Genomic DNA, 72,089 nt, shown 5'->3' with positions numbered 1-72,089 from the left:
ACGAGGTTATCTTTTTGCCAATGCCATTCTTGAAATTTCATTATTGCTGCCTTGATGGACTATTAATACCTGTAGTATTTACACATATCGGCCCTAATTTGGTTTTAGATACTAAATTGAAATGCATCGTTACAACGATGGCTGTAACTGTTACTCGCCGCACCGTGCATGTGCACATCACACAAATCATATGAGTTCACAGGCCATAGGCCTAGTAAATCGCTGTCATAATTTATGTGCGATGCAATGTTTTGCGATGACATGCTGCCCTGGCCGCAATGACACGTCACGTTTATTTTTGGCCATTAGATTCCATGATTCATGACATCATGTGCCAATAAATCCTAAAAATCGGCTTTGTTAAGCGATGAGTCGTTTATTTCAAAACACTGAATGATCATAGCATGGTGTGCAGAGTTTTAGAGGTAAAACTATTGTTAAGAATATATTTAAATTTGTGGAAAAGGGCACGAGCTCTTAACTATAATACAATTTCTGTACGGCGTCCTCGGCTGGCTGGCAAAATATTCTACGTCATCGAAAGGTGCATGTTCGTGTACCGTAGACAATTTTCATGATGCTGCATTGCATGCGTGGAATCCAGTCACTTGGGGATTGAAAATCAATAAATACTCATTTTTTAAAAAGAAAAATATCATCCGCTATACGTATATAAAAAAAACAAGTTGTGAAAAATGGAACCTAGTAAATCGACACCTTGTCGTTTTCAAATTTCGATTTCTTACCTTAAAATGCGAAACAAAAAGTTTAGAGGGGATCGGGTGTTACGTTAATAATCATTGTTCATAATCGCTAACTTGGTTTTATTTAAAACTGCACGAATCCCGCGTTTTCCGACATCCGACGATATCATGAACAAAAATTGCCAGCAGCCAGAATCAAGGGGGATTCGCACAGAGTTTTGGGTAAATTAAGGTAGAGATGCACTTTATTTGTGAATTTCAATCAAAAATAGTTTTTTTCGTTTTTTATATAGATTTTTATCTAAAGAACATTCTGTGAAAATTTGACCAATGAATTCTTATTGGAACACCGTTAAAATTGCTGTTTATTTTCTGGTTAAAAATAAAAAACACTCACACGTGGCAATGTTTATGTCCAATTGCCTAATTTGCATGAGTAACCAAATAACAAGACCTTTGATTGACAATATGCAAATCGAGATTGTACGGGTCATAGTTCATTCAATTCACGCGCATGTGCAATTATTCTCAAATCAGTTCTCGCTCGCTAGCAAACCAAACATTATATTTCCTCAGCGTTTTTTCTTAATTTTTATCATTACATTATGCGTGGTGTGAAAAGAAAGAGAGGTAGAAAGAAGATTCAGATGATTTCTATGTCGGAAGATGCAAAAGCTACACTGAAGGCATCAGCCCACCGAACGAAAAACAAATCGATGTGAGCGTCCAAACATGACTTTCCCTGAAGGCATGAATCCGAGTTTCTGATTGACTGAGAGATTTTATTTTTAAATAATTGTTCTCAAAAAATAAACTGAGCATGTGAAGAATAATTTAACATTGTTTACAGTGATAACTGCTCATAGTCGAAACGAAGCTTACCCATTCACGCTAGTCAATAAACATCATACTCTTGAATAGGCGTCAATGACTACGGTAAAACTTAGACTCTATTTTAGGCATTAGGTATGATTGAAATGACGCCAAAATACACCTTAAAAGTCCCATTTTATTTATTTTCTAAATCCCATCCCGAATTTACGGCAGAATCTGGTCCCTCAAATAAGGGACACGTGAGCTTTGATTCTAACCGGATATATTGCACTGGGTCGGGGAGATACAAACTTTTGTGTATCTTTTGTCCAATGGGTACCTGTACTTCGATCATTCGCAAGTTTTGCTCGGTGATGCGAGACAGCTTTGTTTGCAACCGGACGAACTCCGTTTAATTCAATGAAGCAAACAACTGACAATGCTAAAATAAATTGCAAAGGTACGCTAAAATTAATTGAAAACAACCAAATAATTTCAATGAAAATTTAATCACAGAGAGAGGTAACTTGATACATTACGGTAACAACTCTTTTGACGCGCTGACCGCTTCTCCGCGTCTGATGTTTTGTTTTCCTTGTCATAATGCTTACTGATTGATGATTTTGTTTTGATTTTTGAGTTTTTTAGCCTGCAACACGGCCACGACCTTTGCTTTTTCCGTGAAAAATGGGGAAGTTTATGTAAATTTGACGGACATTCCATTTTTTTAAACTACCGAAGCACACTGTTTCGCACTCCTATTTTTTTCATTTGCCGATTTCTATTCAGAAAAATTCGACCGCTCGAAAATGCACCTTAATTTTGCACTCTTAAAACATGTCAGATTTCCAACACTAATTATTTAAAACCGGTCGAAATTTTAAAACTGTTACGTTAGGAGCTGGAGCTCTCTTCTTGCAGGCGACCGTCGCCGGTAGTACAACAGCATGTTTTGTACGTACATCCGTGCACTGATTGTCTGCGACTGTCTTAGAAAATCCCTGAATAAGGCGTTGCCAAAATCGGAAAAATAAAAAAATGCCTCCTTAAAAAACGAACATAATTCAAATATTTCTTTTAACAAATATGTTGCAGTGGGAAAAATGGGATTGGAAACGATGAACAAAACTTATGTGCCTCGCGTTTCGATTCTAGGATTACGCGATTATTCATTATTGTGCGTTCGCTTCCTGGAGTTGGTTCTCAATACTACATAAAAATCATCAAGGATAAATAATTTAATATCCCACTTTGTACTCTTCACGGTAAACCATAGGCTCTGAAATACTCGTAGATTTTTTATTGAAAATACATCGAAGAGAAGCCATGATGTTTTGATCGTGATAAAAGGTCACCTTCCTAGGACCGCCCCCTGTTTAATAATTCATGAGATGACGTCATATTTACTGGGCATTGCCACGTGTTTTTACCGACCCCATCAAAACACTGGTATGAATGACGTGTTTCTGATTTATATATTCAAGAGCAGTTGTTCTGGTGCAACGATTTTACATAAAATGTCTATGTCTATACGTCAACTTTCAATTTCAATAGTCTAGAAAGTATGACAAAGTATGACAAAGCAGTAAATCCCGGTTTAACGCGCAAATATGCAAATTAGCCTTTTTCTCGTCTTCTATTTTTGGTGAATTCTTGGGTTTTAAATTAAAATAGCTGATAGACGCTTTGGCCATTTGCGTCGAAATTTTCACACATTATTGACAAGGTGTTCCCCCTTCAAAATGCGTCCGGACAGTTTATTACGGCGAGTGGAACAAAAATAACAGGTCCGCAATTAACATGGATATATAAATTATGCAAAAATAGAAAAGAGTGAACTTTGAGGTCATGCTGTGCGACTTTGAAAGCCGTTAGAGAGATGAGTGGACGCATTTGAATTAGTAGTATACCAAGGTATCCAGTGATGTAATTTTACCCACAAATGGACTTGAAGTTTTTAAGCTAATTTTTTTTAAACCACTTTTGTCCAAAAAAGCATATTTTTGACCCAAAATCAAAAACGCATTCTGGATATTTAAAATAAAGACAAGTTTTACAAAGTTTGTATAATAAGCTTTCAGAAAATATATAACATGTTGGATATATAATACCATCTTCATTGTCTAATTACTCAATTAAAAAGCAAGCCAAATAAACTGCATCTCTACCTTAAGGAAATACTCGCTATTACGGCACGCCTGATTGGCTGAAAATGAGTATGCGCACTTGATTTGCCCAGAACTGCGAATTGACGTCACGACTTTTCCGTGTCAATATATCTCCGCTTTTTTTTCAATAATAATTCATTTTTTTCCCCTGGGAAAAAGTCGTCAATCTTATTTTATTAACCTGAACTTCGTCTTGACAGCGCAAATTACACCTAAATAGGCGTCTTTGGTTGATTTCTGGCATCCAAAAATGATTCTCGTCCTAATTACGCGTTTAAGCATGACCTGATGATCCTAGATTGACCTCGCATAAAAATACTGCCACCTACGGCGGGTCGCGGGAGCATTGCGTATAGAATAATGAATAAGTAATATTTTTTTATGAGCTAATATACTTTATGATTGCCTTGTTACACAAACACTAAACTAAGACTATTTTAATTTAGATTGGGGCAAAGTAGTAGTATAATGTAGACGTATTCAACGTTAACCCAGCCCAACCAACAAAACATCAATCGCAAGCTTACAATCACCCAACCCCACTCACCAACAAACCACTCAGCGATCGACCGACCGGACAAACAGGCGAACGCATGGCAGTGACACACTATTATATTAATAATATTTTTTTAATATTAATTTGTATATAGTATACATACCATTTATACTGCATATTTCACGAAATGATGTGCGTGAAAATATAATGATAATATCTAATTCAAATGACTCACATGGCATGAGCATAGCATATTTTCATAATCTTGAGACAGCAATATGCATATCAAATCAGCTATGATTTATTTAACAACAGCTGAACACTGTCAATTACGATTAGGTGTGTTATTTCCGGTATCCTGTTGTTGTTGCAGCGGTGTCTCTAAATATGATAAATAAAATGACGTAATAACAGATGTTTCCGTACTCCCTGTCGAATGTTGAATATATGCACCCCATCCCACTCTTCAACACAACACTTTGCCTTACTTTGTAACACTGGTTGATTCTGTGTCAATCACAATGGCTCACTCGAGTTTGGTTTTGATGCTTGTAGCCGTATGTGTCACTGTTGCTATCGTAAGTATTTGATAGTGTATAGTGTTGTATATGAGTTGCTGCTCGTAATTTACTTATTTTAATCATTCTGTTTCGTTGTTTGCCTGTTTTGTAATGTGGTTTGGTGACGGAGTGATAACATTAACACGCTATGATTTGGTGTTATCACATGCAGATAAATATATAAACATTATAATGGACTTGAAATATGTGACACGTTATTTTGTTGGATTTTGATAAATTATGTTCAATGCACTGTAAAGCAGTAGTGTCTCTATAAAATGGTTATTTTAGGCGAGTATATGTGCGGTATGTTTACATTAAAACTAAGATTCACGTCTCGTTCTATAGGCCTTACCAACAACTGAACTCAACGAATCGAAGTCTACTGCAGTTGGAAAACGCTTCACAGGTTAGTTAATGGAAGTAACTATGATCTCTTCTAAGCTCAAACTAAAAGTTTGTACATTTGTATTACATTATAGTATACTCAATGACTAACGGAGTTTACGTGTCAATGATATTCCCGCGTCTGTTCATGCAAATAGTAGTACATTAGTGTGGGACAATTGTCCAATTATTGACATACGTATCCCAAACATTTACGTAGGTAAATATACACATCACTCTTTCATACTTAAATAATGTTTTCTGCTAATGGGGTATCAGTAACTCACTTGACTTCATTATTATTTAAGTCTACTTTGTTAAGAATAACTTGAAAGTAAAAAAATATCGCTATTTGAGTGCTATGTAAGTGTCCTTGCCAGTGTTCAAATTGTCTTTGTACGCTTTACAAGTATATTTTGTTTTTGATTTATTTTTTTCTACTGCAAAGAAACTTTGGAGAAATATTCTATAACCTTAATAATATTCGTCGTGTAAATATTATATAAACGTTATATAAAGCCCTAGTAGTATTGCTTTATTTATATCTTACTTGGTGATGTGAGACGGATTTGTGCATGTGAGGGTTGACATTTTATAGGCAAGTATTTGTTGGTGCACCGACCATCTCTATTATAATATTAATACTGTAAATAATTTATTTTAGCTGGAATTAATTTTCGCTGAAAAGACTTCTTGGGTGTTTTGTACGGAGTTTATTTTCACCGATTGTTGACGAATTGAATGTAAAATATAGGAAAAAAGGTTGTGAATTCAATTTGACTGACATGTTTTATACAGCGATCGAAGCATCTGCTCAGTTGGTTTGCAGTCGAGTGTATGCTTCAAGCAACATTATGCTGGGTTCACCATTGGAATTGACATTTTTGTATTTTATTTTCAGGTTGGAGAGTTGCTTGTCTAACTAAATGGCTTGAATGTTATCTAAGGATCAGAGTGAAAGTAATAATAATAATTGACTTTGAAGGTGTCGTACTTTCCCATCAAGAGTTCGACTTCCCGTATTACATTTACGCTGAACTAAATCCGGATCACATCCTGACATCCGGCACTATTGTCATACCTGCAGGAACCGATACGGAAGCATCTTCACCCGGTCTGCAATTAGCTGGGGACACTTTCACCAATTTTGTAATGAGATTCCACGATCCAGTCTCTGATCAATGGGTAATCGACACGTTCGGACATTGTGAGTAAATTATACATTTGTTTACAATAAAAATGTTAAATTCCTGAGGCACATTTCGGGGCATTTTATGATAAAAACTTTTTGTTAGTTTGCATATTGAATATAACTACCTAACAAGCTTGTATATTACGAGGAATAATTAAATACAGTTGTTTTTCACTAAATAACTGATGCTTCACTTAGAAATATGTAATTGTTGGCTTTACAGGAAGCTCAATTAGCTACATTTCTGATTTGACATATGAATTGAAGCTGTGTAAAAGGTATGTGAAAGTAAAGTCACAATGCCTAGTGTATTTTCCAGTCATTCACTAACACGACGAATGGATATAGATTATGCAAGCTTTGTTTATTTAATCACAAAATGTAAAATATAGATTCCATACTTCACTGTGGAATACGCCTGTTTGCTAATAATCTACTATTGCAGGTGGTCTTGTTAAAGGTGACCCCCACTTGGCCACGTTTGACGGATATAGATTCAACTTTAATGGATTTTGTTCATATGTACTGACAAAGGAGTGTGGTAGAACTGTACCTTCATTTCAAATCAACGCTGATTTCCGAGGTAGAGATGGTGAAAATCCTTACGAACCTCCAACCAGAATGGTCGCACTGGACATATATATTGATGGTAAATCTGTAGTCCGTGTTAACGCAGATAATTCTATTCAGGTGAGTTATTTGTTTACTGACTGACTTTACACAAAATTGACATATAATCACATCCATTCAATTTCCAGAGCAACCACCATATATTATATTATATTATATTATATTATATTATATTATATTATATTATATTATATTATATTATATTATATTATATTATATTATATTATATTATATTATATTATATTATATTATATTATATTATATTATATTATATTATATTATATTATATTATATTATAGATAAATGGCAAGACGATGATTGGAAACCATGCTGCTATTCAAAAGAATGGAGGAACTGTGAAACATAATGGTTCAAAAATATCGATCGACCTGGTCAAGCCAGCTGTATCTGTGAATTGGGACAGACATTCGCACGCTATAGCGATTGGGTTTGAAGACAGTGAAATGATTGGAAAGGTGTGTGGATTACTCGGAAATGCTGATGGAAATCCTCATAATGATTTCGTCATGGCAGATGGTAAACGAACATCGGATTCCAGTGACTTTGGAAACAGTTGGATGATTCCTGGAAGGTAGGGAAATCTTCCCAGTCAGTATATATATGTTTTATTTCTGGCATGACATTTGCTATTGCATGCGAAACAGCATGTTAGATAAACAAAACGCCGTCATGTACGCCCTATGTACATGCCTTTGTTTAAGACATGCAGCCCTGGAATTGATATACAGAAAAAAAAACCAGTGTGCATTACCTGGACAAATAAAATAATGTATATGTTGTGTACAAAAGATCATATTTTTACCGCTGCTTTATTACAAATAATGACTATTTTGTGTCAGTACATGTATAGTAATTTCTTCTTTTTTTCAGTTGTCCAACGTTATAACTGAAGTGTCCAGAATTTGACAAGTTGCATGTAAAAATATGGCATTGGTGACTGGTGCACAGTTCAAATAAAATTCGTCTAATGAAAGTATTTTTGTCCTGTCTTTTTTAGCAAGTGTGTACTCAATGATTATAGTCATAAATTCAAACATTTTGGCATAACAAATATTTGAAATTATTATTCCACAGTTTCTGTTCATCCAGGTATTAAATGTGGGTCAGAACAAAAAGCGTTATTTAATTTAGACAATATACAGAACAAAAAGAGTTCACAACTCCTTAAGTGGTGTGTAAGAACAGGTACCATAGCTCACACCTCACAGCGCATTGACGGCGAAGACGAATATATCTAGTCAGTGAGCTATTACACTAATATATTGAATATGGGGGGGGGGGAAATAGAACCTTTGCAACCATATTGGATTGAATTTAAACCGGAAGTGGCTATTTGAGGGTTCAAGCAATCAGATTGATAACTGGCATATAGGAAAACATATACATATCTGCAATAAAATCTTTAGCGGTCGCATGACTGTAAACTACCTTTCCTGAAAGTCTGGACAACAGAAATGAGATATGGCAGCATGTTCTCAACCTCTGAGAGGTGTGCTTCACAAAAGTTGAGACGGGCTGCCTTGATGTATCATTTTACTACCATGCTCATGTACATCAACCAGAACTTACTCATGGATATTTTCATTGAAGTGTTAAATTCATAAAGTAGCCGTTTTACAGTACCAAGTGACACTGATGTTGCATCCACACAGGCAGTTCGGTAATTGAATGTGTCATCAAATATTATTATCTATGAAACACCATTTGAATACTTCCCTGATATTATTTTGTTAGCTGTTCTACGACGACAGATTTCAGCTTTGACATGAATATCTTAGTACATGGAATCCTCCTATTCGAAGAATACACTTTTAATATGTATTCGGTTCTTTCGTTTGAGAGTAAGGGCTATCTTATAAAGTGGTTAAATATCGTTTTATTAAACATTCATCTGAGGTACCAGGGATCCTACTTCGAAACCTCTGATCGACTGAACAAAGACACAAACACAGATGAATACGTGTCAACTTCTGGCCTCAGTCGCCCTGTGGAGAGCCCGACAAGGCTGGTTTGCCTCGCCGGTAACTCTGCCAAGAGTAACTAAGACCTGCTTTATTTACTTCTCCAAACCTTAGCCAATTACAGGGGAGTTTAAGAACTTAAGGTGTAGCCTCCATACATTCTACTCATACGCATCCAATCACACGAAGTACATAACACGTCATATATATTGATTAATCGTCGGGATGCTACACATACCAAACAACAAGAAATAGTTCCAGTCAATGATTTCAGTTCCGACTAAGGCGTCCCATAGGTCTAAACGGTGACAGATTATGGAAATGTGATGAATGATATAAACCAGCTACTCAAGAGAACTCAACTATCAAGTCATATCAGTGACCGATCTTTTAGACACATAGAAATAAATCATGACAATCTCATAAACAGCTGTAGTAAAACTTTGAATTCTTCGGATTGATTGGTGTATGCATTCCAGCTAGTGAACCACTTCTTTGTCACTCTATAATATAACGTTTGGTATCAGGGTAGCTTATACAATTCTCATCATCTCCTATGTATACAGTAGCATCTACCATGATGTATAAATTATCAGAAACTCGTGGTGCTGCTTCATATAATATATCCATTGTTGGAACTTGCGCTTAATGTGAAACTTCTCCTTTCTGCTGATGTCTTTTTGTTCCATTGTTTGTTCTCGAGATGCATAGGCACCAATAGTACATACTGTATTTTAGATAATTCCCTAACAGATAATTTCCATTTTTCAGTTCAAATATAAGCTGTGAAAGGTTAATTTGAGTGTTATCAAACATTCACGTCAGAGGTACCACGTTCGGGGAGTTCTTTCCACCTTTCTATCGAACAAATACACACAGAGAATCGAATTTTGTCACATTTGCTCTCAGCCGCGTTTTTACCGCCTCAAGATTGCTCCTCGCCGAGAGCTTGCCACAACTAACTGAGATCAGCTTCATTCACATTCCAACTGTTAGCCAATCATTACAGAGAAGTTTTAAGAGCTCGAGGCGTGGCCTCCACACATATAGCCAATCACGCAAAGTATTCAACACGCCATAATGTCAGATTAATTGCCCCGATGTCGGGACATAACTCTCATACTTATCGTCGCTACAAGAGCTAAAACAACACTTCATAGTTGAAAATTATATCAGCCAGTTGTTCCACAATCACTAATTCCCTAACATACGAATGAACCTGATCATGACAAGTTACGAGCAGGTGTGGATCATCCAGGGGTCACCAGTGAAAGTTGCTATAACTACAAAAAGCGGCATCACCTAAACACATGGAAATATAAATCATGACATACCTACAGATTAATACGCTTGGTTACTTGTGTGGGGGGAAGGGACGTTTTTCTCATGGTGCGACTAATTATTCTGGCGTAGCCATTTTATTCTATAAATTCTACATCACTGATGTTGTACCATTATAAAATTAATATTAAGCTTGTCATATCATAGGTTTTGCCACATTTCACATTTATAAGCACATACGCGGATATTTGTAGCGCAATCCTATTAAGACCCTGCGACTCAGGGCAACATAAAGAATACAAATCAAGTCGAGTGCTTGGTCATTTATGTTATTGAAAATGCATAATATTTAAATGTAAAGCTTTCAAACATTTGCAAACGTGGGATATCCAGAAAGTAAAATCAAAGCGTTCTCGCAGGATTATACAATTATAAACGGTGTATATAGAGAGTCAAGCCGGCCATAGAAAATTAATTCAATAAAATAGTCTCTTGTCCATACCAGGCGCATACTTGACCTTAGGGTGTGAGCAGAATTTATGGCAGGGGGGTGAGAAATTATTTTGTTTTACTTTTGTATCACAGCCCTCCCAACTTGCTGCATAACAAAATTGGCAGTTCCCCCAACCAACCACCTATTATTTTCATGACCCCCTCAAATAACCAGTTTTCCAATATGTTTACATTCCATGAAGAATACCTGTGATCATGCATTTACAATGATATGTGGCCATATTATATGCTGAGATACACATTTATCCCTCACGGGGTTTCCGTTCATGCTGTTGGGAAAGCACATGGAGTCTGTCAAAACGTGAGCACATTCTCCCAAGATATCACAGTCGAGTTAAAGAACAGAAAGACCCAATTATATGACGACAAACACAACCCCAAACCGTGGGACAACAGCGAAATTTATTATATTGAGAAGAGATTAGATACCATTGAGAGATGGTTGGAAACAGTGTCAAGTCAAGAAAATGACATAACTCCCACTCTTCAACAACTGACGTCTCGCTTCCAGAGAGATATATGGCGGGTGCCACATGTGGAGCGAAATGTGCTCACTCTTTTCGAAACACCTGACATCACAACTTGGTTTGTGCCTTGAGGTCCATGTATCTCTCTCACTGATATAAGAGTGTGTTGTTTGTTTTGTTTGTGTGTCTCCTGTGTGTTCTCGGATTTGTAAATATTGCCTTTTGACATTGATTGTTTGGATTATAGTTGGGTATTGTTGCTTGGATTTTCCATAACATGCGAGTTGCACCAACAGAACGAGCACGAACAAAACGTAGAAACAAAGAAGACAAAAAGAGAAATATCTGAAGAAAGGAAAAAAGAACCATCAAATAGGCAAAGATGTTAGTGGTTGATGCATGCAGCTCTGATATGGGAGAAAAGGTTGTTAAATCCAAATATGGACATAAACGAGATACTGTTATTAGTACTAATAAAATTGCCAAACAGAAGCTGTTGCCCAGGAAACACCTCAATGGTCTAATTTACTTGCGAAACATCAATGCATTTGAGGACCTTGATAACCTGATTGCAATTTTACAAGCCCATCCGAAAAAGAAACATGCATTAACTTCAGATTCTGAGACTGACGATTCTGAATAATATTGTTACAAACATCGTCTCCTGCAATACCATGTGAGTTTAATAGAGTAGGTGTCGCATTAGGGGAAATTGCGTAATAATTTTTGTCGGTGTGTGTGTGTGTGTGTGTGTGTGTGTGTGTGTGTGTGCGTGCGTGTGTGTGTGTGTGTGTGTGTGTGTGTGTGTGTGCGCGTGCGTGCGTGCGTGCGTGCGTGCGTGCGTGCGTGCGTGCGTGCGTGCGTGTGTGTGTGTGTGTGATTTCCAGTGTTTTTATGTATGATTTCTTCTGTGATTTTTTTAGCTTGGCCGATTTCTTTCAAGCTTGGCAGATAGGTCACAACTTCATCCTAGTTATTAGGAAAAATCTGAAAATTTTGTTTGGCCCACCGTTGCCATAGCAACAGCCAAAAAACTGATTTTTAGATAGCTTCACGCCAAATGTATCTGCTCCTACAAAAGTGGGATAAAACATATCAGACATAGCTCATTCTACTCAGCTTGAGTGTGGGCACAATGTGGGATTTTGTTCATACTTCACAGGTAGGTCGTACCGTCATTAACTGGAACAAAATTCTGGCCCACCACTGCCATTGTAACAGCCACAAAATCATTTTTTAATACTTTCGCCCCAAATGTATTACCTCCTACCAGTTTTGTAATATCAGTGTACAGATGACCATGCTTTTTATTTTGGCTACTTTGCCACTGGTAAGAGATCACTGGCGCCGACATTGTTACACTGTATCAACGTAATCCCAACGCAACTTTGAACTTTGAATGAACTGTAAATGCTGCCTTCATTCTAAAAAAAATACCTGAAATACTATCGCAAAACGGTTGGATAACAAATGTAACAGCAGAATACGTCCGATACTAGTAATAAACTAAGTGACTTCTAAAGACTGAATGGTGTTTGCAGACTTCGTATACAGGGGCCCATTTAGTTATAAACCGATGTTAGCTTCACGTTTATGTCACACACCATGGAAACAGCCAAAAACATATTGCTAAAACATGAGGAACCCCAAGTTTTAAATTGTGCTGACTAGGATTCAAAGTGTAACCATAAATTCAATTGATTAAATGGCACGCTGCTAACAGTGGATTATAGTGGTTATAATCATCTGTGCTACCGTATTTCTGGAATTTCTATGCTGATAATCTTTAAACTTGGTATTGTTAGTGTACAAGAGCGTTTCAGTGTTTAACTTTAATTGTGAATGCAATATACTTTGACGTGCTATGACTTGTTTTAAAATAAACCTTTAATTATGTTTGTACTTTTCCAGAAACATCCAATTGAATAGCAATAGTAGCGTTTTCAATTTGATCTTAGATATATACCAATTTCTTTGTTTCTTTGTATATAGCAATGCTATTTTACGGTTTGTATACCTTATACCACATAGAATCTTATGACGAGTTTGTGTTTATAATGTTTAGATCTATGAATACTTTGCACAGCCATTAATGTTGCATACACAAGTCAGGAAATCCGGCTCATTTTCAGGCTGCAATTGGCATGTACTATTATAAACTGCAGCATTGCATTGAGTGTACATTGCTTTTTCAGATGCTGCATTTATTCCTAGAAAAACATTTCACCAGGGAATATATTCTGTATTGTAATGTATAGTTCATCATATTGCTGTACAACTTTAAAATGCTCCCTGTATTCTCAAATTATGCCGATAGTATCCAGTATGTTGAATATAAATAAAAAAATATATTTTTGTTGATGAGTGTGCATTTTGAGTAGCGTGGGTACGGTGGCCCATATATACAATCGGCGAAGAATGACCAAATTTCGGCGATCAATAACCAATTACGACGATCAATAACGCATTGTGGCGATCAATAACCAAATTGCGGCGATCAATGACGCATTGCGACGATCAATAACGCTTGCGACGATCAGTAACACATTGCGGCGATCAATAACGTATTGCGACGATCAATAACCAATTTCAGCGATCAATAACGCATTTCGACGACCAATGACGCATTGCGACGACTAATGACCAACTTCAGCGATTTATTTTAAGGTATGGACCCACAATGCTTTGCACATTTCAATGGCGTCCGCCATTGAGTTAACTCCGTTCGTCCACGAACTACAGCTTGTGTAAGTATTCATTATATAAATAAATCCAAAATGCTAGAATTCATTGCTATGGCAAGCCAAGTGTTGCAATATTATTGAAAAGAAATTTGTTTGTTTTTTAAATCCATATTTTATTCCACAAAACGCGATTTACATTTGTAAAATCTATATTTCATTCCATAAAACGCAATTTATGTTTGTAAATTCTATTTTACATTTTATAAAATATTATTTTATTTTCTAAAATTCGTATTTGATTTCATCAAACGTATTTCTGTTCAAAGACTTCCTATTTAATTATTCAGACGCCATTTTGTTGTGTACAATTTATATTCTATTCAGTACACAAATTTATATTTTTAAAAAAGGTTGTCATTTTGTGTTATTCATTTTACTTCTAAAATAATTAAATAGGAATTCGTTGAACAGAAATACGTTTGATGAAATCAAATACGTTTGATGAAATCAAATACGAATTTTAGAGAATAAAATTGTTGGCAGTGGTGATGTTTTATCAGTGGTTAGATTAGATGATAACTGAAATAGTGCTTTTTGATTGTGAGCGTTCTCTTGAATTATATCTGAATAGTACTAGTTCTAGTTTAGTAGTGCGCCACTTCCTTTCATGAAATCTGCGTGTTTTCTTAGCTACCATCACGTCCGTTGTATACCAATCTGCATTAGGGTGCACAGTGATAAGTTGTTTACGTTGCGGTGCAAGTTTATTTAGTAGTTTCCTGAGGCACGAGTTGTAATGAGAAATAGCCAGGTTCACATCTGCTGAAGGTTGGCTGGGGATTAGAGCATCCTTAATGTCACATTCAAAATCTTCCACAACAATATCTGCAATGCGACGATATTTAATTTCCTGTTGAACTAATGGAGGTTTAGGTAGTAAGACTTGTATGTAGATTGGAAAATGATCTGAAATATAAACAGTGTCAACAGTGACATTGAGAATCAGGTCAGGATTTGTGAAGACCAAATCAAGTGTGTGACCATGAGTGTGTGTTGGAGTGTTCACCCACTGCTTTAAATTACACGAGTCCAGTAATTCTTGAAATTTGCGAGTATTAGGATCCGGTGATACATTTGCCCAGTGAAAATTGAAATCCCAAATAATAGATAAATTGCCAGTGTATGTAGATGAAGATTCAAGAAGATCTCCAAATTCATTGAGGAATTTAGAGACAGTGAATTTGTTCTTCGTGTTGGGAGGTGGACGATACACAATAATGACTTTAAAAGTAATTTCATGGTAATGCAGAGTGACTTCAACAGCTTCAAAGGTAGTAACATTCTGTCGTGGCTTCCAGGTGGTGACTGTAATACTCGACTAAAATATAAATGCAATCCCTCCACCAGTTGATTTCACACGTGGAAAATGACGGTAAGTGTATCCAGCTGGTGTAACTTCATTAATGATTGGTTCATCGCCACTGGCTTTCAGCCATGACTCTGTGATTGCAAGTGCATCAATATTATGTTCTACAATATAGTCAGAAATTAGTGTAGCCTTATTCCGAATTGAATGTACATTCCATCAACCAAGCTGAAAATGCTGATTCCTTGTAATTGTGCGTTGTGGGTGAGAATTTAGCTGACGAGTACCAGCTCTTTTCCCTCCGTGGGTTGATTACTTTGACTGAATACCTAATGATCTGATCCTATTCCAGACTGAGAGGGAGCATTTGTGCTCAATAGTACAGATGTTACTGTTCCTAATACTGAATCGATCCTTTTTAGTATAATTAATTCTCCTGGAATGATTGTTCATTTGCTTGTGAATGATAATTAGTAGGACAACGATTTCAATGAGTCTTTTCATTCGAACTGCTGAGTGGTGACAGGTATTTCCAAGTGTGCATGAATATTAAATGAGTCTATTGTTCATGCAAGGTAATTACCATGAAAATGGTGACTGAGTTGAAACACAAAACAAAAAGGATATGAAGAAATTACAGCAAACAGCGATTCTGGCACACACAATGACAGTTCTGCTAGTCCAACGTGTTCTCTGACTGTTCATAGATGGATTATTGGCACAAAAACAGCTTAATAATCGATGGTATTCACTAAATCAAACAATTTTGCAGAGCTTCTGTGAGGGGCAGCCTGCTTACCCCAGACCATTCGTCCCGGTGTTATCGCTATCGCCACACGAGACTCCAGCTTGTCTCCTATACAATTTGACTGCGCACATCCAGAAAGTAGATGTAGCTGTGATTGGTGGAATACTAATGAGTTGAGTGTCAATCAAACGCCCACGCTATCTTTAGTAAACAAAGTCACGTGACACGCGCCATTTTAGTTTTGATTAGTTCATCGGATCGGAGTGTCAGTGCTCGTCATCCATAAATCAAATCAAAATGATTTCTAAGGAAATTGTCGCGTCAGCAGTGGACAGTGTATGTATTTCTTCGGTGTACTGATGCACGAATGGTGTCGCCATCGCTGAGAATGCCGCCGGCGCAATTTTTCACCCAACTCGCGATTCTGTTTTGCAACATTTTATCAATATTCCCTTTGACAAAATCGCCGACAAAAGCACCGCTTTGCTGATCTTTTGTTCTATAATTCTTAATGCAAACACCGACCCTAGTAGTAATTAGTAACGTCGCCTAGTACATATGAACGGTCGTCATTGCAAATCGAACATCCTTTTGAAATTTGGACGTCGGGCAGGCGATTTCAAGGCACCGCACTTAAATATTAGCAACATATTTTTCTGAGCGGTTGTTTATTCTCTTTCAAACGAGACATAAATGTGACGACATAGTCGATCCCTTATCCACCGCTAAAAATGCCGCAATGTTTCGTTCGTTTTGCAACATGCCACAAATCGTCGAAAAAAACACCACTTCGACGGAAGCTTGCGTAATAAGGGGGTTAAAACAAGAAAACAAATGCCATGTTTAATACATATCGACCTGTTTTACTTGTGAAAGATAACGGAACATGAACTCGTTTCGTGCGACTTCGGAACCCGAAGGAACACACCAACAACGTTGAATTTACCCGCTATCTTCCAAATATGGTATATTAATTTATTCAGTTGTTTATTTAGAGTGACGTCCGCGGTCGAATGCGATTGGCTATCGATGTCAGTGCAAAGGTCATATGAATATTAAAATTAAGTGGGCGGATGAAAAATTGTATAGGAGACAAGCTGGAGTCTCGTGTGGCGATAGCGATAACACCGGGACGAATGGTCTGGGGTACAGCCTGCTAGGCGCACAACAATATCATTGTGGGTCCATCCTTTAAAATAAATTGCTGAAGTTGGTCATTGGTCGTCGCAATGCGTCATTGGTCGTCGCAATGCGTTATTGGTCATCGCAATGCGTTACTGATCGTCACAATGCGTTATTGATCGCCGCAACGCCTTACTGATCGTCACAATGCGTCATTGATTGTCGCAATGCGTTATTGATCGTCGCAATGCGTTATTGATCGCCGCAAGCGATATTGATCGCCGCAACGCCTTACTGATCGTCACAATGCGTCATTGATTGTCGCAATGCGTTATTGATCGTCGCAATGCGTAATTGATCGCCGCAGTGCGTTATTGGTCGTCGCAATTCGTCATTGATCGCCACAATTTGGCTATTGATCGCCGCAATTTGGTTATTGATCGCCGCAATGCGTTATTGATCGACCCAATTTGGTTATTGATCGCCGCAATGCGTTATTGATCGTCGTAATTGGTTATTGATCGTCGCAATGCGTTATTGATCGCCGAAATTTGGTCATTCTTCGCCGATTGTATATATAGGCCACCGTAGTTTTGTGCCAATACTCCATCTATGAACAGTCAGAGAACACGTTGGACTAGCAGAACTGTCATTGTGTGTGCCAGAATCGCTGTTTGCTGTAATTTCTTCATATCCTTTTTGTTTTGTGTTTCAACTCAGTCACCATTTTCATGGTAATTACCTTGCATGAACAATAGACTCATTTAATATTCATGCACACTTGGAAATACCTGTCACCACTCAGCAGTTCAAATGAAAAGACTCATTGAAATCGTTGTCCTACTAATTATCATTCACATGCAAATGAACAATCATTCCAGGAGAATTAATTATACTAAAAAGGATCGATTCAGTATTAGGAACAGTAACATCTGTACTATTGAGCACAAATGCTCCCTCTCAGTCTGGAATAGGATCAGATCATTAGGTATTCAGTCAAAGTAATCAACCCACGGAGGGAAAAGAGCTGGTACTCGTCAGCTGAATTCTCACCCACAACGCACAATTACAAGGAATCAGCATTTTCAGCTTGGTTGATGGAATTTACATTCAATTCGGAATAAGGCTACACTAATTTCTGACTATATTGTAGAACATAATATTGATGCACTTTCAATCACAGAGTCATGGCTGAAAGCCAGTGGCGATGAACCAATCATTAATGAAGTTACACCAGCTGGATACACTTACCGTCATTTTCCACGTGTGAAATCAACTGGTGGAGGGATTGCATTTATATTTAAGTCGAGTATTACAGTCACCACCTGGAAGCCACGACAGAATGTTACTACCTTTGAAGCTGTTGAAGTCACTCTGCGTTACCATGAAATTACTTTTAAAGTCATTATTGTGTATCGTCCACCTCCCAACACGAAGAACAAATTCACTGTCTCTAAATTCCTCAATGAATTTGGAGATCTTCTTGAATCTTCATCTACATACACTGGCAATTTATCTATTATTTGGGATTTCAATTTTCACTGGGCAAATGTATCACCGGATCCTAATACTCGCAAATTTCAAGAATTACTGGACTCGTGTAATTTAAAGCAGTGGGTGAACACTCCAACACACACTCATGGTCACACACTTGATTTGGTCTTCACAAATCCTGACCTGATTCTCAATGTCACTGTTGACACTGTTTATATTTCAGATCATTTTCCAATCTACATACAAGTCTTACTACCTAAACCTCCATTAGTTCAACAGGAAATTAAATATCGTCGCATTGCAGATATTGTTGTGGAAGATTTTGAATGTGACATTAAGGATGCTCTAATCCCCAGCCAACCTTCAGCAGATGTGAACCTGGCTATTTCTCATTACAACTCGTGCCTCAGGAAACTACTAAATAAACTTGCACCGCAACGTAAACAACTTATCACTGTGCACCCTAATGCAGATTGGTATACAACGGACGTGATGGTAGCTAAGAAAACACGCAGATTTCATGAAAGGAAGTGGCGCACTACTAAACTAGAACTAGTACTATTCAGATATAATTGAAGAGAACGCTCACAATCAAAAAGCACTATTTCAGTTATCATCTAATCTAACCACTGATAAAACATCACCACTGCCAACAATTTTATTCTCTAAAATTCGTATTTGATTTCATCAAACGTATTTGATTTCATCAAACGTATTTCTGTTCAACGAATTCCTATTTAATTATTTTAGAAGTAAAATGAATAACACAAAATGACAACCTTTTTTAAAAATATAAATTTGTGTACTGAATAGAATATAAATTGTACACAACAAAATGGCGTCTGAATAATTAAATACGAATTCTTTGAACAGAAATACGTTTGATGAAATCAAATACGAATTTTAGAAAATAAAATAATATTTTATAAAATGTAAAATAGAATTTACAAACATAAATTGCGTTTTATGGAATGAAATATAGATTTTACAAATGTAAATCGCGTTTTGTGGAATAAAATATGGATTTAAAAAACAAACAAATTTCTTTTCAATAATATTGCAACACTTGGCTTGCCATAGCCATGAATTCTAGCATTTTGGATTTATTTATATAATGAATACTTACACAAGCTGTAGTTCGTGGACGAACGGAGTTAACTCAATGGCGGACGCCATTGAAATGTGCAAAGCATTGTGGGTCCATACCTTAAAATAAATCGCTGAAGTTGGTCTATGGTCGTCGCAATGCGTCATTGGTCGTCGAAATGCGTTATTGATCGCTGAAATTGGTTATTGATCGTCGCAATACGTTATTGATCGCCGCAATGTGTTACTGATCGTCGCAAGCGTTATTGATCGTCGCAATGCGTCATTGATCGCCGCAATTTGGTTATTGATCGCCACAATGCGTTATTGATCGTCGTAATTGGTTATTGATCGCCGAAATTTGGTCATTCTTCGCCGATTGTATATATGGGCCACCGTACAAAACAGCTTAATAATCGATGGTATTCACTAAATCAAACAATTTTGCAGAGCTTCCGTGAGGGGAAGCCTGCTAGGCGCACAACAATATCATTGTGGGTCCATCCTTTAAAATAAATTGCTGAAGTTGGTCATTGCTCGTCGCAATGCGTTATTAGTCATCGCAATGCGTTATTGATCGTCACAATGCGTTATTGATCGCCGCAACGCCTTACTGATCGTCACAATGCGTCATTGATTGTCGCAATGCGTTATTGATCGTCGCAATGCGTCATTGATCGCCGCAGTGCGTTATTGGTCGTCGCAATTCGTCATTGATCGCCACAATTTGGCTATTGATCGCCGCAATTTGGTTATTGATCGTCGCAATGCGTTATTTATCGCCGCAATTTGGTTATTGATCGCCGCAATGCGTTATTGATCGTCGTAATTGGTTATTGATCGTCGCAATGCGTTATTGATCGCCGAAATTTGGTCATTCGTCGCCGATTGTATATATGGGCCACCGTACGTGGGAGTGCTTGTTACACAACACACTTATTCGAAAATATTAAATACAATAACATTGCAATAATTAGTCTGACACGGTGGTGTGAATTGTGCCTTCCGCCGACAGGGCTTTAAACCAAATGTAGCCTCATCGGCAGAGGGCGCAATTCGCGACACCCTGTCTGGCTTGTGGAGTAATGTCCCTGAAATGAAATGCATACATGCACAATTGAACGCGCATAAGCCGAACTAAAATACAAATTTTAAAATTTGATGTGTGGAAACATTTAAATAACGCTGCAATCTGCATACTACAGCGCCTCAGGGATAGTATAACAAGGAATCGTGCATTTCTCAAATTAAATGAGAAACGTATAAAACTATGTCTGCTTGACAATGCAAACGATGGTGTTATTTCGATGTGCTAACCACCAATTTTGAAATGGTTTGAAGCAAGCCTCAATTGACTACATATATAACGTTGATATTCAATAAAATGTTACATTTCAAAACATAATTGTTCATGTTTGTAGCAAAGCAGTCAACAAAAATGGTTAAAATGCATGCATATCAAATTGACTACAGGAAAACGAAAGGCTTAATTTACTAATAACACCATTAAAAAAAACAGTGAATCCATGACAAACATGCCCTAATAGCAATCAACTTCCTGGTAAAATATGTATTTTAATAATTAATAATAATTCAGGATTAATAAAACCGACGCAAAACTGCTTTTTGAATGTAGTGAAAAGGTAAATGAGATAAACAAAGCTACTACTTATATCTGTAAACTTATACAAACTATTCAACAACAAAATATAACTAGTATTCGTAGTTATACTATCACAAACGTACTTTGTGATAGAACAAGAACAAGAATAAAATACTGATATTAATGTCGTGATAATAATTTATTTTTTCAAACTACACTGTAAGTTGAAGTTACATGAATGTGTAAGTAAAGTTCAATATAAGATATTTGATTCACTCCAAAAACATTTCAATATCACTCACCAAACTAACAAACAATTTTTCAGCTACAGTAACAGTTATTGGTGGGTCCTGGTCTGGTCTAACCCCGTTTAACAATTATGAAAATGTAGTGGTAGTTGCAAAGCATATAACTCCCTACATACATTGGAAGTGTCCACATCAGCTACACTGCCATAATTACTGCAACCTGACAAAGATATGGTAAACAGTACAATATATCAGTTTTCCCACTAACACATTCTGAATTTCGTTTGGAAGTAATGTGATGTAGATTCCATTCAACAGCGACGCTATGGAGCTCTTTCTATAGAACATGCATATAACAGAATCTCAAGCATTCTACATGTATATTATCGTAATCATGAAATATTCCACTATCTCGCAAGCCTTTAAAATAATTTATCCACCACTCCCCTCCTTCCCATCATGCCCCACCAATTCGTTGGTTTGAAGTGTATTACCAAACATGATACTTGTCACTCCAGCCAAATCATTAGAATCATCCCATCTGAACAGTGGTTGTAAGGAGGCAACAGTAGAATTCTCTGGTCTCATCTAATAACCCTTGGTACAAATCCAGTCTGCCTCACGCAGTCAAGATAATAGTGTGCAACAATTGCCAGATTGTTGTTACTTGGAGATACTTCCAACCGTAGGATTCTTCTGCTGAAACCATCAATCGCTCCATGGACTGCAAACCCAAAAGGTTTTAATTTATCATATCCGTATATGTTCCAGATAAAATTTGATCGGGGTGCAATTTCTTTTTCATCATCCTGCGCTTTTTACGCCGCTCTACAACATCTGGGTCAACAATACGTAACAACTCAAGTACAATGTCTCTGTTAACAGCTAATCCATATTTCAACTTCAACCGTTTTCACATTGACCTGTTGCCAATACACTTTCCACTTCCATTTAGCTCTTGTTGTATAGTTTCTAATACATTATCTGAATGCAATAAATTAATTGTCTGCCTTCTTCTCAAGCAAATCTTTCGCAGAAGAGGTTTCAAGTGTCTCAAGCTGATAAAAAATGCCTTATGAAAAAATAAAATATTGAAAAATAAAAATCATTAACTGAATTTATATCATAATACCAATGTAAAAATGATTACACATGTATTTTTTTCTTAAAATGATATTAGAACGTTTCATGTCTACACAGAATGAACTGGTCAATATGAAGAACATATATTAACAATTAATATCACATGAGACAATGTGAGATTTCACCTGAATGCTCATAGCTTCAGCCTTACTTTAATATGATCATCTTGTAATTAAGGTGAAATTACACAGCAACAGAATTAATGAATTGTATATACCATGACAAAGTGCAAGAGAAGCCAATATTTCTTGGTTGGAATAACAAGCATTAAAGTAGTATATTATCAAATTCTCTCTGACACCGTTGTGATGTGCACCATAAGAAGCATTTGTGGTTGATATGTGATGAGCCATAGCAACAATCAATGTCCTTATGTAGTACTTTGACCTTGTTAAATTAGGAATGATATATGTAATGGCGTGAGCAATGTAATGTTATCATGTAGCCTTTTGGTGAATCATGAATTGTAATAAAGCTTTAGCCACCTACGTCTAAATATTCATTGCCATTGACCTTTTAAAATTAAAATGCATGTAGTGACATGAGCAATGTTATGGTGGGACATATCAAGTAGCATGGACACATTCAGTGACGTGGCCCCTTACGGTAATAACATACATCTAGCCCTGCTAAAATGGAACTTATCGAGGACAATTGATATGCAAAAATAACATATATGCAGTTCCATGATCCAAGTTTAGGGGGGGGGACATACCAAGTACCGTTACTCCATTCACGTAAAACATATACAATGACATTGAACCATTTGTGTTTTCTTCCTCTACAGTTATATATATTACTGCCCGAATATGGGCGTTTGTGCCCGAGCGCAGATGATTCTTTGCCCGACGGTAGGGTGTCAAATGATCTCCTTGCGCGAGATCATAACAGTAACAACGTTTTGCATGCAATCGCGTTAATCGATAAGTTTGGCATTGGGGTAGATATGATTACGCACTCTGTTAACCGGCTCTCTTGACAACCTTCAGATGATAATACTTTTTTTCATTTATTTTATTTACATATTGATATTAACCAATATAAAATGTTATTTATAAGGATGAAATAAAGATATGCATTATATAAACTTTTTTTTTATAATCGCTCTCCGTGGATATTTGAAATATGTCAGTATGTAAAGTACACGTTATACTTTTTGAAACGATGCGAACGTTCATGTTGGCTGTTTTGTTTTTAAATAGAGCGCCTCGAAGCTGACCTGCAATGCCTAGTCGGAAGACCTCAGCTAGACACTGTTTGCTACCTTTCAATTTTTACATATCCGTCGGATCATGCCGTATTGCTCTTTCATATTGTTAATGTAGACGACACAACAATCTCCTCCTCGTCTACGTTGTCTTATATGTTGAATCACTATTATTTACATTCATAGCGGGCACGTTTAATCACAGTTATTCGTTGTATTTTATTTTACATGTTTGAAAGATGTGAGCTAGAACGGTAGGGAAATTATTGAACTGTGTGTCAGTAGAATACTATAATGAAAGATGAAAAATAAGTATGAATATGTGTAATGATATTAATAACTTATTTATTTATATATGTGTACATAATTTGTTCATTACAATCTCAATGAGTGATTGTGAACCCATTACAGTTATGGAAGATGACTGCTACTATCTGGGAGGAAGAATGACATCTCGTGTACATGGCGGGGGTGCCTGTTTTTTATTCCAGAAACCTTGTACAACAGTCCAGGTGAAACTATATATATATATATGATATTGGTGATACACTTATGCCTGTAATTATTTATTCTTGTTCTCAATCAAATCTTAATGTTTATCACTTGACTAATTTTCATAATAACCACAGTTGTGACGTTTAGTGTAAACTATCACTCACAGATATGGTTTTGTAAACATCACAAGGATCATCATTGTTCTACATGTACGTCATGTTGTGCATATATGATATGATAAATGTATTCAGTACAATGCCCTCAGGCCTATGGTACAATAATCAAGAAGAGAAAAAATACGAATAGAGGGAGTCCTTCAAATAATCACCGGTCACAACTAATAAAGTAGATTTACTCTTTGTTTATAAGCGTAAAATACAAATTTCGAAATACAGATAAGTTGTCAAACTTTTTTTAACGAAGAAATTTTCCATATGTCTGATTTTACTGATAACAAAATGAGGCACGATCGGAAGTTGCGGATATATAATTCTTATTAAACTTGTGACATCACACTATTATATTGTGCGGTCATTGTCTGGGGTTAATAACTATTCAGGTAAATCAAAAATACATGATGTTCGTTCAAGGTATTCCTTCTAAATTTTATAAGAGATTTTTTACTGGCAATACCAAGGAATCAAATCAAGTTTCTTTTCGATTAACAAAGTAGTTCTATTGACTGAACTAATCTAGTGATTAGTGAGGAAATGGTCACTTACTGTTTTACTCATATCATATGTTCAGCTTATTGTTAATTTTTAGTTTTGTATACCATTGTGCAAAATCAGTTATTAAATACACTTACATAAATTAAAAAGGGTTTCTATGGTTAAAATCTTTGACTGCCATTACTAAAACATATTCATGTACATGGTTGAAAGCTCGTACAATATAAAAAAAATGTCAGTTACATTTTCTACATGTCCTCAATTAGATAATCAGCCAAATCCGTATTAACAAGGAAAGAACAAGTTCATATATTGTTCAATTAATTATCGATCAATCTTGTACCAATAGTTATAAACGTATTTCACTTCATAAATTATGGAAATCGAATGTGCCGAATTCGAAAAAGCAAGTTCGTTGATAACTGTTTCAGGTGGCCTAGGTCAGCATATGGAATTTGGAATAAAATGTTTTTGTATTGTGCAAAAACAATAATGGTAAAAAGTCATACCCAATTTTCATCCACAAACACAAAAAACCTGCTATCAAAAACTTCAAACTTCAAAGACCTCTGTACAACCTTCAGGAAGCACTCACAATAAACAAAGTTAGTCAGTACATTAAGTCGACTTACGAAAATGTGATTTGTATTTTAGTTTTGTCCGGTGTTATGTCGCACTGTGGAGATGTGCACGTGTTCAATAACTGTTCAATACAAGGCCTTAGTTTGTTTAGAAAAAATATGACATTAAGTGGTCATGGAACATTCAACAGATTTTAATAAAACTTGGTAGAAAACTTTTTCCTGTTTAATGTGGTTCAAATACACGTTTTGTCTGTTTTACCCATAATGATAATGAAGTGGCGAGGTATAGTTTTTGTAAACTTTTGTAAGATTCATTTCATATGCTATAAGGGAATATGTGATATGCCGAGATCCCATAATTTCATGAATAATTACTTATGACTTATTGTTCCTGTAAAATACCATTCACATGGATTTCAGAATGTGTTTAGTTTACTGCCCAGGCACAGCCTGCAAAGAAATGCATCGCCTGTTGTAAACCACTAGATATACTAGCAGCAGTAAACTTGTATGGTATACTCACATTTATTCAAAAAATATAATATATCAAATTTTATTGGCGTTCATATTTATGAAATGTGGATAGGGGTATTCGACTGCAGCAACCAGTAACCTCAATTAAAAAAAAAAAACATTATTGAAAATGTTATCAACAATGTCTCATTTATAAAGGATTTTAGACATTATTTACAAACATCACAAATACAGTGTGTGCATTTGTTTTGTGCTTTAATTCAAAATTCCCAATTGAGCCTGCACTATCGAGTTTTTGTAGTGTAATACCCTGTCTGTCAGCATATTGATGATTGTCGCCATGGCCACCGTAGCAATAGGTTGGTGCAATGGGTTGGTTGTGTGCTTTTCATTCACTCAGCAAGGGCTCTGCAGTTTTCACTTACAATTCATGTCACAATACACAATGTATACCTAATAATATATCACTATCAATGCGCTCGTTTTCAGTGAAGTTTGCCAAAGCATTCTATTACCTCAAATACCTCATGGTCTTTAGTGAGCTAGTCGGCTTTAATGTTACAGCGCCCTCAGCGTTGCGAATCAATACATTAAGATTGTTGATCACATGGGCTGACCGGCATCTTTAAGTTTCAAGAGTGTTCAGTTGTTGTTCGCAAAAAACAAGCGTGGTTTATCATCGCAGTTATGATTTACAATCTTCGTTGTCCGGGACGAATTCCATTCCAAGAATACAAAGATAATGAGAATGGCAATAAAGTCACCGAAGTGATGCAAGAAATAAAAACTCCAGTGTCTGGCAGTGGCGAGGGAAAAAATACCGTTGCTGACACCAGTGTCAACACGCTCACTGAACACGAATTCTAGGCTCACAAATAACGAACAGCGCCTTGACAAACTAACAGTTGCCATGGAAAAATCGCTGAAATTTCAAGAAGACTTCATCAGCTCCTTTATGAGTCATCAAATGAGAGACTAAAAGATACCTTGACAGAATTGCATCATCGGCACAATCGGCAATATGCCACAAAGCGTGAAATTCTTTCAATAATTAGCAAACTGAGTTTTATTACAAGGGTTTGTCGCCCAGGTCGCATATTCCCAAGACGATTAATTGATACTTCCTGTAAGCTTAAGAACCTGCACCATAAGATAAGGCTCACTAAGAACTTCAAACTTGACATTCAGTGGTGGGTGGATTATTTACCCACATGGAACGGAGTTGGTATGTTCTATGATCTGCATTGGGAAACAAATGTCCACATCCACCTTTATACTGATGCTTCAGACTTGGGTTATGGTGCTATATTTGGAACAAAAACATTACAGGGAAAGTTTAGTGACGTAATTGCAGATTACACGCACATATTCAAATAACTGGCGCGAACTATATGCTATTGTGAGAGCCACTGAATGTTGGGGTAGCCACTTTGAAACATTACATATACTCTTTCATTGTGACAATATGTCAGTTGTGTACATGATCAAAAAGGTGAGTTCTCGCAACATCTTGTGTGCTTCCCTGTTACGTCAGTTATTCTTCATCTGTGCTAAGCATAACTTTGAACTGCAGGCAAAACACATTGCTGGTGCAAATAAGCAGGCTGCAGATAAACTTTAACGCATATTTGACCAAATAAGATAGCTAATATATTAAACCTGTTCTCTTGACAGACACTACTGCTCACTGGTGGACACGTGCTTGTAATCTGGTTGGAATGCATATTCAAGTAACACTCGTACAACATACCAGTCGGGTCAATTAGCATATTACATTTTGTGATTCTATCCAAAAGCCTACTCTGCCAGCAAGCGAAGAATTGCTTCTTATGTTCATTACTTGCCTTCATGAGTCAAAAAACTTGGTACATAGTACTAATATCACCTACCTGTATTCAGTACGCTCTTTGCATATTACAAATGGTGCTTGGGACCCAATTCAGGACACCCCACATATCCAGCTTGCTTTGCGGGCCATACACAAAGTTAAAGGCACCTCAAAACAGAAGTTGGCCATAACATTTTACATACTCAATAATTTATTAAACACATTTCTGCTTCAAAGTCGCACAGATCGTGCAGTATGGAAAATTATGATTACTGCATTTTTGGGCCTTTTTTGGTTGGGGAGCTTGTGATTAAGAATTCAACCTTCTGTCCTACACGCCACCTTACCATGACAGATGTATCGTTTCAGGGAACAGGGTCTGGCAAATGTGTCGTAGTCCATCTAAAACAATCAAAAACAGACCAATTTCGTAAGGTTGTTGTTGTTGTTATTGGCTACTCCATGCACCAATTTGTGCTGTCAGGTTACTGTCTGATTTTCATGCTTTGCGAAGGTGCAAAACCAATCTTCACACTGCCAAGGTTTGAACTAATTACACGCGATCTTTTAATAACCCAATTGAAACATTCCGTCCGCTTTATTGGACTTAACCCAGATGAATTTAGTAGACATAGTTTTCGCAGTGGGGTGCCACTAGTGCTGCTGCATCCGGACTATCTGACTGGGAAATTAAGATGATGGGACAATATCTTTCACTGCCAGCTAGCAGGATGATATCTAATTACCTCGCTAAGTCTGGTACTTAATAGTGTGATCTATGTGATCTATCTAATTACAATTGATTTGTTATACATAACTTACAATTTTTTATGCTCACATACACATATGCGTGGGTGCTTTGAGCATTATTTCTTATCAGCACATGTATTTTCATTAAATGCTGCCCACTGTTGCCAACTATTGTGTATGTGTGTGTGTTTGTCTTTAGCTAAGCAGAACTGATTTGTAGAGTTCCATCCAATGACTACATATCCGTGTTGTCAATTCTAACATGGAATGTCCACAAGTTATCTGTTTCACACACAATATCAACAATACAGTTTTGACAGTTTACGATTTTGGTCCTCAAGCAGTGACTAATATTGGCGAATAGATATTTAGGAATAGATATTGTGTATTTAGAGGTCAGATTTATTGTCTGTATGAGTTTTTTGTTGCGTATTATCGCAGTTTGCTTGCCCCATGATGCAACAGCAGCCATGTTCCATTGTTTGTAACAATGAACGCTCGGACGCAATTTCGTCGACAATCTCTCCTGGAGTTCCAACTTAATAGGCCCACGAGGTAATATACAGTTGAATTATTTGTACTTTGAGTCTTCAGAGAACAGTTTTGTTAAGGAGTGAACCAGCAGTAGCAGTTGTCAGTATCATATGGACTTGTGAAAGGACTGAAGTGTATCCAAATTCATTGTAGTGGAAAAAATACTTTTTGAATTGTTGAAGAATCGTTTTTATCGTTTTAGCTGAATTATTGTGATTATTATTATTTTTTATTTTTTTTTATTTTCTTAATGTTTTATTTTTAATCATTCTTTACAACAACAACGAGAAAGATACATCACATTAAAGTGTCACAATAACAGCGTACAAACCAGAATAAACAAATAATATAATATAATGTACAAGAAACTTTTTTTTAAATATTAATCAAAACAGTGCTGTAGCGGGCCCCATTTCTGACTAAAATTATTTTCATTTAAAATATGTTTTTCAGTACTCATTTTTCCCTTTACATTTCTAATAAAATGGGTTAAAAACGGGGTCGCATTTGTATAACGAATTGTATATAGAAAATATTTACCTAACAAAATAAGATGGTTAAGCAGAACACGCTGCTCTGGCATTCCAAAGACTACATTCATACAAGTCAATGCATGATCATCACTCTCCGTTACATTTTTCCACCAGTCTAGAAAGGATAGCCAAAATAAATTAGCAGTATTGCATTTCTAGAAAAGGTGTGGTACAGTTTCTTTTTGTTTACAATATTTACAGAGATAATCAACTCTAAGCTCATTCTAGTAAAGGTAGTTATTTGTAGCAACAATTCGGTGCACAATTTTAAACTGGAAAACTCTCTATTTTGTCTCTATCGTGGTCGCATATAGAAGTTTCCAAACATATTTCCAGGCTACCTCACCTTGGCTGTCACAATCACTCTCTTCCCATTTCAAGATCGACGTTGGCTTTTCAAAACGTTTTGTTACAATGGCATTATAACAATCTCGAGTTTTACCGTTTAAAAGTGTTTGGTCACATTTCATACCCTGAACAGTTGCACCAATATTGTTAGCTAACTTTACCTTCCATTTTCTTGGAATTGCATGTTTCACACCATCGTAAGTCAACAAATCTGTATTGGTTTTATACTTATTAATAAATTGTTCATATGACATTAAAATACCACCAGAATTACACAGGTATCCTATACATTCTACTTTCTGACTTAAGGATTCACTATAAAATAATGATTTACTTTCTATAAAAATTTCTTTGTTATTCCACAAAATTTCTGAGTTTACCCCTTCTCCATGTTATCGAATGTTATTTCTTCCTTTAATAAAAAAGCAGACTGATTTTTGTGGATAATATAGGGCAAAATGTCTTCTAGACGCTTGGCTATACATCGACTTGTTATTTTGTAATCAGTGTTGAGCAATGATACAGGTCTCCAATTACGAAGTTCCAAAATATTTTTTTATCTGGCTTTGGTAATAAAGTTATAAATGCCTGCTTATGTCGAGTGTTCGACATATAACATGCATATAACTATAATTTAAAGAGGCCACAAAAGCATCCCCAATCTGATCCCAAAATGTAAGGTACAATTCAGGGGAAAACCCATCACTACCAGGAGATTTATTTAGCGAAGATTTATTCAAGGCAGAAACAACTTCATTTTTAGTTAAACTCCCTTCGCAAGCATTGACCTTCATTGGATCAAAAACTGGAATATTCTTTTCGTCAAAAAAAAAGCCAAAAACATCGCTTGCCTCCAAATCAGAAGAGTGCTTTGATACAATGCCGAATAATATGTCCCAATTTGCATAAGAATTTCACTCTGATTAGTGACTTCTGTTTGACCTACATTCAGCTTTGTTATCCTTTTCTTTTGAGCTCCTCGATTTTCTAAATTCAGAAAATATCGAGTACTTTTCTTGCCGTCCCATTTTATAGACGAACGAACAGCTGAACCTTGAATTTTCTGATCCATAATTGTATTAAGCTCCTCTTTTAAAGCCTCATATTGTATTAAAACATCCGCATCCAAAATTTCATCAATTTTTTGCTCCAACTTCTGCAACTCAATTGACAGTTCAGTGGCGCAGTGTCCCGACGAATTTTGGAAATTAATTGGTTCATTTTCTCAATGTAAATACTATCTTTTAAGAGGCTACAATTGAGCTTCCAAAAACCCGGTCCACTCAGTGCCCGTTTATCAACCGAAAAAGCCAGAATAATGGCGTTATGGTCTGATTTAACACATGGTCTGATGTCACAAATATTCACCTGACTACGTACTAAGAAATAATGCAAGCGCGTTGCAGAGTTTCCCCTTCTCCACGTAAATCTATGTTTACTAGGATTGAGTTCTCTATAAATATCAATAAGATTAAATGTTTGCATAAAACTATACATTTCTTTCCTGAAAGCGGTTTGTAGATCTACATTTTCCCCTCTTTTGTCAATTGCCGGATTTAATGGTATTGTCATGAATTTGTTTTTGCGTATCTGTTGACCGACTTAATTAGTTGATTATTAGCGAATTGCTGTGTTATGTCTGTCATCGTGTAGGCCTATTTGAAGTTTTGGACGGAACTTGGCTCAGTGATTTGGAACTAATTACAAGATACCGTCGCTATTCTGATATCCATAGTTATTAATGTAGTGAACGATTAATCAAAAGATATGACGTATTCAGTACTTAGTGTGATTGGCTTTATGATTGAAAGTTACGCCCTAGAGTTTTTTTTACTGCTTTGTAATTGGTTAGAGTTTTGAAAATGAATAAAGAGAGTTTAAGTTGGTCTTGGCGAATACTCCACGACAGACGCAGCCTAGGGCAGTCGAGTCGAGAGTCCGAGAGAGTCCAGGGGCGAGCCTTGAGGCAGTCCAGTCTTGGGCGAGTCTTGGTAAAGCCTTGTGAGATTCTTGGGGACTTTTCCCCAGGGCGCTGTGTCTTATAGAGTGCTCGATTGACCGACTAAGACGAGAGCTGAAACGTATTTCGTTGTGTGTGCCTTATTTGACTGTAAAGTTAAAGTGACTTTCCCGATCCCGTACCTCAAGGGGACGAGATAGAGAGACGAGACGAGTTTCCCCCCTGACAAGTGTGGAGAACCCGAGAGAAGAGATTTTTTACCCCCTGATACGTGAGTGGAGATCCCGGGCAGGTGTTTAACACACATTGACATCCTGTGAAGAGAAGTGAAATGGCGAAGATGTGTCTTTCTTGCGAACCGAACTAACTGGCTCGATGGCAGAGACGAAACCGCGCTTGACGACTCACGACTTTACCCGAACGACACCGATGTACGACGCTGAAGAGATGAAGATTTCAGAACCCCTTCGGAAGGACCAGTACCGGATAGGACTGTATAATTAAGAATTGAGCGACATTAAAGACAAGAAGATGACAAAGAACGACCCCGGAATAACGCGACAAGAGAAGAGACGCTTATAGACTTTGACTTTAGCTATTTGCTTGGAGAACCGCTCGTTGGACACTGTAACGGACACTGTAACTCAATGACGTTGAACTCTTTTCACAACCCTAACCCTATTGCTCAGTAATGTAATGTATTGCTGGTTTTTTCTATTGTTTTTACCGTTTTTTTTTTGTGATGTCGAATTGTATGTATGTAAGCGCCCAGATCTTTTTTTAAAACTGATATTTAGTGACGTTCGAGGTCCTTTATAACGATTTAAGCGCGTTTCAGTGGACAAGTATTAGCAACACAGTGATTTGGAGTTTTGTGAAGTTTTATGGAGTTTTAATGAGTTTATGAGTACGGATTATGATGGGGAGAGTGATGCCCCCACGTGTTTTTTTTAAGAGTTTTGAGATTTGTCGATGTACAGAGATATCGACGTTTTAAGAGTTGTTTTTGTTTACGTGTTGTTCCGGAATACTTCTGACGCTTTTTGAGTTGATAGCACCTTTGTAACGTTTTTTAATGTCTTTTTGGGATGAGAGTTTGGTGCGCTTATATACGTATTGTTTGATAACGCAAGCTTTTGTTCATGATTGACAGGATTATATGTAATTCAGTAGTTTCTATCGTTTTAGCCTTTCCCGTCTTTTTTGCCAGAGGAGTAATGTGTTATGAAAGCGACATTTGTCTTTGCATTCTGTTTCCACGCCGTATGACTTGTGTTTAGATTAACGACTTGTGAGTTCAATTGAAGTTTATAAGCGTAGATGACAGGAGTTTGATTAATATCTTTTTTTATTCATTCTTTATCAGTTACCGCTTTGCAATGCTTTAACCGAGAGACGCATCCCTGGTAATCACGTGATCATGCTGTCGACTGCAGCGATTGGCTGATCGCTTGGTTACACCGCCACGCCTTAGTTTTTGACCTTTTGATATAGAGTTTGTAACCTTAGTAACGGAGAAAGTGAAGCGACGGGTTACCTCAGCGGACCGTTTTGAGAAAAGTGAGTCGATTGGTAGCCTTTCCCTTGTTTTTGATTTATAACCGTTGATATTTGAGACTTTATAACCATTGTATTTAGACTTTATAATCATTGTACTTAATTAGTGTGTTTTACTCTTTTTGATTTATACCTTTTATTATTAGTATTGTATTTAACCCGTATGACGATGAGTGGCAAACGGTATCTTTGATTTATGAACGTGCAATGCCGGGAGGCATATCTCTCAGTTTGGGTGAAGGGATGTGTCATGAATTTGTTTTTGCGTATCTGTTGACCGACTTAATTAGTTGATTATTAGCGAATTGCTGTGTTATGTCTGTCATCGTGTAGGCCTATTTGAAGTTTTGGACGGAACTTGGCTCAGTGATTTGGAACTAATTACAAGATACCGTCGCTATTCTGATATCCATAGTTATTAATGTAGTGAACGATTAATCAAAAGATATGACGTATTCAGTACTTAGTGTGATTGGCTTTATGATTGAAGGTTACGCCCTAGAGTTTTTTTTACTGCTTTGTAATTGGTTAGAGTTTTGAAAATGAATAAAGAGAGTTTAAGTTGGTCTTGGCGAATACTCCACGACAGACGCAGCCTAGGGCAGTCGAGTCGAGAGTCCGAGAGAGTCCAGGGGCGAGCCTTGAGGCAGTCCAGTCTTGGGCGAGTCTTGGTAAAGCCTTGTGAGATTCTTGGGGACTTTTCCCCAGGGCGCTGTGTCTTATAGAGTGCTCGATTGACCGACTAAGACGAGAGCTGAAACGTATTTCGTTGTGTGTGCCTTATTTGACTGTAAAGTTAAAGTGACTTTCCCGATCCCGTACCTCAAGGGGACGAGATAGAGAGACGAGACGAGTTCCCCCCCTGACAAGTGTGGAGAACCCGAGAGAAGAGATTTTTTACCCCCTGATAGTATATTCAAATCTCCCCCTACAATTAAACTTTCGTAAGGAAAATTAATAGTAGAGATGTAGGTTCGTGGGCATTTGGGAGTGATTTTTTTTACTTTTTATTATCCAAACAGTCTTGGCTATAGACTGTTAAAATTTTGTAGAATTGTGAATAGTGGAACATACTCAAAAGACGATTTTAAAATATAGATGACAGGTGCAAACATTCTCTCTTTTGAATGCTTAGCAAGATTTAGCAAGGCTGTACATACATACATGGTGAAAAAAAAGAAATGACGGGATCTCCATATTATGCACTATATTTCACTTTTAAGAAAACGATAATACATTTAAATTTGGAACTGTTACAGCCATTTTAATTATAAGCGTTAGCAAACTTCTTACTGAGTGAATTGTTATGCATATTAGCAATTATCTCAGCTTCTTTTTAGTGCACATCCCAGAACTTAAAAAAAAAGCTCCTAGACGCTTTGACCTTTTGTTATGAAATTTTCACAAATGATTGACAATGTGTTTATCTTCAAAACGCCGTCGGGGCATTGTTTTTGGTTGAACAGTGTTACAACAATCGTACAGACAACTAGCCTGTGTGTTAATATATGCATACACTTTAAGTAGTGAAATGTGGGCGTTGCCCTGCAAAATTTACAACTGGTAGACTGTTTCCAAGACGACAATTCCTCCACAGTAAACAGATGTACCCATAAACCAATTTTGACAAGAAACAGAAGCATGGTTAAGGAGCTAATTTTTTTTAAATCACTTTTGACCAAAAAAGCACATTTTTGTGCATATTTCAAACTACAGTGACCATAAAAAATAAATACTAACAACATTTTAAAACTCATACAATAAGCTTTCCGAACATATATAGATTTGTGGACAAGGGGAGTCATCTTGGTTTCCTAATTAACTAATTAAAATACCAATCAGGTAAACTGCATCTCTACCTTAAGCTGAATGGATGATTTAAGGACACGCAAAAATATTATCTGCTCATCCTCTCTATTTGGAACATACAAACTTACAATTACAGCTTCAAAATTTTGATAGTCAACAGCTAATAAGATAAACCTACCCGAAACATCAGTAACCACTTTACCACATTTAATATTTGAATTTTTACGAATGAGGATAGCTGTGCCACAACTCACACGAATACCATGGGGGAAAAATAGGTCGTCACCTCCCCAATCTTGTTTCCATTTACGTTCGTCCCCCGTGCAACTATGTATTCCTTGAAATAAAATGATATCGGATATTCAAATAAGACATATAACATAAAAAATTCAGTTAATGAAAAAAAATATAAAGTATTTCTTCAAAAACCTACAAAGAATCACACACAAAAATATAGGTTGCTGCCCCTGCCTCCACCACGTCCAAAAATGCAGTAGATTCATGCATAATATGCATACCAAATAAAAGTATCCCATTGGACGAAATAGTGATACACTTGCGATTACAGAATGAGAATAACTGAGCTAAAAACCACCAGCTTTCAATCAGCAATTTGGTTGGTTATTCAGTTGCACAGCCAATTCAAGGAATGTCACGGTAAACAGAAAGTCACACAATAACAGTAACGTTAAATAATTATAATAAAATTATAAATAGATGAATAATCCGAATTGCTTTTGAATACTAAATTGTTCTAGTTGTTTTCTTGACTGCCAAAAGATCACAAAATTTACGCTTTAACAGCTTAGCATTTACACATTAGCATTTGTGATTATTATTTGTTATGTTGTGACCTTGGGTGATAGCGCCATCTATATCTCTGGTGAAATAGAGAAATACTGAACTGTAGTATTTAGAAATATCTTTAGTACTATATATTTTATACCTTACTTGTATTAAGATTTAGTGATTTGTTATGTTTTTGTTAATTGCTAGATCTTACGGTGTTGGTATATTTAAATTAAAGATGAAATTATTGAGATATGCCACATCAGTCAAGAACGTGATCGCTTGTTATATTTAGTATTAGTTAGTGCTGCCACACTAGCATCTACACTTATTAGCCTGCAGTTCCGCTAACTCTCGGAAATACTTCGCCTCACAAACCTCCGCAACCACCCTTCAGCACAGTCCACCTCCGTACAAAAAGAAATATCTACTAGATTTCTGCCACAGAGGGCCCACGTCACAACATACTGTAACATTATGTAATGCGAATCAAAACAACAATAAGCATTATTTTTTATAAGAATTGACAATGTCATTTAGGCAAAAACGAATTATACACTGTCTTTTATAATGATTGAAAGGCGATTGTTATTTGAAATATTTTTTTATTTAGAGACATTTAAAATGGCTATGTATATAGAAATCAACCACCCAATCTGAAGCTAACAATGTAACATGTGTTCAACACAAACAATATGCAAATGTCACGGAATTAAAGAGAATCATCTGTGAATCTGTGAATCATCACAGTTTTCCTATCATCTGGTATAGATTACTTTTTGTTTTAGATGTCAATCAACTGGAATTGTGGGACATCATCTGTAATGCCACGCTTAATGAGTTATACAGTCACAGTGGTCTGGGTTAGAGTTTTTTGCCATGGTTGGAAATAATTTATGAATAATTTGACATTTTGACAATAGATCACACTGAATAGCAACGTTTCCCCCATGAAAGCAATATAATTTGAACAAGGGTGAGCCCAATAATAATATTATTTAACAATACTGATATTGTCATTAAATGAGCATATCTGGTAGAGGTCCGTGATTGGTATTGAATATTAAAGCAATATAGCTGATATTTTTTAATTGGTTACAAATATTATTTTGTATCAACAAACAAACAAAATCGCCGAAGAATTACATGTTATTACTTGCACAAGTCCATGTCATAAGCTTCACGTCAAGTATCAACACAACAGAGCTATTAATGGATCCTAAAAATAAATTGGGTCAAAGTTACAAAATAGAGAGAAATGTTTTCCAATTTTCTTTTTTCTGCTTGTATTCTGCTGTTTCCTAAAACAAATATTTAATATGACTGCAGGGCCATTTTCAAAGCATTGCTTAAATGACTAGGCATGTGATGGGAAATATAAAGTTGGCTAAATAGTGGGGGCAATTACACACTGTCATATTGGTCATTACACCTCTCTTGGTTGTGGAGACATTACACTTTTTTTTTTTATTTTATTTTACATTATCCCTATTATTACATTTTTATGTTGGCCACAAATAACCTGTAAATATGAATATATATTTTAACATATTTGGTTGACCTAATTACATATATTTATATAGTAATAATTTGTAATGGAGAGTGCAGCTCTGACCGTCTGCCACGGCATACATATCTGTACAGTTGACAAGTGTTTGAGAGCATTTGAAATAACGCAGACCAAGATATGTGCTTGATATATTTGCCTGTGATGTTTATATTTTAATTACTTCATTAGAAAGTGCCGTTGGTCGCTTGACTCATCATTGTGATATATGATAGTTTCCTGCCTGAATTCTCACACCTTTGAAAGTTGAATGTGCCATTGAATGGCTATATTGGCTTTTATTTCTCTAGAGACTTTCCTTCACATCCATACATGCTAATGGTCAAACCTTTTTCAGACAGTAATACTTGTTGACGTATGAGAGACTGCCACTTAGACTGTTGTGTTATAATGAATCCACATATGTATGGACATTATTAGGCCATGCTCTTAAGTGGCTGAAATGTATTTCTTTTGGTTTGCTCAAGCTGGACTTTCTGTTTTGTGTAGTTATTTTGTTGTTGTAGGCATTTGACTGGATACTGTGTAACAAGAAGTTGATTCATTACTCATTCAATTTGTTTCTTGTAAGTCAATCTGTTACTCAAGATAATAAGTTAATGTCTAACTCAGTACAATAAGTTAATTAATCACTCAAGATAAGAAGTCAATTCGTTACTCAGTACAATAAAGTCACTTAAGTTCATCATCATTATAGTTTTGTTTATCTTGCACATGTCCCAGAATTCAGAGTAAATGTAACCATTTAGTTTCAGCAGCTGAGAATGAACAAAAGTATGTTGGAATGCTCCACATTTAAACAGATCTACTCCTATAATTCCTATTGAATTCCCATCCCACCTCCCAACCCAGCCCAGAATCTCATAAGGGCAAATCCAACAGTATAAGCCATCAACATTACAAACCATCTCCATATATGATACACCCCCTGTTGGTTATTATGTTGGATTTTTGGAAACCTCCACATTATTCAAGCACACCCCAACCCAACCCCCAACCCCGATTTGCCTCTAGAACCCCCTTCAGCTAGCATCTATTTTAAACTGAATGCTTCAAACACCTGCATGGTTATTAGCAGCGTGAGTCATCTTGTATGTCATACACCCAAAATGCTCAACACTTCAGAGTTTAAATATTACAAAACATAACAAAAGGTATAGTGATTAAATACCATGCATGGAACTCGTCTGTGAAACATCTCTTCTTTCACCTCTCTGACAACTGAATCATTCAGACCAGAGTTGGTTTTGTTGGTCCTTTAGTCCCGCCTGTTTCAATCCCAACGGTATAAACCGAATATTAGACTCAACATGCCCGTACTGGGCTAATTCTTTTTCTATTAGATCTTTGGGAATGTATGGCAGTAAACCAGAAACTATGACCTTGTATATGTATGTATGTATATGAATATGTAGCAGGTTTCACTAAGGATTAGACATAAACAAAAATGAAATCAATGCACACACCCGCTACACACACCAGCGAAACTGAGTCAACAGAGTCCAAAAAATACTTACACGCAATGCAGCAATAATATTTCGCATCGATATAAACAGAAAAAAAGGATTAATGTAGGCTTTAATTCCTACACCATCAATGCCGTGTTTGCGAGTCAACCCCGAGAAAGAGGGTTACCACGTGGATTTGCCATTCGAGCGGCCATTTTAATTGGCAGGCTCACAGATCTGAGAAAATACAAATGAAAAACTACCAAAACACACTAACCTTGCCCTTGAATTGTATACTGAACAACAACTACAGACACCAGTTATTTACAAAATGATAAAGGCTAACAGAAAAACGTTTTTAAAAAATTAAAATATGTATGTAGTATCAGTAGTATGGTAATTAGCATATACACTATCCAAATTAACGATTATTTATTAAGCGAACGGACGACAGTTGTCCCAGAAATCAAAATCCGCATCGTTAGACTGACAAACAGAAATCATAAGATACAAATATTTCTGCATAGCTTTCAAGTAAAGAGCCATTCATACACCATTAGACTTGTGCAATTTATATACATGTAGGTTACACAATCCGTGACACCTGGCGGCCATTCATTATATAAAATACATGACACATAAAGTAAATATGATTATGCCAAAAAATCATTTTTCAATATTGAAAACGACAACAGAAATTGAATTTTACCCAAATTTTCAAATGCGCATTTGTCGAATTGAAATACAAAATACGTTATAGAAAATTACATTAACTGTGGCACATAATACGGCCATTTATTATTTATTTACGAACGTTCTCATGAACATACCACAATGTGTGATGAATGCAACATTGTCGAGTGTATAGCGCACAAATCTAAATTTAAAATTGATATATTGAAATCAAAATTTCAATATTCAATGTGTATTGGTCGGACGCGACCTAATTTCGACGTATACGCAAAGGGACCGACATATCCGGTGGCAGTCCAAACATTGTGAGGCTAGGGATCAACCAAAGTCAGCTGACGCACACGTGATAATAAAATAAATATGATATTTACTATATGGGGGCCACTAAACAGTGTAAAACTAAATAAGAGACAAGTTGTGAAACGCGTTTTTCAGATGTCTACAAATCAGGACAAAAATACCAATCTTTCACAGAAATAAGATCCATTGGGATAATATTAAGCCAGCCGATAACAAAAAATCGGTCGAATTCGTCGTTATTGTGTGGAAAAATCCCTTAAATACGAACATCTAATTACACGAAGAACATAGAACCTTTTCCTGGGGTATTTAAAACCAAAAATTGTCAATCCAGGTCAGCAGTCAATCAGCGACGGCCTTACAGTCAGATGACAATTTCAGTTTCAAATACCCCTGGGAAAGTGTTCTACGTTCTTCGAGTATTGGGGTAGAGGGCGTGTCACCTTGTCAGTTTATTGCTAGTAAATGCTTCACCTCCAAATTTATTTCGTGGACGTAATGTGGAGTAATTCTCCTGAATACAGAGGTACTGTGTTTACATATTTTTTCTTTTCAGTTTGGTCTTGATAGGATCTTCAATAGATTGTTCAATCCCTATGCCGACTAAATTTGTAACCGCGAGACTGTTTTATTCATAATGTTGTGACATTCATTTTATTAGCAACAAAATACCATATATAAAACCATTGTAACGAGTAGAGCGCCATATTACTCGCGATCTGTGTCGTCCTGTTTCGTTGATCGACACCTCCACTAGATACATGCTTTGTTCTTGAAACCGGTCATTCATTAAAACTTTGAGTCTACCAGCTCTATCCGGTAGTTCTATTTCCAGTATTTCTTCCTGCACCTTTATATTAACGGACATACTGCACGCACCAACCCCAACCACCGTGACTAATACCCCGGACTGATACGGGCGAGCTCCGTACTGTTTTATGCGCTGTTTCGTCCTGTGTCAGTGCAAGTCATGTCGACATATTTCAACTTCCAGTCAATAGAAAACGCCGTAATATTAGAGTTGTGGCTTAAATGACATTCTACTACATGTTCACCCAATGTAGATGACATCAAATCAATCGCTTAAGCAATTAGACTTTTTCAGTTTTCAGCTGTCTTGGGTCTCTGTCCGGTTGCTACCTTGTATCAAATCTCGAAAGTTTTTTTTTTGTGTATCTTGAAAATTGGTCAAGACCCAGATGAAATAATGGAATAATAAAATTTGACTACAGTATTTCAATTTTCAATTTGTCGTAGTACGCCCTCAGTCCAATTTAATACATTAAGCTCGTATTTTGAAAGTTGAACTGTGATAATGAGAATAAAATAATGAATGGCCACAGTATGTAGGGCAGATGTAGGGGTAATTTAAAATGGAATAAAACCGCTGTGGCTTTATTACTTGAAGCATTAAATATGGATATTTTTCATAGTCTAAGTGTTGAAAAGTCCGTTTATCTCAAAGTTTCTGTCAAATACTTGTTATCACCAAATTATTGTATAAAACTCAGATTCAGATTATAATATATTTATTATATAACTTATTATACAAATTTCATTTTATTGAATCGCTAGGGGGCCTTTTCGGTTATTTGCACATTTTCAGTCGACAGCAAGCCCAGCAACAATTTTACCAGTCAGCTCTGTTTTGATGCCTACTTTTTAATATTCATATAGATTGACACGTGCTCGTTTCGTACATGGCGTCATCATATTCTAGAACTAAACCCACGCTAACCGATTCGTGTACGAGGCCTTGTTAATTGAAAAATTGTTGACATTGAGTATATCAGTGTTCTTGTCAAACAGGAGACTACTCACCATGAGATCAAATCCGGAAGGGGGTTACAATTTTCGCCTGAAAAACTATACAGGGAAATTAAAGCAAACAGACCCCACTCTGGTCCCATTCTAGACAGGCAAACCTGATATTGACCTAAAACCAGGCAAATCTATACCCCAATCTAGACCAAACAGTTAAAAATTACGACCACAAAGCACGTCTCCATATATGATTTGCATTAAGTCCCCCCCCCCCCGGGAAAAATGCCGATTGGCCGCTCAATATTCGAGCATAGTGGAATTTCTGAAAGAAGCGTGCGACTATTCTGTAATCCTCGTGGTATACACCCACTATAAGCGGATCACATTGTAAATATGGTTGCCTGTGAACAAAATTACGGGACTGAAACATTGCACGATTCAACACCAACCCCAAAATATTATATCACTCAACATTTTCAAGCACTGATTGCGATGTCGAAACAGGGAATAACACTTTTGAATGATGACAGTGAAAAAAATGTCAACACATGATGTGACTGGAATATAACCACGTGTCGAACAAACGACCGGTTGATTAACGGTGGATTGAATCGCCACGCTGGAACGCGACATTGTATACGTTACTATTCATGTCCAGATTTCCAGACGCCAGCTCGAAATATTAAACGTACCAGTACATAAACCCAGACGTTCCCTACCTTATTTTGTCTCGTATTTTTCCAGACAGACAACTAATTTTCGTTACAGACAATGAAAAATGTTAATGTTCTATAGTGTAGATTGGAGGTCACCCACGAGATCATCATGCAGACGAAGCGTGGGAAAATAACTGACTGGATACGTTGTTGATTTCGCTTGTATTTGATCTATTATAGTTCGACCCGTGACAGTATCCCCTAGCGCGCCAATAGAATGAAAAGCCTCAAATTGAAAATAGGATTTTGATTTTCGTTATTGATTTCAAAATCATATCTTCGAAAGGGCGAATACGCCACCCCAAGCATAACTTTGAAAAATACAGCTAAACTTTAAATTGTGATTTCATGTCGCCAATTCATCAGTTGAAGTTAAGCCAAAAACCAAAATATTAGAAATTCTCTTGGCCGTCATTAGCAACGGACCCCGAATGCTTGAAAGACGTATACACTAGTGATATCTAGTTAAAGCACAAATTGTCGATGATAAATAATAGTAAATTCACAGGCCCAATGCACATGCATTACAATAATACGTTTGTATGTTGGTCTGTAGACTGGCACTCACATGCATGCAATAACTACATACAGAATAACACGAAACAATAATATTGTATTATAACATGGGATTGCATATTTCTAATCTTAATATACAACATGCAAAAGTGACACATGGCACATGTCTATATATAAACTAAATTGTTTGAATGTTGTTGTCTTGTGGCCAGTAAATAGCAGTTAATACATTGATAAATGACTTAAAAACTATCATAGGGGTTTATAAACAATGTATAAATTCACTCATGATAAACTGTCCACGAATGTGAATCTATACTTTAAAAGATTGAGCATTGTGTACTCGGTTTTTGTTCTTGCAAATTATATGTTATTTCAGACTACGTAATACTTCAATCACACTGAAATGATGTTTAAGATGGCTACCGTGTATGAATTTAAAAATTAGCTACCACATCTGCAACATGTGTTTAAAACAAACAATATGTCATTGTTATGGGATTACAGAGTGTTGTGTGCCATGCATGCTATGTGTGTACAAGGCCTGGTACATGTTATATCATTGACATAGTTTCATTATGGAAACATTGGTGTTAAAAATCCAAACTATATAGAATAAATACTAAGCTTTTGTGTATTTAGTCTTCAATATATTGGAAAGATTATTGCATGACAATACACTGCTCTGAATTGAATGAAACATTACAAATAAAAAGTGATGGATTATTCTTAGTAGAAAATATTTATTTAGGAAGGAACTGCCTAAAATGATGCAAGATGGGCATTTTCAACCTTCAGTGTTGATCAAGTTATTACAATCAAGCTCATGATGTGTACATAGTTATCCCACGCAATGAGGATGCCGAGAAAGGGCAGATGTGTACAATGCGGTAGCAGAAATTAAGTAATAGCAGAGACGCACATGCACTGGTAGAAATAGGTAGCCACCAAAGAAATTTCCATCATTACATACAGAGTCACTTAACTCTTAGACTTTGTAGTATCTATTACACTTAGACTTAGACAGTACAGGATACAGGGAGCATCGTCATCTTGCAGGAGCCATATACTTGAGCTGTTGAGCTGTTTGTTTAGCTGTTAACATTGAACACATGGAGATGGGAAGTTTAAATTAATTTATACGAACTGTCATTGAGAACATGTCACCCTCCTAAGATATAGATTCATATTTGTTAATTTTGTATAGTTCCCACGATAAATTTGGGCCAAAAGTGGTAGATTGCAACTGAACTGAAAGAGTGTTCAATATCAAGTTTACTCAGTGATGTATCATAGGCCTGTTTCACACATGACACCTTCCGTAGTTGACCGTCCTGTCCAATCTATAATTTCCCCCACTTGCAAATTGCTTGATCTGATAAATAATTTACTTAACGGGGTATCATTAGTGATTTTGTATTAAAAATTAATATTATATTTAAAGTACAATAAAATACAATGCAGAAAATAATATAAATGTTGTATGTAAACATATCAACATCATCCCAACAAACACAAATTACTACTATTTTTCACATTCGTTGTTCTATACGCAAACAACCTTTCATCCACCTACAATCAATTCATGCTACTCACTCTCCTCTTCAAATTTGGCTAGTATATACCGGGTCTATATGTTTATATTTTTCGTTCACTAATCACAGTCTATAACTATTCTAATTCAAACCAACACCAAATAAAGTTAAGATTCAGAAAAGTTTCTGTTACTATTTTTAGACCATTATCGGCGAGTTCTAACTATGCATTGAATCACCTGTACATAATGCGATCGTATTAATTTACTGTAGGTACTGTTCACGGTCTTTTCTGAATCTGATTTTGGATTCTAGGGCGTCGTATACGTCTACTCCCAACTAACCAAGCGTGTCATCTCATGAAAGACCTGTGCTTTGAATTCCTGTCCCAGATCAGAGTACAAGTGTTGTGGAACTCCGAGTCAAATACTTTAATAACTGTCACTGCTTTCGGGTCAGGAAGTGAATGTGCTTCCACCATTTTGCTAAAGTAGTCGCCAATTATCTTATCACCATTGTCAATTAAGTCTAAAGTCAATTTAGACTGTTTAGTCAGTCTTATTCTTACAGCACATTTATCACACTTTCTTATTCAATTTCTAACATCTACAGTTATATCTCGCCAATAATAATCACGTTTGCAGTTGTAGCACAATGAAGTCCATCCATATAATGAGCTTAAAATCATCGATAACTACTAACTTATCATCTAACTTCCATCAGCTGATGCCATTGGCGGGACAATACCCCATTCTTCATAATCATAAATTTCCATTTTGTCAAATTCAGCTGTATTCAACAAACCTGATATATCTGCCCAGCTTGGTCGACCATCTACAACCTCCTTGGCTTTAACATCAATTTTATGTCTGGATCAGCAAACAGATTTATCACATTTTGCATAAGTCATTCACTTTGTTGATGTAACTCACCATACTGTTGTAATTGCAAACACCTTGTCCAGGCCGAATAGGTTGCTTGGATACCATCCTGATACTGATACAAAAACTCTCCAATTCCCTTTATATCCACACTCACCCAGATGTTTGGTGGCATATTTCTTGCTGGAATTTTGATCAGGACACACCAGTTTGCTTGACCTTCCAGTCTCAGAGCTATGACAATTATCATTGTCATTATCAACCACATTCACATTCACATTCATGTGCCATGCCTATCCTATTACCAGCATTCAACTTGATTGGCTCATTGGTGGAATTCTCCAATAGGTATTGTTCTATTGTGATGTGTATTTTGATTCACAATAAATCACAAGTTATATTGACTGTCAGTCACAATTCATCAGTCTTCCTCATAAAATCCATTCTCAATAAACCATTATTTTTTAATATCAACTAATACAACTATCACTACCTTCTTACTGTCAACCCAGATTGGCAGACCAATCTTAGAGAGCTTGGAGTCAGCCAAAATCTCATCATTAAGACTCACTTGTTTTAAAAAATCTAAATACAAATAAGCAACTGTACCGACTGAGTTGACACAGTATCACTTACTGCTTCTATCCATGGTTGGGCTGTCTTAGTACAATGCATCCTGCAACGTGACCCCGAGTTGATCACCTTTCCCAATAACTTTTGGGTTCAGATTTCCTGGAAGCATGACCTAATCATTGCTACATTAACGTAGAAAACGTTGCTCACCTGTATCTTGGCCACACCGGGAATACTGGGACATACACCAGCTCCTTGACTACTTCCTGTATTAGGCTGGCCACTGAACGTTGGGGTGTATTGTCATTAACAGGTCCAACCTCGGATTTGGTTTGTAGTTTCTTTTCTTCTTCCTTGCTTTGCTTACATACCTTGGTCGGGTAAATCTCCTTGCACTGTGCAATGTCCGCTACATCATCCATACTCACTCAAACATTGGCTTATTGCCAACAACATCGCCAAACTGATCGACTGCTCGACTATTTATAATGTTATCGGTATGCTATGAAGTATTTATGTGCTATCTTGCAGAACCTATGTACTTGAGCTGTTAGCAGTTTCTTATGTGTATCTGTTAATGAGAGATGGACATTTTTTTATTAATTTAAATACTGAACATGTCATCTATTTTAGATATAGACTCACAGTTGTTAATTGACAATTTCCACGTCCAAAATGTGACCCACAGTGATAGTACAACTAAAACAGTGTTCATTCATTGACTGTCCTGGTCAAGCTGTGATTTCCCCAAATAGCAAATTGACAAATAGCAGATATAAATTCAAAACTAATATTACCTTAAAATCAGAAACTAAAATACAATGTAGAATAATCGATGAATATAGTCTGTAACATTTCCAAACATAATCCTGCAGCGAAAACACTCAGTATCCATTGAAGCCCTGTCAGCGGAATTCATGCATTGTAGTACCTATTGCAGCCCTGCCAGTGGAATTCATGCACTGTAGTATATATTGCAGCCCTGCCAGCGGAATTCATGCATTGCAGTGTCTATTACAGCGCTGCCAGTGGAATTCATGCATTGTAGTATCTATTACAGCCCTGCCAGTAGAATTCGTGCATTGTACTATCTATTACAGCCCTGTCAGTGGAAATCATGCACTGTAGTATATATTGCAGCCCTGCCAGTGGAATTCATGCATTGTGGTTTATATTGCAGGCCTGCCGGTGGAATTCATAGATTGTAGTATGTATTGCAGCTCTGTCAGTGGAATTCATACATTGTAGTATCTATAGCAGCTCTGCCAGTGGAAATCAAGCACTGTAGTGTTTATTGCAGTCCTGCCAGTGTAATTCATACATTGTAGTATATATTGCAGTCCTGCCAGAAGAATTCATACATTGTAGTATCTATTACAGCCCTGCCAGTGGAATTCATGCCTTGTAGTATATATTACAGCCCTGCCAGTGAATTCATTCATTGTAGTATATATTGCAGCCCTGCCAGTGGAATTCTTGCATTGTAGTAAATATTGCAGCCCTGTCTGTGTGATTCATGCACTGTAGTATATATTGCAGTACTGCCAGTGGAATTCATGCATTGTAGTACCTATTGCAGCCCTGCCAGTGGAATTCATGCACTGTAGTATATATTGCAGCCCTGCCAGCGGAATTCATGCATTGTAGTATATATTGCACCCCTGTCAGTGTGATTCATGCACTGTAGTGTCTATTGCAGCACTACCAGTGGAATTCATGCATTGTGGTTTATATTGAAGCCCTGTCATTGGAATTCATGGATTGTAGTATCTATTGCAGCCCTACCAGTGGAATTCATGCACGGTAGTATATATTGCAGCCCTACCAGTGGAATTCATGCATTGTAGTATCTATTGCAGCTCTGCCAGTGGAATTCATGCATTGTGGTTTATATTGCAGCCCTGCCAGTGGAGTTCATACATTGTAGTATATATTGCAGCCCTACCAGTGGAATTCATACAGTGTAGTATCTATTGCATCCCTGTCAGTGGAATTCATGCACTGTAGTAAATATTGCAACCATGTCAGTGTGATTCATGCACTGTAGTATATATTGCAGCCCTGCCAGTGGAATTCATGCATTGTGGTTTATATTGCAGCCCTGCCAGTGGAGTTCATGCGCTGTAGTATATATTGCAGCCCTACCAGTGGAATTCATGCAGTGTAGTATCTATTGCAGCCCTGTCAGTGGAATTCATGCACTGTAGTAAATATTGCAGCCATGTCAGTATGATTCATGCACTGTAGTATATATTGCAGCCCTGCCAGTGGAATTCATGCATTGTGGTTTATATTGCAGCCCTGCCAGTGGAGTTCATACATTTAGTATATATTGCAGCCCTACCAGTGGAATTCATGCAGTGTGGTAACTATTGCAGCCCTGTCAGTGGAATTCATGCACTGTAGTATATATTGCAGCCCTACCAATGGAATTCATGCATTTTGGTTTATATTGCAGCTCTGTCAGTGGGATTTATACATTTTAGTATCTATTGCAGCCCTGCCAGTTGAATTCATGCATTGTAGTATCTATTGCAGCCCTGTCAGTGGAATGCATGCCTTGTAGTATCTATTACAGCCCTACAAGTGGAATTCATGCAGTGTAGTATCTATTGCAGCCTTGTCAGTGGAAGTCATGCACTGTAGTAAATATTGCAGCCATGTCAGTGTGATTCATGCGCTGTAGTATATATTGCAGCCCTGCCAGTGAAATTCATGCAGTGTAGTATCTATTGCAGCCCTGTCAGTGGAATTCATGCACTGTAGTAAATATTGCAGCCATGTCAGTATGATTCATGCACTGTAGTATATATTGCAGCCCTGCCAGTGGAATTCATGCATTGTGGTTTATATTGCAGCGCTGCCAGTGGAGTTCATACATTGTAGTATATATTGCAGCCCTACCAGTGGAATTCATGCAGTGTAGTATCTATTGCAGCCCTGTCAGTGGAATTCATGCACTGTAGTATATATTGCAGCCCTGCCAGTGGAATTCATGCATTGTGGTTTATATTGCAGCTCTGTCAGTGGAATTTATACATTTTAGTATCTATTGCAGCCCTGCCAGTTGAATTCATGCATTGTAGTATATATTGCAGCCCTGTCAGTGGAATTCATGCCTTGTAGTATCTATTACAGCCCTGCCAGTGGAATTCATGCATTGTAGTATCTATTGCAGCCCTGTCAGTTGAATTCATGCATTGTAGTATATATTGCAGCCCTGTCAGTGGAATTCATGCCTTGTAGTATCTATTACAGCCCTGCCAGTGGAATTCATGCATTGTAGTATCTATTGCAGCCCTGCCAGTTGAATTCATGCACTGTAGTATATATTACAGCCCTGCATATATTTCTGCATATACTCGTGCAGATACTTAAGTTGTGTGCGATATATGATAATCCATCTTATTCAAATAATCTCGTTGTGTGTTATAATCCCGGCAATAAAACTGAAATGAGCTTTTTCATCGCCCCTCAGAAAGAGTTGAGAGGTTGCACGCCTTAAAAATCTGTCTGTTTCAACCATTCTAGTTACCTCCATGAGCTTGGTGTTCAACTAGAAACCCTAATGGTGATCTGAGGTGCCATGTATACCAGATTTGTTATTCAGCTTACTTCGAAAATTGGTAATATTTGCACTTTGTTGGATAAAGCAGCTGATTTAAATTTAGTCAAACATATTTGATATCGAGATTTAACTGCTACATAATTATACTCGTTGAGTGCCCATCAAATTAGACGAACACCAATCTGGTTAAAATGTTGCAGCCAGACTTGTCAATTGTAAGAAAAAACAAACAAACATCTGATTGAAATGTATTGATAACACAAAGTATTTTTGTGACTTGCACCGGTCATAGTGTTCTTGACACTTTATTTCCAACTATGCTCTTTAATCGTCGGTCTATCAAAATAGATATTTTAGATGATTTTATAAACTTGTCTTCTTTTACATCTGAGTTTAATTCATGTGCAGTACAGCGATGTGTGACGCATAGCTATTGAAAGCCTACGCATTATTATAGTATAGCGAAACGCTGTTGACGGAAATGATGTTTGTCTATGATGGTGTGGTTATTCAAATTACCGTCCGTTAGTGTACGAACAATATGTATACAAAAATACAGAAAATTTAATAATTAACAGATAACAAGTGACATTTTATTTACGTAACCGTGATTGACAGGAGTGTATTCCTAATACATTATAATTCATCCGTCAATTTTGTTATTTGAATTTTTAGTGATACATAGTTAATCATTAGTTGGCATAACGTCGTGATATGTTATCCATATTCAACGTGTGGAAACAATGAAATGTAAACACTAAGCTATAAAACTGTACACTGAATGAATAGTGACATTATGTTTACTTTTGTTCTAGACTCATTATGTACTAGTCGGAATAGAGGGTAAGCCATGACGAGAAAATGAGAACAAAAAAATATTTTTTTTAATGGTAACTTATTGGAACTATAATAGTAACTATACTATGCGTGGGGCATTTTAATTTGATTTCAGACAAAATATGTTCATCAGTTTTGAGTCCTTGACATACTTGTTTGTTGGGATGGCTGGATCACAGCTGCATGACAACTACGTGACAACAGCCGGGAACTGTCAATAATGAGTATGTGTAATATTTGTAGTATTATATTACTATTATTGTTGTTGTAAGCTTCAAAGGATTTGTTTTTATGTATGAATGGAATGACGAAATAACATATGTTTTTGTTCTTCCTGTCGAGGAACTGAATATATGCGCCTCAATTCACCCATCAACACAACACTGATTGTTCTTGTATCGATCACTATGTCTCACTGGAGTTTGGTTCTACTACTCGCGGCAGTATTTGTTACTGTTGCTGTGGTAAGTATTTTAGATTGTATGGATATTTCAGTTGTAAATGTGTTGCTGCTTGTAATTTGTTAAATAAGATTCATGTCAGATTATTGTCGTATTTTACACTTCATCATTTCTCGTTCTATAGGCTTCGCCAACAACTGAACTCAACGAATCAAAGTCGACTGCAGTTGGAAAACGCTTCACAGGTTAGTTAATGGAAATAACTTTAAGTGCAAATCTATACACATTGTTCCTTATTATATCGGTTAATTTTGTCATTTTATGGGCAAAGTATTTGTGAACATTTTTCGTACGTGGTGCGATAATTTAGACTCTTCGTTGAGTATCCAACCTGTCTTTTTAACGCTTTACGAGCATATTACTGTTGCATAAATACTGCCTAGAAATGTCTTGTGAATACTGTAAAAACGTCATATTATAAAACCTCTTGTACAATTGCTTTATTTATACTTGACAGGGCGATGCGAGGGCTTTTCATATCCGACTTTTTTAGTGTATGAATTTCGAAAATCACCGCCTCTACAACACTCTTGTAATTACTGCCCTCTCGACGGTAAATGGAAACTAGTTGTGAGTGTTCTGCAATGTTTTATACAACGATTCCATCATGACTTGATTGTAAATCATCTTTTCAGTTGGTTTGCAGTCGAGTGTATGCTCCAAAGCTTCACACTGGTTTCACCATTGGCACTTTTGTATTTTATTTTCAGGTTGGAGAGTTAATTGTCTAACTAAATGGCTTGAATGTTATCTAAGGATCAGAGTGAGAGTAATAATAATAATTGACTTTGAAGGTGTCGTACTTTCCCATCAAGAGTTCGACTTCCCGTATTACATTTACGCTGAACTAAATCCGGATCACATCCTGACATCCGGCACTGTAGTCATACCTGCAGGAAACGATACGCAAGCAGCTACACCAGATTTGGAATTAGATGGGGACACTTTCACCAATTTTGTAATGAGATTCCACGACCCAGTCTCTGATCAATGGGTAAACGACACGTTCGGACATTGTGAGTAAATTATACATTTGTTTACAATAAAAATGTTGAATTCCTGAGGCACATTTTGGGGCATTTTATGATAAAAACTTTTCTTTAGTTTGCATATTGAATATAACTTCCTAACAAGCTTGTATAGATACGAGGAATAATTGAATGTAGTTGTCTTTCACTAAATAATTGATGCTTCGACAAAAACAAGTATTATGCTTCAATTAGAAATATGTATTTGTTGGCTATTTGCAGGAAGCTTAATTAGCTACATACTTTATTTGTATTTGTTCAATTTGTTTGAGGCACTTTTGACGTAATCTTTTCTTTATGAAGCTGTTTACAAGAAAATTAATTAGCGAGATTCTTTACTATGTAAGCAATGTCCAAATGTCCAATAGATTTTACAAATGAATTACAATCTCGACAAATACACAGATTTCGCGTGTCACGGTAAAATAATGATCGTTTGTCATCGATCTTATTATTGCAGGTGGCCTTGTTAAAGGTGACCCCCACTTGGCGACGTTTGACGGATATAGATTCAACTTTAATGGATTTTGTTCATATGTACTGACAAAAGAGTGTGGTAAATCTGTACCTTCATTTCAAATCAACGCTGATTTCCGAGGTAGAGATGGTGAAAATCCTTACGAACCTCCAACCAGAATGGTCGCACTTGACATATATAATGATGGTAAATCTGTAGTCCGTGTTAATGCAGATAATTCTATACAGGGGAGTTATATACTGACTAAGTGTCTGTATGTCTGTGTGTCTGTCTGTCAATGAACACTGCTGGACGGTTACTCTCATTGTAAAACAACACGCATATTATATTATATTATATTATATTATATTATATTATATTATATTATATTATATTATATTATATTATATTATATTATATTATATTATATTATATTATATTATATTATATTATATTATATTATATTATATTATATTATATTATATTATATTATAGATAAATGGCAAGACAATGATTGGAAACTATACTGCTATTCAAAAGAGTGGAGGAACTGTGAAACATAATGGTCCAAAAATATCGATCGACCTGGTCAATCCAGCTGTATCTGTGAACTGGGACAGACATTCGCACGCTATAGCGATTGGGTTTGAAGACAGTGAAATGATTGGAAAGGTGTGTGGACTGCTTGGAAATGCTGATGGAAATCCTCATAATGACTTCGTCATGTCAGATGGCAAACGAACATCGGATTCCACTGACTTTGGAAACAGTTGGTTGATTCCTGGAAGGTAAGCACATTTTTCCAGTCAGTATATATATGTTTTATTTCTGGCATGAAATTTACTATTGAATGCGAAACAGCATGTTAGATAAACAAAACGCCGTCATGTAGTCCCTGGTAGGGTGTACGTACATGTTTTTGTTTAAGACATGTAGTCCCTGGAATTGATATACAAAAAAACAAAAACCAGTGTGCATTACCTGGACAAATAAAATAATGTATATGTTGTAACATATTTTTACCGCTGCTTTATTACAAATAATGAATATTTTGTGTCAGTATATGTATAGTAATTTCTTATTTCTTTTTTTTCAGTTGTCCAACGTTATAACTGAAGTGTCCAGAATTTGACAACTTGCATGTAAAAATATGGTATTGGTATTGGTGACTGGCCGGTACACAGTTCAAATAAAATTCGTCTAATGAAAGTATTTTTGTCCTGTCTTTTTGAGCAAGTGTGTACTCAATGATTATTGTCATATATTCAAACATTTTGGCTCAACAAATATTTGAAATTATTATTCCACAGTTTCTGTTCATCTAGGTATTAAATGTGGGTCAGAACAAAAAGCGTTATTTAATTTAGACAATATACAGAACAAAAAGAGTTTACCATACTCACACCTCACAGCGCATGGACTGGCGAAGACGAATATATCAATTAGTGAGCTATTACACGAATATATTGAATATGAGGGGAAAATAGAACCAGCAAGAAAAAAAAACGTAATAGGGAGTAAACATACCACCGAGTACCTGCTACAGCCTGTGTCTCGGTAATTACACGATTTGCTGGACTGCTTATACAGGACCACACCTATGTATCTACTATCAGGGGGAAATTCTTCTACTCTCGGGGTTCTCCACACTTGTCAGGGGGGAAACTCGTCTCGTCTCTATATCGCGTCCCCTTGAGGTACTGGATCGGGAAAGTCACTTTAACTTTACAGTCAAATAAGACACACACAACGAAATACGTTTCAGCTCTCGTCTTAGTCGGTCAATCGAGCACTCTATAAGACACAGCGCCCTGGGGGAAAAATCCCCTTGACTATCGCAAGGCTGACTCAAGACTCTCTTAGACTGCGTCAACACTCGCCCCAAGGCTCTTCAGGACTGCACTCGACTGCGTCAAGACTCGCCCCAAGGCTCTACAGGACTGCCCTAGACTGCGTCTGTCGTGCTGTGCTCCCCAAGACCAACTCAAACTCTCTTTATTCATTTTCAAAACTCTAACCAATTACAATGCTGTAAAAAGACTCTAGGGCGTAACCTTCAATCATAAAGCCAATCACACTAAGTACTGAATACGTCATATCGTTTGATTAATCGTTTACTACATTAATAACTATGAATACCAACTGTCGCGACGGTTATCTGGTAATTAGTTCCAAATCACTGAGCCAAGTTCCGTCCAAAACTTCAAATAGGTCTAAACGATGACAGACATAACACAGCAATTCAGCTAATAATCAGCTAATTAAGTCGGTCAACAGATACGCAAAAGCAAATTCATGACACTACACTGATAGTCCCTAATGTGAACTTGTGCAGAATTTTGGTTGGTCAATTGGTTTTGCAATCATATTAGATTGAATTTAAACCGGAAGTGGCTATTTGAGGGGTCAAGCCATCAGATTGACAACTGGTATATAGGAAAACATATACATATCTGCAATAAAAGCTTTAGTGGTCTCATGACTGTAAACTACCTTTCCGGAAAGCCTGGTCAACAGCAATTAGAATATGACAGCATGTTCCCAATTTCTGAGAGGTGTGTTTCACAAAGGTTGAGACGGTCTGCTTGAATGTATCATTTTAAAATCACTACCATGCTCATGTACATCAATCAGAACTTACTCATGAATATTTTCATTGAAGTGTTAAATTCATTAAGTAGCCATTTTACAGTACCAAGTGACACTGATGTTGCATCCACACAGGCAGTTCGATAATTGAATGTGTCATCAAATATTATTATCTATGAAACACCATTTGAATACTTCCCTGATATTATTTTGTTAGCTGTTCTACGACGACAGATTTCAGCTTTGACATGAATATCTTAGTACATGGAATCCTCCTATTCGAAGAATAAACTTTTAATATGTATTGGGTTTTTTCGTTTGAGAGTAAGGGCTATCTCATGAAGCGGTTAAATATCGTGTTATTTCGCAACCTCTGATCGACTGAACAAAGACACAAACACAGATAAATACTTGTCAACTTCTGGCCTCATTCGCCCTATGGAGAGCCCGACAAGGCTGGTTTAGCTCGCGGGTAACTCTGCCAAGAGTAACTAAGACCAGCTTTATTTACTTCTCCAACCTTAGCCAATTACAAGGGAGTTTAAGAGCTTAAGGCGTAGCCTCCATACATTCTACTCATACGCATCCAATCACACGAAGTACATAACACGTCATATCTATTGATTAATCGTCGGGATGCTACACATACCAAACAACAAGAAATAGTTCCAGTCAATGATTTCAGTTCCGACTAAGGCGTCCCATAGGTCTAAACGGTGACAGATTATGGAAATGCGATGAATGATATAAACCAGCTACTCAAGAGAACTCAACTATCAAGTCATATCAGTGACCGATCTTTTAGACACATAGAAATAAATCATGACAATCTCATAAACAGCTGTAGTAAAACTTTGAATTCTTCGGATTGATTGGTGTATGCATTCCAGCTAGTGAACCACTTCTTTGTCACTCTATAGTATAACGTTTGGTATCAGGGTAGCTTATACAATTCTCATCATCTCCTATGTATACAGTAGCATCTACCATGATGTATAAATTATCAGAAACTCGTGGTGCTGCTTCATATAATATATCCATTGTTGGAACTTGCGCTTAATGTGAAACTTCTCCTTTCTGCTGATGTCTTTTTGTTCCATTGTTTGTTCTCGAGATGCATAGGCACCAATAGTACATACTGTATTTTAGATAATTCCCTAACAGATAATTTCCATTTTTCAGTTCAAATATAAGCTGTGAAAGGTTAATTTGAGTGTTATCAAACATTCACGTCAGAGGTACCAAGTTCGGGGAGTTCTCTCCACCTTTCTATCGAACAAATACACACAGAGAATCGAATTTTGTCACATTTGCTCTCAGCCGCGTTTTTACCGCCTCAAGATTGCTCCTCGCCGAGAGCTTGCCACAACTAACTGAGATCAGCTTCATTCACATTCCAACTGTTAGCCAATCATTACAGAGAAGTTTTAAGAGCTCGAGGCGTGGCCTCCACACATATAGCCAATCACGCAAAGTATTCAACACGCCATAATGTCAGATTAATTGCCCCGATGTCGGGACATAACTCTCATACTTATCGTCGCTACAAGAGCTAAAACAACACTTCATAGTTGAAAATTATATCAGCCAGTTGTTCCACAATCACTAATTCCCTAACATACGAATGAACCTGATCATGACAAGTTACGAGCAGGTGTGGATCATCCAGGGGTCACCAGTGAAAGTCGCTATAACTACAAAAAGCGGCATCACCTAAACACATGGAAATATAAATCATGACATACCTACAGATTAATACGCTTGGTTACTTGTGTGGGGGGAAGGGACGTTTTTCTCATGGTGCGACTAATTATTCCGGCGTAGCCATTTTATTCTATAAATTCTACATCACTGATGTTGTACCATTATAAAATTAATATTAAGCTTGTCATATGGTTTTGGTTTTGCCACATTTCACATTTATAAGCACATACGCGGATATTTGTAGCGCAATCCTATTAACACCCTGCGACTCAGGGCAACATAAAGAATACAAATCAAGTCGAGTGCTTGGTCATTTATGTTATTGAAAATGCATAATATTTAAATGTAAAGCTTTCAAACATTTGCAAACGTGGGATATCCAGAAAGAAAAATCAAAGCGTTCTCGCAGGATTATACAATTATAAACGGTGTATATAGAGAGTCAAGCCGGCCATAGAAAATTAATTCAATAAAATAGTCTCTTGTCCATACCAGGCGCATACTTGACCTTAGGGTGTGAGCAGAATTTATGGCAGGGGGGTGAGAAATTATTTTGTTTTACTTTTGTATCACAGCCCTCCCAACTTGCTGCATAAAAAAATTGGCAGTTCCCCCAACCAACCACCTATTATTTTCATGACCCCCTCAAATAACCAGTTTTCCAATATGTTTACATTCCATGAAGAATACCTGTGATCATGCATTTACAATGATATGTGGCCATATTATATGCTGAGATACACATTTATCCCTCACGGGGTTTCCGTTCATGATGTTGGGAAAGCACAGGGAGTCTGTCAAAACGTGCGCACATTCTCCCAAGATATCACAGTCAAGTTAAAGAACAGAAAGACCCAATTATATGACGACAAACACAACCCCAAACCGTGGGACAACAGCGAAATTTGTTATATTGAGAAGAGATTAGATACCATTGAGAGATGGTTGGAAACAGTGTCAAGTCAAGAAAATGACATAACTCCCATTTGTAAATATTGCCTTTTGACATTGATTGTTTGGATTATAGTTGGGTATTGTTGCTTGGATTTTCCATAACATGCGAGTTGCACCAACAGAACGAGCACGAACAAAACGTAGAAACAAAGAAGACAAAAAGAGAAATATCTGAAGAAAGGAAAAAAGAACCATCAAATAGGCAAAGATGTTAGTGGTTGATGCATGCAGCTCTGATATGGGAGAAAAGGTTGTTAAATCCAAATATGGACATAAACGAGATACTGTTATTAGTACTAATAAAATTGCCAAACAGAAGCTGTTGCCCAGGAAACACCTCAATGGTCTAATTTACTTGCGAAACATCAATGCATTTGAGGACCTTGATAACCTGATTGCAATTTTACAAGCCCATCTGAAAAAGAAACATGCATTAACTTCAGATTCTGAGACTGACGATTCTGAATAATATTGTTACAAACATCGTCTCCTGCAATACCATGTGAGTTTAATAGAGCAGGTGTCGCATTAGGGGAAATTGCGTAATCATTTTTGTCGTTTTGTGTGTGTGTGTGTGTGTGTCTGTGTGTGTGATTTCCAGTGTTTTTATGTATGATTTCTTCTGTGATTTTTTTAGCTTGGCCGATTTCTTTCAAGCTTGGCAGGTAGGTCACAACTTCATCCTAGTTATTAGGAAAAATCTGAAAATTTTGTTTGGCCCACCGTTGCCATAGCAACAGCCAAAAAACTGATTTTTAGATAGCTTCGCGCCAAATGTATCTGCTCCTACAAAAGTGGGATAAAACATATCAGACATAGCTCATTCTACTCAGCTTGAGTGTGGGCACAATGTGGGATTTTGTTCATACTTCACAGGTAGGTCGTACCGTCATTAACTGGAACAAAATCCTGGCCCACCACTGCCATTGTAACAGCCACAAACTGATTTTTTAATACTTTCGCCCCAAATGTATTACCTCCTACCAGTTTTGTTAATATCAGTGTACAAATGACCATGCTTTTTATTTTGGCTACTTTGCCACTGGTAAGAGATCACCGGCGCCGACATTGTTACACTGTATCAACGTAATCCCAATGCAACTTTGAACTTTGAATGAACTGTAAATGCTGCCTTCATTCTAAAAAAAATACCTGAAATACTATCGCAAAACGGTTGGATAACAAATGTAACAGCAGAATACGTCCGATACTAGTAATAAACTAAGTGACTTCTAAAGACTGAATAGTGTTTGCAGACTTCGTATACAGGGGCCCATTTAGTTATAAACCGATGTTAGCTTCACGTTTATGTCACACACCATGGAAACAGCCAAAAACATATTGCTAAAACATGAGGAACCCCAAGTTTTAAATTGTGCTGACTAGGATTCAAAGTGTAACCATAAATTCAATTGATTAAATGGCACGCTGCTAACAGTGGATTATAGTGGTTATAATCATCTGTGCGACCGTATTTCTGGAAATTCTATGCTGATATTCTTTAAACTTGGTATTGTTAGTGTACAAGAGCGTTTCAATGTTTAACTTTAATTGTGAATGCAATATACTTTGACGTGTTATGACTTGTTTTAAAATAAATCTTTAATTATGTTTGTACTTTTCCAGAAACATCCAATTGAATAGCAATAGTAGTGTTTTCAATTTGATCTTAGATATATACCAATTTATTTGTTTCTTTGTATATAGCAATGCTACTTTGCGGTTTGTATACCTTATACCACATAGAATCTCATGACGAGTTTGTCTTTATAACTTTTAGATCTATGAATACTTTGCACAGCCATTAATGTTGCATAAATAAGTCAAGAAATCCGGCTCATTTTCAGGCTACAATTGGCATGTACTATTATAAACTGCAGCATTGCATTGAGTGTACATTGCTTCTTCAGATGCTGCATTTATTCCTAGAAAAACATTTCACCAGGGAATATATTCTGTATTGTAATGTACAGTTCATCATATTGCTGTACAACGTTAAAATGCTCCCTGTATTCTCAAATTATGCCGATAGTATCCAGTATATTGAATATAAATAAAAAATATATTTTTGTTGATGAGTGTGCATTTTGAGTAGCGTGGGAGTGCTTGTTACACAACACACTTATTCGAAAATATTCAATACAATAACATTGCAATAATTAGTCTGACACGGTGGTGTGAATTGTGCCTTCCGCCGACAGGGCTTTAAACCAAATGTAGCCTCATCGGCAGAGGGCGCAATTCGCGACACCCTGTCTGGCTTGTGTAGTAATGTCCCTGAAATGAAATGCATATATGCAAATTGAACGCGCATAAACCAAACTGAAATACAAATTTTAAAATTTGATGTGTGGAAACATTTAAATAACGCTGCAATCTGCATACTACAGCGCCTCAGGGATAGTATAACAAGGAATCGTGCATTTCTCAAATTAAATGAGAAACGTATAAAACTATGTCTGCTTGACAATGCAAACGATGGTGTTATTTCGATGTGCTAACCACCAATTTTGAAATGGTTTGAAGCAAGTCTCAATTGACTACATATATAACGTTGATATTCAATAAAATGTCACATTTCAAAACATAATTGTTCATGTTTGTAGCAAAGCAGTCAACAAAAATGGTTAAAATGCATGCATATCAAATTGACTACAGGAGAACGAAAGGCTTAATTTACTAATAACACCATTCAAAAAAACCCATAGTGAATCCATGACAAACATGCCCTAATAGCAATCAACTTCCTGGTAAAATATGTATTTTAATAATTAATAATAATTCATGATTAATAAAACCGACGCAAAACTGCTTTTTGAATGTAGTGAAAAGGTAAATGAGATAAACAAAGCTACTACTTATATCTGTAAACTTAACAAAAAAATATTACTACTATTCGTAACAAACGTACTTCGTGATAGAACAAGAACAAGAATAAAATGCTGATATTAATGTCGTGATAATAATTTATTTTTTCAAACTACACTGTAAGTTGAAGTTACATGAATGTGTAAGTAAAGTTCAATATAAGATATTTGATTCACTCCAAAAACATTTCAATATCACTCACCAAACTAACAAACAATTTTTCAGCTACAGTAACAGTTATTGGTGGGTCCTGGTCTGGTCTAACCCCGTTTAACAATTATGAAAATGTAGTGGTAGTTGCAAAGCATATAACTCCCTACATACATTGGAAGTGTCCACATCAGCTACACTGCCATAATTACTGCAACCTGACAAAGATATGGTAAACAGTACAATATATCAGGTTTCCCACTAACACATTCTGAATTTCGTTTGGAAGTAATGTGATGTAGATTCCATTCAACAGCGACGCTATGGAGCTCTTTCTATAGAACATGCATATAACAGAATCTCAAGCATTCTACATGTATATTATCGTAATCATGAAATATTCCACTCCAGCCAAATCATTAGAATCATCCCATCTGAACAGTGGTTGTAGGGAGGCAACAGTAGAATTCTCTGGTCTCATCTAATAACCCTTGGTACAAATCCAGTCTGCCTCACGCAGTCAAGATAATAGTGTGCAACAATTGCCAGATTGTTGTTACTTGGAGATACTTCCAACCGTAGGATTCTTCTGCTGAAACCATCAATCGCTCCATGGACTGCAAACCCAAAATGTTTTAATTTATCATATCCGTATATGTTCCAGATAAAATTTGATCGGGGTGCAATTTATTTTTCATCATCCTGCGCTTTTTACGCCGCTCTACACCATCTGGGTCAACAATACGTAACAACTCAAGTACAATGTCTCTGTTAACAGCTAATCCATATTTCAACTTCAACCGTTTTCACATTGACCTGTTGCCAATACACTTTCCACTTCCATTTAGCTCTTGTTGTATAGTTTCTAATACATTATCTGAATGCAATAAATTAATTGTCTGCCTTCTTCTCAAGCAAATCTTTCGCAGAAGAGGTTTCAAGTGTCTCAAGCTGATAAAAAATGCCTTATGAAAAAATAAAATATTGAAAAATAAAAATCATTAACTGAATTTATATCATAATACCAATGTAAAAATGATTACACATGTATTTTTTTCTTAAAATGATATTAGAACGTTTCATGTCTACACAGAATGAACTGGTCAATATGAAGAAAATATATTAACTTACACAGTAACAGAATTAATGAATTGTATATACCATGACAAAGTGCAAGAGAAGCCAATATTTCTTGGTTGGAATAACAAGCATTAAAGTAGTATATTATCAAATTCTCTCTGACACCGTTGTGATGTGCACCATAAGAAGCATTTGTGGTTGATATGTGATGAGCCATAGCAACAATCAATGTCCTTATGTAGTACTTAGTCATTGACCTTGTTAAATTAGGAATGATATATGTAATGGCGTGAGCAATGTAATGTTATCATGTAGCCTTTTGGTGAATCATGAATTGTAATAATGCTTTAGCCACCTACGCCTAAATATTCATTGCCATTGACCTTTTAAAATTAAAATGCATGTAGGGACATGAGCAATGTTATGGTGGGACATATCAAGTAGCATGGACACATTCAGTTAAAACATATTCAGTGACGTCGCCCCTTACGGTAATAACATACATCTAGCCCTGCTAAAATGGATAAATGTATTCAGTACAATGCCCTCAGGCCTATGGTACAATAATCAAGAAAAGAAAAAAATACATATAGAGGGAGTCCTTCAAATAATCACCGGTCACAACTAATAAAGTAGATTTACTCTTTGTTTATAAACGTAAAATACAAATTTCGAAATACAGATAAGTTGTCAAGAAATTTTCCATATGTCTGTTTTTATTGATAACAAAATGAGGCACGATCGGAAGTTGCGGATATATAATTCTTATTAAACTTGTGACATCACACTATTATATTGTGCGGTCATTGTCTGGGGTTAATAACTATTCAGGTAAGTCTAAAACACATGATGTTCGTTCAAGGTATTCCTTCTAAATTTTATAAGAGATTTTTTTACTGGCAATACCAAGGAATCAAATCAAGTTTCTTTTCGATTAACAAAGTAGTTCTATTGACTGAACTAATAGTGATTAGTGAGGAAATGGTCACTTACTGTTTTACTCATATCATATGTTCAGCTTATTGTTAATTTTTAGTTTTGTATACCATTGTGCAAAATCAGTTATTAAATACACTTACATAAATTAGAAAGGGATTCTATGGTCAAAATCTGTGACTGCCATTACTAAAACATAGTCATGTACATGGTTGAAAGCTCGTACAATATAAAAAAATTGTCAGTTACATTTTCTACATGTCCTCAATTAGGACAATTAGGCTGGCAGCCAAATCCGTATTAACAAGGAAAGAACAAGTTCATTTATTGTTCAATTAATTATCGATCAATCTTATTGTACCAATAGTTATAAACGTATTTCACTTCATAAATTATGGAAATCGAATGTGCCGAATTCGAAAAAGCAAGTTCGTTGATAACTGTTTCAGGTGGCCTAGGTCAGCATATGGAATTTGGAATAAAATGTTTTTGTATTGTGCAAAAACAATAATGGTAAAAAGTCATACCCAATTTTCATCCACAAACACAAAAAACCTGCTATCAAAAACTTCAAACTTCAAAGACCTCTGTACAACCTTCAGGAAGCACTCACAATAAACAAAGTTTGTCAGTACATTAAGTCGACTTACGAAAATGTGATTTGTATTTTAGTTTTGTCCGGTGTTATGTCGCACTGTGGAGATGTGCACGTGTTCAATAACTGTTCAATACAAGGCCTTAGTTTGTTTAGAAAAAATATGACATTAAGTGGTCATGGAACATTCAACAGATTTTAATAAAACTTGGTAGAAAACTTTTTCCTGTTTAATGTCGTTCAAATACACGTTTTGTCTGTTCTGTCTTACCCATAATGATAATGAAGTGGCGAGGTATAGTTTTTGTAAACTTTTGTAAGATTCATTTCATATGCTATAAGGGAATATGTGATATGCCGAGATCTCATAATTTCATGAATAATTACTTATGACTTATTGTTTCTGTAAAATACCATTCACATGGATTTCAAAATGTGTTTAGTTTACTGCCCAGGCACAGCCTGCAAAGAAATGCATCGCCTGTTGTAAGCCACTAGATATACTAGCAGCAGTAAACTTGTATGGTATACTCACATTTATTCAAAAAATATAATATATCAAATTTTATTGGCGTTCATATTTATGAAATGTGGATAGGGGTATTCGACTGCAGCAACCAGTAACCTCAATTCAAAAAAAAAAACATTATTGAAAATGTTATCAACAATTTCTCATTTATAAAGGATTTTAGACATTATTTACAAACATCACAAATACAGTGTGTGCATTTGTTTTGTGCTTTAATTCAAAATTCCCAATTGAGCCTGCACTATCGAGTTTTTGTAGTGTAATACCCTGTCTGTCAGCATATTGATGATTGTCGCCATGGCCACCGTAGCAATAGGTTGGTGCAATGGGTTGGTTGTGTGCTTTTCATTCACTCAGCAAGGGCTCTGCAGTTTTCACTTACAATTCATGTCACAATACACAATGTATACCTAATAATATATCACTATCAATGCGCTCGTTTTCAGTGAAGTTTGCCAAAGCATTCTATTACCTCAAATACCTCATGGTCTTTAGTGAGCTAGTCGGCTTTAATGTTACAGCGCCCTCAGCGTTGCGAATCAATACATTAAGATTGTTGATTACATGGGCTGACCGGCATCTTTAAGTTTCAAGAGTGTTCAGTTGTTGTTCGCAAAAAACAAGCGTGGTTTATTATCGCAGTTATGATTTACAATCTTCGTTGTCCGGGACGAATTCCATTCCAAGAATACAAAGATAATGAGAATGGCAATAAAGTCACCGAAGTGATGCAAGAAATAAAAACTCCAGTGTCTGGCAGTGGCGAGGGAAAAAATACCGTTGCTGACACCAGTGTCAACACGCTCACTGAACACGAATTCTAGGCTCACAAATAACGAACAGCGCCTTGACAAACTAACAGTTGCCATGGAAAAATCGCTGAAATTTCAAGAAGACTTCATCAGCTCCTTTATGAGTCATCAAATGAGAGACTAAAAGATACCTTGACAGAACTACATCATCGGCACAATCGGCAATATGCCACAAAGCGTGAAATTCTTTCAATAATTAGCAAACTGAGTTTTATTACAAGGGTTTGTCGCCCAGGTCGCATATTCCCAAGACGATTAATTGATACTTCCTGTAAGCTTAAGAACCTGCACCATAAGATAAGGCTCACTAAGAACTTCAAACTTGACATTCAGTGGTGGGTGGATTATTTACCCACATGGAACGGAGTTGGTATGTTCTATGAAATTGCATTGGGAAACAAATGTCCACATCCACCTTTATACTGATGCTTCAGACTTGGGTTATGGTGCTATATTTGGAACAAAAACATTACAGGGAAAGTTTAGTGACGTAATTGCAGATTACACGCACATATTCAAATAACTGGCGCGAACTATATGCTATTGTGAGAGCCACTGAATGTTGGGATAGCCACTTTGAAACATTACATATACTCTTTCATTGTGACAATATGTCAGTTGTGTACATGATCAAAAAGGTGAGTTCTCGCAACATCTTGTGTGCTTCCCTGTTGCGTCAGTTATTCTTCATCTGTGCTAAGCATAACTTTGAACTGCAGGCAAAACACGCTGCTGGTGCAAATAAGCAGGCTGCAGATAAACTTTAACGCATATTTGACCAAATAAGATAGCTAATATATTAAACCTGTTTTCTTGACAGACACTACTGCTCACTGGTGGACACGTGCTTGTAATCTGGTTGGAATGCATATTCAAGTAACACTCGTACAACATACCAGTCGGGTCAATTAGCATATTACATTTTGTGATTCTATCCAAAAGCCTACTCTGCCAGCAAGCGAGGAATTGCTTCTTATGTTCATTACTTACCTTCATGAGTCAAAAAACTTGGCACATAGTACTATTATCACCTACCTGTATTCAGTACGCTCTTGGCATATTACAAATGGTGATGGGGACCCAATTCATGACACCCCACATATCCAGCTTGCTTTGCGGGCCATACACAAAGTTAAAGGCACCTCAAAACAGAAGTTGGCCATAACATTTTACATACTCAATAATTTATTAAACACATTTCTGCTTCAATGTCGCACAGATCGTGCAGTATGGAAAATTATGATTACTGCATTTTTGGGCCTTTTTTGGTTGGGGAGCTTGTGATTAAGAATTCACCCTTCTGTCCTACACGCCACCTTACCATGACAGATGTATCGTTTCAGGGAACAGGGTCTGGCAAATGTGTCGTAGTCCATCTAAAACAATCAAAAACAGACCAATTTCTTAAGGTTGTTGTTGTTGTTATTGGCTACTCCATGCACCAATTTGTGCTGTCAGGTTACTGTCTGATTTTCATGCTTTGCGAAGGTGCAAAACCAATCTTCACACTGCCAAGGTTTGAACTAATTACACGCGATCTTTTAATATCCCAATTGAAACATTCCGTCCGCTTTATTGGACTTAACCCAGATGAATTTAGTAGACATAGTTTTCGCAATGGGGGTGCCACTAGTGCTGCTGCATCCGGACTATCTGACTGGGAAATTAAGATGATGGGACAATATCTTTCACTGCCAGCTAGCAGGTTGATATCTAATTACCTCGCTAAGTCTGGTACTTAATAGTGTGATCTATTAATAGTTACTGCCTATTTCTCACAGGCACATGACTTATACATATTCAAGTTTATTCACTTTATATCTAATTACAATTGATTTGTTATACATAACTTACAATTTTTTATGCTCACATACACATATGCGTGGGTGCTTTGAGCATTATTTCTTATCAGCACATGTATTTTCATTAAATGCTGCCCACTGTTGCCAACTATTGTGTATGTGTGTGTGTTTGTCTTTAGCTAAGCAGAACTGATTTGTAGAGTTCCATCCAATGACTACATATCCGTGTTGTCAATTCTAACATGGAATGTCCACAAGTTATCTGTTTCACACACAATATCAACAATACAGTTTTGACAGTTTACGATTTTGGTCCTCAAGCAGTGACTAATATTGGCGAATAGATATTTAGGAATAGATATTGTGTATTTAGAGGTCAGATTTATTGTCTGTATGAGTTTTTTGTTGCGTATTATCGCAGTTTGCTTGCCCGTGATGCAACAGCAGCCATGTTCCATTGTTTGTAACAATGAACGCTCGGACGCAATTTCGTCGACAATCTCTCTTGGAGTACCAACTTAATAGGCCCACGAGGTAATATACAGTTGAATTGTTTGTACTTTGAGTCTTCAGAGAACAGTTTTGTTAAGGAGTGAACCAGCAGTAGCAGTTGTCAGTATGTTATCATATGGACTTGTGAAAGGACTGAAGTGTATCCAAATTCATTGTAGTGGAAAAATTACTTTTTGAATTGTTGAAGAATCGTTTTTATCGTTTTAGCTGAATTATTGTGATTATTATTATTTTTTATTTTTTTTATTTTCTTAATGTTTTATTTTTAATCATTCTTTACAACGAGAAAGATACATCACATTAAAGTGTCACAATAACAAAAGATACAGCGTACAAACCAGAATAAACAAATAATATAATAAAATGTACAAGAAACTTTTTTTTTAAATATTAATCAAAACAGTGCTGTAGGGGGCCCCATTTCTGACTAAAATTATTTTCATTTAAAATATGTTTTTCAGTACTCATTTTTCCCTTTACATTTCTAATAAAATGGGTTAAAGACGGGGTCGCATTTGTATAACGAATTGTATATAGAAAATATTTACCTAACAAAATAAGATGGTTAAGCAGAACACGCTGCTCTGGCATTCCAAAGACTACATTCATACAAGTCAATGCATGATCATCACTCTCCGTTACATTTTTCCACCAGTCTAGAAAGGATAGCCAAAATAAATTAGCAGTATTGCATTTCTAGAAAAGGTGTGGTACAGTTTCTTTTTGTTTACAATATTTACAGAGATAATCAACTCTAAGCTCATTCTAGTAAAGGTAGTTATTTGTAGCAACAATTCGGTGCACAATTTTAAACTGGAAAACTCTCTATGTTTTCTCTATCGTGGTCGCATATAGAAGTTTCCAAACATATTTCCAGGCTACCTCACCTTGGCTCTCACAATCACTCTCTTCCCATTTCAAGATCGACGTTGGCTTTTCAAAACATTTTGTTACAATGGCATTATAACATTCTCGAATTTTACCATTTAAAAGTGTTTGGTCACATATCATACCCTGAACAGTTGCACCAATATTGTTAGCTAACTTTACCTTCCATTTTCCTGGAATTGCATGTTTCACACCATCAGTAAGTCAACAAATCTGTATTGGTTTTATACGTATTAATAAATTGTTCATATGACATTAAAACACCACCAGAATTACACAGGTATCCTATACACTCTACTTTCTGACTTAAGGATTCACTATAAAATAATGATTTACTTTCTATAAAAAAATCTTTGTTATTCCACAAAATTTCTGATTACCCCTTCTCCATGTTATCAAATGTTATTTCTTCCTTTAATAAAAAAGCAGACTGATTTTTGTGGATAATATAGGGCAAAATGTCTTCTAGACGCTTGCCTATACATCGACTTGCTATTTTGTAATCAGTGTTGAGTAATGATACAGGTCTCCAATTACGAAGTTCCAAAATATTTTTTATCTGGCTTTGGTAATAAAGTTATAAATGCCTCTTATGTCGAGTGTTCGACATCAGTCCATGCATATAACTATAATTTAAAGAGGCCACAAGAGCAACCCCAATCAGATCCCAAAATGTAAGGTAAAAATTCAGGGGAACCCATCACTACCAGGAGATTTATTTAGCGGAGATTTATTCAAGGCAGAAACAACTTCATTTTTAGTTAAACTCCCTTCGCAAGCATTGATCTTCATTGGATCAAAAACTGGAATATTCTTTTCGTCAAAAAAAAGCCAAAAACATCGCTTGCCTCCAAATCAGGAGAGTGCTTTGAAACAATGCCGAATAATATGTCCTAATTTGCATAAGAATTTCACCCTGATTAGTGACTTCTGTTTGACCTACATTCAGCTTTGTTATCCTTTTCTTTTGAGCTCCCCGATTTTCTAAATTCAGAAAATATCGAGTACTTTTCTTGCCGTCCCATTTTATAGACGAACGAACAGCTGAACCTTCAATTTTCTGATCCATAATTTGATTAAGCTCCTCTTTTAAAGCCTCATATTGTATTAAAACATCCGCATCCAAAATTTCATCAATTGTTTGCTCCAACTTCTGCAACTCAATTGACAGTTCAGTGGCGCAGTGTCCCGACGAATTTTGGAAATTAATTGGTTCATTTTCTCAATGTAAATACTATCTTTTAAGAGGCTACAATTGAGCTTCCAAAAACCCGGTCCACTCTGTGCCCGTTTATCAACCGAAAAAGCCAGAATAATGGCGTTATGGTCTGATTTAACACATGGTCTGATGTCACAAATATTCACCTGACTACGTACTAAGAAATAATGCAAGCGCGTTGCAGAGTTTCCCCTTCTCCACGTAAATCTATGTTTACTAGGATTGAGTTCTCTATAAATATCAATAAGATTGAATGTTTGCATAAAACTATACATTTCTTTCCTGAAAGCGGTTTGTATATCTACATTTTCCCCTCTTTTGTCAATTGCCGGATTGAATGGTATATTCAAATCTCCCCCTACAATTAAACTTTCGTAAGGAAAATTAATGGTAGAGATGTAGGTTCGTGGGCATTTGGGAGTGATTTTTTTTGCTTTTTATTATCCAAACAGTCTTGGCTATAGACTGTTAAAATTTTGTAGAATTGTGAATAGTGGAACATACTCAAAAGACGATTTTAAAATATAGATGACAGGTGCAAACATTCTCTCTTTTGAATGCTTAGCAAGATTTAGCAAGGCTGTACATACATACATGGTGAAAAAAGAATATATTTCACTTTTAAGAAAACGATAATACATTTCAATTTGGAACTGTTACAGCCATTTTAATTATGAGCGTTAGCAAACTTCTTACTGAGTGAATTGTTATGCATATTAGCAATTATCTCAGCTTCTTTTTAGTGCACATCCCAGAACTTTAAAAAAAAAAAAGCTCCTAGACGCTTTGACCTTTTGTTATGAAATTTTCACAAATGATTGACAATGTGTTTATCTTCAAAACGCCGTCGGGGCATTGTTTTTGGTTGAACAGTGTTACAACAATCGTACAGACAACTAGCCTGTGTGTTAATATATGCATAAACTTTAAGTAGTGAAATGTGGGCGTTGCCCTGCAAAATTTACAACTGGTAGACTGCTTTCAAGACGACAAATCCTCCACAGTAAACAGATGTACCCATAAACCAATTTTGACAGGAAACAGAAGCATGGTTAAGGAGCTATTTTTTTAAATCACTTTTGACCAAAAAAGCACATTTTTGTGCATATTTCAAACTACAGTGACCATAAAAAATAAATACTAACAAAATTGTAAAACTCATACAATAACCTTTCCGAACATATATAGTTTTGTGGACAAGGGGAGTCATCTTGGTTTCCTAATTAACTAATTAAAATACCAATCAGGTAAACTGCATCTCTACCTTAAGCTGAATGGATGATTTAAGGACACGCAAAAATATTATCTGCTCATCCTCTCTATTTGGAACATACAAACTTACAATTACAGCTTCAAAATTTTGATAGTCAACAGCTAATAAGATAAACCTACCCGAAACATCAGTAACCACTTTACCACATTTAATATTTGAATTTTTACGAATGAGGATAGCTGTGCCACAACTCACACGAGTACCATGGGGGAAAAATAGGTCGTCACCTCCCCAATCTTGTTTCCATTTACGTTCGTCCCCCGTGCAACTATGTATTCCTTGAAATAAAATGATATCGGATATTCAAATAAGACATATAACATAAAAAAATGCAGTTAATGAAAAAAAATATAAAGTATTTCTTCAAAAACCTACAAAGAATCACACACAAAAATATAGGTTGCTGCCCCTGCCTCCACCACGTCCAAAAATGCAGTAGATTCATGCATAATATGCATACCAAATAAAAGTATCCCATTGCAGGAAATAGTGATACACTTGCGATTACAGAATGAGAATAACTGAGCTAAAAACCACCAGCTTTCAATCAGCAATTTGGTTAGTTATTCAGTTGCACAGCCAATTCAAGGAATGTCACGGTAAACAGAAAATCACACAATAACAGTAACGTTAAATAATTATAATAAAATTATAAATAGATGAATAATCCGAATTGCTTTCGAATACTAAATTGTTCTAGTTGTTTTCTTGACTGCCAAAAGATCACAAAATTTACGCTTTAACAGCTTAGCATTTACACATTAGCATTTGTGATTATTATTTGTTATGTTGTGATCTTGGGTGATAGCGCCATCTATATCTCTGGTGAAATAGAGAAATACTGAACTGTAGTATTTAGAAATATCTTTAGTACTATATATTTTATACCTTACTTGTATTAAGATTTAGTGATTTGTTATGTTTTTGTTAATTGCTAGATCTTACGGTGTTGGTATATTTAAATTAAAGATGAAATTAATGAGATATGCCACATCAGTCAAGAACGTGATCGCTTGTTATATTTAGTATTAGTTAGTGCTGCCACACTAGCATCTACACTTATTAGCCTGCAGTTCCGCTAACTCTCGGAAATACTTCGCCTCACAAACCTCCGCAACCACCCTTCAGCACAGTCCACCTCCGTACAAAAAGAAATATCTACCTGATTTCTGCCACAGAGGGCCCACGTCACAACATACTGTAACATTATGTAATGCGAATCAAAACAACAATAAGCATTATTTTTTATAAGAATTGACAATGTCATTTAGGCAAAAACGAATTATACACTGGTTTTTATAATGATTGAAAAGCGATTGTTATTTGAAATATTTTTTTATTTAGAGACATTTAAAATGGCTATGTATATAGAAATCAACCACCCAATCTGAAGCTAACAATGTAACATGTGTTCAACACAAACAATATGCAAATGTCACGGAATTAAAGAGAATCATCTGTGAATCTGTGAATCATCACAGTTTTCCTATCATCTGGTATAGATTACTTTTTGTTTTAGATGTCAATCAACTGGAATTGTGGGACATCATCTGTAATGCCACGCTTAATGAGTTATACAGTCACAGTGGTCTGGGTTAGTGTTTTTT

General features: G+C 36.4%; 2 protein-coding genes and 2 pseudogenes across 2 annotated transcripts; 2 read left to right on the top strand and 2 right to left on the bottom strand.

Moving 5' to 3' along the window:
• The first annotated feature begins 4,638 nt into the window (after nucleotides 1-4,638).
• Nucleotides 4,639-7,944, top strand: LOC102803241 (kielin/chordin-like protein). The gene is made up of 6 exons (XM_085491342.1): nucleotides 4,639-4,759; nucleotides 5,090-5,150; nucleotides 6,030-6,335; nucleotides 6,766-7,010; nucleotides 7,250-7,542; nucleotides 7,842-7,944. The coding sequence occupies exons 1-6, from the start codon at nucleotides 4,703-4,705 to the stop codon at nucleotides 7,855-7,857; spliced, it is 978 nt and encodes a 325-aa protein (XP_085347468.1). The 5' UTR covers nucleotides 4,639-4,702; the 3' UTR covers nucleotides 7,858-7,944.
• Nucleotides 7,945-22,128: 14,184 nt separating this feature from the next.
• Nucleotides 22,129-23,040, bottom strand: LOC146733826 (uncharacterized; annotated as a pseudogene).
• A 27,913-nt stretch (nucleotides 23,041-50,953) lies between these two features.
• Nucleotides 50,954-53,779, top strand: LOC102809800 (von Willebrand factor-like). The gene is made up of 6 exons (XM_085491341.1): nucleotides 50,954-51,088; nucleotides 51,210-51,270; nucleotides 51,796-52,101; nucleotides 52,574-52,818; nucleotides 53,066-53,358; nucleotides 53,667-53,779. The coding sequence occupies exons 1-6, from the start codon at nucleotides 50,978-50,980 to the stop codon at nucleotides 53,680-53,682; spliced, it is 1,032 nt and encodes a 343-aa protein (XP_085347467.1). The 5' UTR covers nucleotides 50,954-50,977; the 3' UTR covers nucleotides 53,683-53,779.
• Nucleotides 53,780-61,312: 7,533 nt separating this feature from the next.
• On the bottom strand, nucleotides 61,313-62,132 carry LOC146733825 (uncharacterized; annotated as a pseudogene).
• Nucleotides 62,133-72,089: the final 9,957 nt, after the last annotated feature.

The sequence above is a fragment of the Saccoglossus kowalevskii genome, chromosome 16 (assembly GCF_978046115.1).
Source record: "Saccoglossus kowalevskii chromosome 16, keSacKowa6.1, whole genome shotgun sequence".
NCBI lineage: Eukaryota > Metazoa > Hemichordata > Enteropneusta > Harrimaniidae > Saccoglossus > Saccoglossus kowalevskii.
Note: the sequence above shows the minus strand (reverse complement) of the source record. Positions and strands in the feature narration are given on the sequence as shown.

Excerpts from the sequence above, each read along its gene's own strand:
- LOC102809800 (XM_085491341.1), top strand. The coding sequence starts at position 50,978 with ATGCGCCTCAATTCACCCATCAACACAACACTGATTGTTCTTGTATCG. Across the intron at positions 52,102-52,573 it reads AAACGACACGTTCGGACATT|GTGGCCTTGTTAAAGGTGAC; the intron begins GTGAGTAAATTA and ends TTATTATTGCAG. Across the intron at positions 52,819-53,065 it reads ATGCAGATAATTCTATACAG|ATAAATGGCAAGACAATGAT; the intron begins GGGAGTTATATA and ends ATTATATTATAG.
- LOC102803241 (XM_085491342.1), top strand. The coding sequence starts at position 4,703 with ATGGCTCACTCGAGTTTGGTTTTGATGCTTGTAGCCGTATGTGTCACT. Across the intron at positions 6,336-6,765 it reads AATCGACACGTTCGGACATT|GTGGTCTTGTTAAAGGTGAC; the intron begins GTGAGTAAATTA and ends CTACTATTGCAG. Across the intron at positions 7,011-7,249 it reads ACGCAGATAATTCTATTCAG|ATAAATGGCAAGACGATGAT; the intron begins GTGAGTTATTTG and ends ATTATATTATAG.